Below are 69,344 nucleotides of genomic sequence, written 5' to 3'. Positions count from 1 at the left end.
GCCAAAGCAATTTATTCTTCACTTGCAGGTCATTTCAAGCTTAGTTCGAAACAATGTCCTACAAGTGAGAAAGAAAAAGAAAAAATATTCAAAGTATCTTACTCATCTACAATAGGCAGTTTGATGTATGCTATGGTTTGTACTAGGCTAGATATATCTCATGTAGTTAGAGTTGTCAGTCGATTTCTCTCTAATCCTAGTAAGGAACATTGTGTAATCGTGAAATGAATATTAAGATATTTAAGAGGTACTTCCAGACTGTATTTATATTTTGGCAGTGATAAACCTATGCTAGAAGGGTATACAGATGCAGACATAGTAGGTGATATTGATTCCAAGAAGTTCACTTCGGGATTCGTGATTATATTTGTAGGGGGGGCATTCTCTTAGCAGTCTAAGTTACAGAATTGTATTGTTTTATCAACCACAAAAGCAAAATATATAGCAATTATTGAAGCATGCAAGGAAACTTTATGGATGAAAAAGTTTCTATAAGAATTGGGCTTGAAACAGAAAGGATATACTATTTATTGTGATAATCAAAGTGTCATTCATCACTCCAAGAATTCAATATATCATTCTAAATCCAAGCATATTGATGTTAGATATCACTGCATTCGTGATGTACTTGAGATGAAAGACTTGCACTTAGAAAAATATGCATACCAATGAGAATGGATCGGATATGTTGACAAAGTCTTTGCCTAAGGAGAAGCTTGAAGCATGTAGATGAAGAGCGAACTTAGTAGAACCCATCATAGGTGCTAGAGGGGGAGAATTGTTGGGTCCAGCTCATACGTGGGCTTAGACTAGATGATTTAGGTAGTAAGCCTAAATTTGATTTATTAAAAAAAAGAAATGAAAACAAAAAAAAGAGATGTGCACAGTGAGGGTAGCGAACTAGGCGTGCATGCGACGAGGGAATAGTGGCAGCGCGAGAAAGAAAGAAAAAGAAAAGGAGCAAAAGTTAAGATTTTTGAGAGTTTTTGCTAGCTGATCGAGCAACAAGCTTGTAATAAGCTCTACAATCTTAACGGTATCGATCTATAATTTATTCTCTCTAAGATGCTTTTTCGCTATACCCACTTTGTGATACCTAAAATTTTCTTTTTATGAATTTTATTTTGATGATGATGATATGTTAATGTTTCAAGATATTTGTTCATGATGTTATTGTGATTCTTTGGTTATTCTAGAGAATACTTATTGTAAACCTATTATCATTATTGGTGAAAGTTTGAGGTTGACTACGGTCCTTGTTTCACTTTGTTATTGATTTATTATTTTACTATTTATACTGTATTTTGATAATAAATTTATATTTTGATAATAAATTTATATTTTTGATGAGAAACTTATTTTGATATAGCGGTTAATATAACGAAAAAAAATTGTTTCACTATAATTTTTTTTTGTTTCCACACTGCAACGGGTCTAACTCGTCCACGATCGAGGATGCAGAGGCAGGAAAAATATTTCGCAACGCGTGGAATTCACATCTAAATGGTTGACCGCCTGACGATTTGTTTAGCTAACCGATGTCGACGATGGAAGGAGACCACTCGCTCCGTGTTTACTGCACCAAAACAAGGGGAAACAACACAGCGATGTGACCTGTGGTTGATGGCCATCTCTTTGGTGGAAAGCTTCGCCGGCTCAGATACGCTGCTACATATCCACCCATCCACTGAGTCTCAAACGATGGCACAACAAACCAATGGAATACAAAATCCACAGCACAGCAATAATTGAAGTCGTAAGACAGCATTGACCGATGGATTTGGTCTGCAGCCATTCCATTGGGAGGTGAAGTGCACGCCTACGTGTGGGAAGCTGAACCACTCCATGGAAAGTCTGCACTCCACAACTTCCATATCCACAGTCGAGAACTCCGCGGAGAATGATGGCCGCTGGGAAAGAAGACGAGCACGATGATGACTGTAGCACATTAAGACTCGAATCGGATCGTAACAAATGGAGGCACGGATGAAGAAACACTTCGATCTGATACACGTCCTCCGCTAGTGCTCCACTAGCGAAGAATCCAGGCGAACCGGACACGGATGATGAGACTTGGAACACTGTTCATCCTTTGATGTTGCAGGCCAGCTTTGCCCAGAAGTCTGCAAACATGTCTCGAGTCATCGCCATGGAACAAAAGACATGCATGCTTCGGCTAAAACTATAGCATGCCTTGTACTGGGATTCGAGCAGCAACGTTAGTGATCTTACCTACCATCATTGCCAACGATTATAGCAGTGCTGACCAACATCCATTTAAGCAAGCTTCTGCCATGAATGGCCACCACCTAACATCTCAACATGCATCCTCAGAACTGAGTTCTAATCCAAATCTTGACATGATCGTAATCCTAGTAATAAACTTTTGCTCTTTGACGTATGTATGTGATCCAAGTTGATGAACTGTACCTCCCCACACATTCCTTTTCCCTGAGGCCTCCCTTCCTCGCGCTCTATGTTGATTAGGCATACACGTATGTGAAACCGGAATGTGTGACAGTGCCACACAAACTGAGATGCTTAGGATGTGACATCACCGATGAATTGGCCGAGCGATTCAAGATTCATGGCCATCTGATACACGCAAAATGACAGAAGACTTGTTGATGTGAAGACGCTCCATCTTGATTTGGACTTGACCTCGAATATATTCTTGTCCAGGATTTGGACTCAGAGCTTTGTCACGCCAACATCTGCCTGAGATCTCTCGAGATAAACTGCGTGATGGGTCTGTTAATTTGAAATAAATTTCCTTAAATACTATTCAATCCCTCGTATTTAGTTTAGATTCGAATTTTACGGGATAAAAATATTGATTGCCACAATTTTCTTCGCTCTTGCTTGGACTCGAGAGGAGTCGACGAGAAGGATCGATTCCATTAAGCCAAGTTGATAACTTCACAACGACCCACCGAAGTCCTCCCTCCAGCGTTGGGTCCGATCAATCGAGAATGTCATCGATGATGGCGTGTCCAACAACCAATTGATGGCGAATGATGGCTGGTGACAGGCCCTAATGATTTATGTGTTTTCTAATTGGTTAATCACCGCCATCTACTTATCTGCGAGGGCCCCACCTTGTTGTACCCATAAAGGCCCCTCGTTAACTCCTTAATCAATCGATTACATTCACCTAATGACATTTCGCAGGTCGATAACTAATGATCGGACGTCGGAGGATCGACGGTGATGGTCTCCCATGGAAGCACGTGCTGATCACGCCACCGACTTCCCTCGGCGCCGATGCACCGTATGCTGCAGTGTGGTGGAATCACACACTGCAATCCACTCAGACGGGACAAGCGAACAGGCAGCAATCGACAAGACGCCCACGCAAATGGAAATGGTGGCATTAAAATACCAGCCCCAGAATAATACGACTTTTGGACGACTGGAATCCCATCGCTGGCTGCTCTCCCTCAAGTCCATCCGTGCCGGCACCACCGTCATAGCTCCCTTCTCTAAGCTCTCCCTCTCTTTCTCTCTCTCCGACCACCTGCTGCTGCTTCTTCTTCTTCTTCCTGGCGATCCTGACGCCTTGTGAGAGCGCCGCCATGGATACTGCTCAGTGGCATCAGGTACGTACATCTAACGACTCGAGATCTGGGTGTGACTCCGTGGTTGGCTTTTGGGATCTCTTCGGTCTTATGTCGCTGGGTGTGGATGTCGGAGGACCTGATGCTCTGTGTTGAAATTGATGTGGATCTTTGTGTTGGAAGCTTGCAACCCTCGCCTCTCCTAATCTGCTTTTAATTCTCTCGTGCCTCCTCCTCTCTGGAATACCTTTTGCTTCTCCCTCCCCCCTCCGCAGTTCGTGCAATAAAAGCAGTGACACGAAAAAGGCCACTTTGCTTTGACATTGTTGATGAATAAAGTGCATCTGATTTCCCTTTCATCTTGTCTTTGCTTCGATCTTTTTCCATCTCTTTTTCTTAACCTCACATCGTTTCTGATCTCAAGAAACCTATCTATCTGTAGTCTGTGTTTGCTAAAGTTCTTTGGTGACGTCTAGTGTTCCTTATGGGGGGTGTGGGTGTTGTCAGGAAATAGGGCTGGTGAAGCCCGCGGAGATGGTGTCTTCCACCGCCACCACCAGCGGGAGTAATAGTTGCACCACGGCCAGGCCGCAGGTGACGGAGAGGAGGGCCAGGCCGCACAAGGGGCAGGCGCTCAGCTGTCCCCGGTGCAACTCCACCAACACCAAGTTCTGCTACTACAACAACTACAGCCTTACTCAGCCCAGGTACTTCTGCAAGACCTGCAGGAGATATTGGACCGAGGGTGGATCTCTCAGAAACGTTCCTGTAGGCGGTGGCTCGAGAAAGAACAAGCGGTCCTCCGTCTCCTCCTCCTCCACCACCACCACCACCACCGCCGCCGCCGCCGCCGCCTCCATGATCACCTCTTCCACCGCCACCGCTACATCTGCAGTAGTGTCAAACCCTAAAAAGCTCCCAACCGACTTCGTCCCCCCTCCCATCTCGCTCTCTGCTTCTCACAAGTTCCATGAGGGACAAGACCTGAACCTGGCTTTCCCTCACCCTACACTCCCTGAGTTCAATGACTTCCCCGGCTTGGAGAGCACTACAGTCAACAACAACAACAGTAGCAACACCGACAACAGCAGCAACCCATGCAATGCTGTTGGTGCTCTCTCTGCCATGGAGCTACTGAGCAGCGGTATGACCGCAAGAGGGATTGGGCCATTCGTGCCGATGACGCTGCCGGAATACCCAACCGGGTTCGGGTTGCAGGACTTCAGGGCTGCTGCCCTTAGCTTCCCGATGGAAGGCATTGACGGAGGGGGAGGAGAAGGGGGTACCGGTGGGTATGAATCATTGCAGGGGTTGCAGGAGGGTGCCGGTGGAAGGCTGTTGTTCCCTTTTGAGGACCTGAAGCCAGGAGTCCATACAAGCACTGCTGAGTTCGAGAACAACCGGAGCCAAGGTGGTCATCCTCCTGGCTTCTGGAATGGGATGATGGGCGGAGGAGGCTCATGGTAGAAGCATTCCTTGATTCTAAGAAGCAAAAGCTAAAATTCGAGCGTGTATTTACTTTCTGCTCTGGTTTCAGATGATGGTATTGAACCACTTTATTCGGGATTTGCTGAGAACTAACAGAGGACAAGAAGATACATGAGGTTCCTTCTCCTTCATTTCTTTCCATCACTACTCCCTGTTCTCGTCACCATGGACATGTGAAGCTTCTTTTTGGGTTGGCTTCAAGAGGGAGGGTGTCTTTTCTTGCTGGTAGGGATCATTGCACCACAGACTGAAAAGCATGGGAGAAGAATGGGGATCCTTTGTGCTTTCATGGATTTGGTATTCAGGTCATACTGTAGCAACAGTGTGGACTTTGCATGGACCAGAACTAGCTTAAGGGCAAAAGCGAAAACTACCCACCCACTTCTTTGTTTATGTTACTACCACTCAGAACAAGGGGTTGAGGATACAACGTGCGTTAGCATTCATGGTATTCACTGGCTTTTTATCTGTCATTTTTCCTTTCCCTTCTGCGTCCGGTCTGAGATGTCATGTCTCATCATCCCCATCGAGATTCCTCCAGCTGTGAACGCACTCAGAGAAGCAGCGGAGAGCCAAGGAATAAGTCGGTATGGCCGCACTCCCCTTTCCCCCACCCCCCTCGAAGTACTTCTTCCCCTTCGCATGGATTACATATACTCGAGTGTGTGTGTGTGTGTGTGTGTGTTAGGCGACTGTTCTGCTTCCATTATGATATTGGAAGACACATCCCCTCTGTCCCTCCCTTCCCCTCGCCTCATGTAACATAGACTGATGCAAGCTTGGCTTCCCCACACTAATGATTCCTTCCCCCACACACACCATCTCCATGCATGATTACCAAGAAGCCACTCACATGTGGGTCCTCTGCAAACATTCCCCTAGGGATGAGGTATGGGGAATGATTCCTTCTTCGTCTTGATGCTGACACCAACACGTGGCTACTTATTTCATACAATAAAGGCTCTGTTACCGAAGGTGAGCGACATCCAAGTTTCTCTACGATGTCTGTTCTTCACATGCTGCCTAAGTTCATCTTCCCCATCGAATTGTCTTTCCCACAGGGACCTCCCATGCTGTGATCACCATAAGCCAACAGGGATAGGTAGGCGTTAAGTAAGGCGTGCCACCCACTCCATGTCACCTCACATGCTTTTGATGATCTGGTGACGCTGTTGCTTGTCTGCATGCCACTCGAGGTCCGCCAATTACGCCAGTAAATGGAACGTCTACCCTTCGAGTTTCCAGTCAAGGAACATCCATTGCCGTCTCCGTTTGATGCTCGTACCAAAGTCCTTCGTTTTCATCAGCATTATTGACGCATTCATGACCTTTTGATTTGCTGTCGTCGCATCTCTCTCTCTCTATCTCTCTTACCCAATTCTAGTACGCCTTGCATTCTACTACGTATCGCATAGTTTTCCCCCCTCCTTTAAGAGGTAATGGATGGATCATGATGATCAGCATGACGACATGGAATGGAAGGGAATCCAAGCTGTGAGCATGCAACGCAAGCCGTATCCAATGATTCAGCTGAGGGAAGGATAGGTTGGGTAATGAAAGGTATTCTACAGCTGCTGCATTGAATGGTTTGCCGAGGGCCCGATTGGACTGTCGCAGAGCTTCAGCGTTCGCTAGCTAGCAGACGAACGTACTCGTGCCGACGCCATGTTATCACTGTTTTAATTCTCACGTACGAGTGACAAAGAATCAACACGTGAACTTGTCGGATCTCTTATTTCATGCTCTCACTATCTTTGCTGCTGCTGCTTCTTCTGTGTTTGGTGCTGTAGATTCAACAAGCCACAAGGAGAGAGAGAGAGAGAGAGAGAAAGGGGTCCAAAAATTAAAGAGCTAATTCTAAAAAGACTAAAAGGGTTGAACTGAATCATCTCCTATAATGATAATGATATGAATTCTACGATCTAAGCTTGTGGTGGAACAGGAGGTGCTGACGGATTTTACCTAATCAAAACAATGGCGTTATCATTTTTGATGATGATCTGCTTCCCTTGTTTCCGATTGTCTTATATGAAAGATGGAAGATGTAGAGGGGACTTCGATCAACATCAGTCACCAAGTTCCAAGACACCAGAACAAGACAACGTCATGATAGAATGATCTCCCTGTTGCTCCTCTTCCTTCTTCCATCGAGGGGCCCCTTCAGAAACAGTGAATCGGCATGTGAATCCAATGCATGGGGTGCACCATCTTCGTTTGCGGGAGAACAGGATGTTGACTGCTGTCTCGTATCGAAGGTCTAGCATTATCCAGAAAGGAGAGAAACATGTAGTTTCTCTGCTGTTTCTGCCAAGACTCCTCACAGCAAAACATGAGTGGCTTGTGGGAGGGAGTCTCATTTACCACGACCAGTACACAGTTCGTGGAGATATCCATTGTTGTGCAGAGTTCTGCAAGAAAGCCATCAAGTAAAGGATTGATGGACCACTACCGGATGGCATGAGAAGATATCCTTCTGAGACATGTATCGGGCACTGCATTGGTTGGCCTGCTTTGATTACAAGGACGAGCAGAGTTCCTGCGGTGAACAACCGGCACAATGATGGCAAGCGTGCTCGGAAGAATAGTCTTGCATCTTAGGCGTCCATTGAACGGTCTTAGGAAACGAATAGGCTTTGGTGGCAAAATGCCTTTGGCGAACGGAAACGAATGTTTCAGTTAGGAAACGAATGTTTCGGTTCGGCCCATTAACAGAATCATTTGGTCCGTTAAAGGCCCATATGAACACTGGCCGCTTCGTTCGACGACGACAGGGGACGACAATAGGCTTAGTTCGTCAGATCGATCGATGATCTGAGGCCGAGGTGCATCTTGGATCCTCGCACAGAGATTTCGCTTGGCCCGCGAAGCAGCAGCGTTTGTTGGACAATCTTTAGATTTCGAGACGGGGGTGGCATGACGGCGATCTTGGCGCAGCGGTTCCTGCCGTCGGTGGACTCGGAGTGCCTTGAGAGGCATTCCCTTCTCCCCCCGACCGGCGGTGCGACTTGGCGGTGGGGGAATATGGCGCCATGTACTTGCCGGCCCCCGGCGAAGCTCGGCATCATCCAAGAAACGAAGAGGTCTGCCGCCTTTCTTTATCTCCTCCGCATGATGCATACCAAGAGAAGAGAAAAAGAGAATTGAATGGGGTGAGTGAAATTTGGGTAGGCGTTTAAATTAGGGATTCCAATGGAAAATTCTGAGCTTTAATGTTCTATTCTTGTTCTCGATTCATCTTCTCGCTCTCTCTCTCTCTACTATTTATAGTCGAAAAGCTAGCCGCATGGTGGTTAGGGTTCTCTTTTGCTCTCCCAATACGGAAAAGCATCAAGAAAAATTACTTTCTTTGTAAGATTTTAGGAATAATTTGGAAGTTCAAAGCCATCAATCATAAAACCAAAAATGGTCCTTGGAAATTCAATGGTTCAGAAGCTAATTGGTGATCGGGATGACTACCATGTCGAGGTTGAGCTTAAAATGGATCTATACATTGTACTCAATGTCCTCAAAGTTGCCTGTTGTAAGCTCAAATGAAGCTAGGATTTGGTTTTAGAAATCATTGCTTACTGAACCAAACTGAACACTGCTCATCCCCATTAGTTTGATTGAAAGAGCTTTTATCATCAGTATGGTTACTTGGAGATGAAACTTTTAGCTTGTATGATTGTTCTGCATGGTAAGTGATTTACTTGAGTTAGAGAAACACTTTCTAACCGAAAGTGCTTCGCTCATGTCGATCGTTTGAAAGAGGAAGTAAAACTGCAGAAGATGCAACCTTGCAACACAGTCCATGACTGAATGCTGTACTTGGATCAGTGAAAATTGAGACTATCTGACATTCCTGAATAAGCTTCTCATTTTAATTTTCTTGGCATTCACCAGCAGCAGAAGCAATAAGACTGTGTTTTGTGATGAATTCCTGATACCTAACCTGACTAAAAATCTATTACTTTTGCCATTTATTATCACAAAAAAATTTCGGTGATGGTGGTAATTTTTCTGTTGATGTCTGACAGTGAGATTATGTAGGTTGTTTTGTGGAACTTTAGATTATTATTTAGCTCTAGTGCTTTAAATTCTTGTCGGCACCTCATCAATCTCTTCTAGGCTAATCTTCTTTTTCAATCTGGAATGTGTTAAGTTTCACTGGTTTGACAATGTAGTGGTCCTTTCGTTTCATAAGATTCAATCAAAGTATTGTGATATGAAATTGCAACGGGGTGACTAATAATATGACATTTCCATATGCCTGATCCAACATTTGGAAGTAAACATGCTTCTTACTGAGATTAATTAGAGATGCATAGTTCTTCTTAAGAACAATCAAAGATGCTTCTTATGTAGATTCTGTTATAGGAAGAGGCAACCGTTTGACATGACAGCCAAAGACATTTTTCGTATCGAACACTTTATAGACTACCAGTAATTCTTGGATTTTAGGTTATTTATCTAGATATGATGGTTTAAAAATCAGCCTAATTCCGTATTTTAGTGATTGCATATATATATTTTTTCCTGTTCTGGATTTTAGTTATCAGATATTAATTCGTAAGTTGACTCTTTTTTTTCCCCCCTTTCGAAAACTAGTTATCAGATGAGAAGCTACAGGTGGAGGACAGCCCTTGCCTTGGATACAGGTGGATCCCCTAGTAGCAATGGTCAAGAGAACCTAGGGGATAATGCAGGGCTTGGCAGGACTAGATTGGGCACTATTGTACGAGCCGCTGCTGCACAGCTTCTTGAAAAGTTAAATGCTGCTCGGAAGAACTTTCCGATGAAAATATTCCTCCTCCTCTTGGGTTTCTACACAGCCAATGCTTTAGCAACAATCCTAGGGCAGACCGGTGACTGGGATGTCCTGGTGGCTGGCGTGGTGGTGGCTGTGATCGAGGGAATTGGCATGCTCATGTATAGAAAACCATTCACTACGCCCATAGGGAGGTTGCAGAACTTAATTGTGATGGTGAACTACTGGAAAGCTGGTGTATGCTTGGGTCTCTTTGTTGATGCCTTCAAGCTAGGAAGTTAGAACTTGAATGTTTCTCGACCTGGCTATATCAATAATAGCTTTCCTGGTTTCTTCAGATTCGCTTGGCAATTGCCTGGAGTTCCCCTGGGTTCGGCTGTTTTTGAGCCAACTGGTTGACTTCGATGTGCCGTAGTTTTTCTTTTTTTTTCCTTTTCCATGTTCTTCTATTTGCTCTAAAATGTCTTTAAACGCTTAATAGTCTTGTGTCTTCTCAAGCATGTTCTGAACCGGTTCGATGAGCCTAACATTTCCAAATCCAGGAGCTGCAGGACCTATCAAGGTTCAATGACGAAATTGCTTATGGTTGCTATGAGTTATTTTGGGTCGTGTTTGAAGAGGTTCTGTTCTTGATGTATGGATCAACAGCTTTGTGGTGCAGCCATTGGTATGCAAGGAGGCGTCACAAGAAGTGTGTTGTTCATGGTGCCTGCTATTGTTTAGATATCAATTATTAAACTCTGAGGTAGCAGATTCTGATTATTTCTTCGGCAGCAATGGGAGTAAAAGGAGATGCAGATAGTGATTGCCGTCCTGCTTCTTATGCTTCCGATCTTTTTCGTCATCATGAGTTAAAATATCTTTCATTTTCGGTAGCGTTTTTTTTTTTTTTTTTTCAGTTCCTTTAGTTCTTTTCTGTTCTCGCCAATTACAATCTCACACCATAATTGTTGGTGCTCGAACTAGTTTTTGTGGCGGAAGACTCCGTGATGTGAAAACTTCTTGGTTTAATTCAAAAGCTTTTATTGCAACTCAAAGCTTATGAATCTCATTTTGTAAAATCTTGATCAAAATGATTATGTTAAAATTAATAGTAATACACTACGATGTAGTTGTCTCTAACTCTAAAATTTAGGTTGAGCTAAATCGGATTGATCGACTCGAATGAGCCCTATTGTATTCCTTTTCTTCGTCATCAAATATAGTGCAAGTTAAACTTAATTAGCCCCTCAATTTTTGGCGTACACAGCTGATTTCTAATAACATATTACTAATGGAAAAGATAGTGATACCTTTTGCATGATGTCGATCCTTTACATTTTTTGATACCATACTTTACTACTGCTCTCTTCCCTTGTATAAACTCTCACAACTTCGTGACAAAGTCACTTTAATTACGTGGTCTTATCATACCTCACTTGTTTCGCTCCTTGCAAACATGAATGTAGTTTTTCTTTTCGATTGATCCTCTGAGACATGCTCTAATGATTGTGCTGACTCATCAATTATGAGAGGTTGAAAAAAAAAGAAGAAGCGTCTGGTCAATACGAAGAAGCACCTCAGTAATGCTTACATGAGATTGAGCTTCGACTCATCAAAGGTGGTTGAGAGAAGTGTCGAGCACTTTTAGGTCAACGAAAAAGTCTCGAAGTGTTGATCTGCCACATGGAGAAAGGAACAACATAATACAGGAGGTGATAAATTTTAAGCGATAAATCATGAAAAATATGTAAGCACAAAAATCATGATTATATTATTATTATTATATATATATATAATAATATTAAAAATTAAAATTAAATAATAATAGATTAAATTTATCATGCATATTTTTTGATGTAATCTAAAAAACTTTTATCTTATCTATAAATGTAACGTGAGTGATATATAATCTATCAATAACTTCTAATTTGTATGGTGTAGTCTTGAATTCGCATGAGGTTATTTCTATTTATAAACAAGTAATTAATATATTTAATTTTAATATTTTTAAATAATTATATCATAATTAAATTATTTTTTATTGATCAAATATTATAATCAAAATCTAATTATATTTATAATATATTTTATACCATTGTATATAATCTAATAGATTAATATTCTATAGTGTCAATATCGATCAAACCCTCGATGGAAGCCATGTCCATCAACACAGTAGCGTCGCTCCTGCTGATCAGTATATCAGAACGGATCAAAGAAGTCGCTAATGCTGTCAACACGTTAGCAAACGAAGCCATGAAAGCTTAACGGAGTTTCCAAGGAACAATAGCTGCAGCCCATGTCTTGAATATGTGACGAACAATTCTATTCACAAAGACCTTTTCCTCTCCAAAAATATTTATTTTTTATACTTGCAAATAATGAGGCAAATTATACTATCATCTATTGAATTAAAATTTGAATACAAATGTCACAAATATATATATATATATATAGTGTAAGATGCCATTTTTCTCCTTTTGTAGACTCAGCTTTAGAATTTGTAAATAAAAAAAAGCATTTTTAATTCACATAAAACAAAATTCGTGACTTTTTCTTAATTGAAATAATAATTGTTTTTTCTAGGAATAATTTAAATACCTGCTGAGAGCGCATGCATCGCACGTGCACAAGGAATTCGAGTCGGAATCCGTATCGGAGCAGAAGAGAGCGTAAGTACGTCGCCGCCTCGGTGCTGTTACGGTTCGATCTCGAAAGCGAGAGATATGGAACCACAGCGAAACGGCGGCGGCGGCGGCGGCGACGGAGGCGATGACGTTGCCGCCGTTAAGGAGATGCGCCAACAGATGGAGGACGCCATCGCGGCCCGCCGCCAGTCGCAGCAGGAGCTCCTCTTCTCCCTCCACTCCCTCGTTCCCGACTTGGCCTGCTCCCTCGACGTCTCCCTCCGCGTTATCTCCTCCTTCAACCGCCGCCCCTTCTCCCCCACCCCTAAACCCCCCTCCGATCACCATCCCCTCACCCCCCGCCGCCGCCACCTCCCTGATGCCCGCACCTTACCACGCACCCGCCCCAAGCGCTCGCCGCCCTCCCCCGGCGCCGAGGGCGGCGGCTCCGCTGGCGGCGACCGCCTCTCTGTCGTCCGCACCATGGTCGCCGTCTGCCTCCTGGAGCTCGTACCCTTCACCGAGATCGACTCCGCCGCTTTGCTTCGGCGGCTGGAGAACGACCAGTCCTCGGCCACCCCTGCCGAGAAGGCTGCGCTGGCTGATCTCGGTGGGGATGTCGGGCCGATCTCTGCAGTCGAGATGGCGCTCCGGCGAATCGCCGAGGAGAGCGGTGGAGTGCAGCTGGAGGAGTTCACCGTGAACGGGAAGACCACGCTGATGATTTGGGGCATCGATCGGAACAAACTCCTCAAGGAGCTTCCAGAGAGCTCTTCGCAGGGTCAGCAGCCGCCACCACGTCCACCGTCGACGGAACCCAGCTCGAGCAAGGGGAATAGTCAGTCCCAGGCCCCAACAATGGCCGGAGTCGATAATACTTCCATGACGATGCCAAGTCCGTCGCCGGACATGTGGATGGGGCCTTCCGACACCCATCTCGCTGGAATGCCCCATATCTTTCCTGGGTCTGGTGGTCCGCCTTTGGTTGGTCCGAGGGGAGCGCCTAGAGTGGTCGGCATGATGGGGATTCCACGGATGATGGGATTTACTCCCCTTCAGAGGCCACTCATGGGACCTGGTAACACTCCGGGTGGCCCTAATCTGGCGACGCCGAAGCAAAGCTCCGAGGAAGATGATCTAAAGGATCTCGAGGCATTGTTGAATAAGAAGACATTCAGGGAGTTGCAGATGTCGAAGACAGGAGAGGAGATTTTGGATCTCATTCACCGCCCTACGGCAAGGGAGACTGCTGTTGCTGCCAAGGTTTGGATACCTCACTTTAGTTTATTGCGGCTCTTTGCATCCTATCGATTCTACATAAAGCATCGGTTCATATAGTAAAAGAAAGATGATATATGATTCTAAATCAATCTTGGGGTCATTACAGCTGCTTAATGGTTCGGATTTGGAGAGCAATTTTACCTTCGGGATGTGTCAAAACTGTAACTTCTATGATAAATGCTTGCTTAACTGTGGCTGCTAGAATGCTGTCTTAGATAGGAAGGTGGTCATTTGTCTTAATTGGCAATTGTTCTATCCTTTTAACATTTTATGTTTATACTTTATACAACAAGCCATGCTTCCAGCTTGGCTTTTAGATGGACTAGAGTCATGCTCATGAAGGATTCTGGAAGATCCAACTTTTGTTTCAAGTTTTAGTGTTGTTCTCAAATGCAAATTTTGGACACAAGAAACACAGAATTTAGTGTAGCCTGTCTCCATTTTGGTCTTTTTTGTTGGTCTAGTTTATCTGAGTGATGGAAAAAAACATCATTGAATGCCACACTTGGTTGGCGTATGAGGTGGCCTTTCGATGTTTAGGTTCTGCCTGAGGCTTTTGATAAGCCTCCAGATAGTTCATACTAATTAGGGTTGCGAGGAAAAACATTCAAGTGAGTATTCTGTAAAGGAAGGGACATGATTGATCTCAGGTGCATGTTATGACATGGCACAATTGGACTTCCATTTGGTCAATCTGAACATGCTAGTTAATTTGATTGGAAAACTTGATCAATTCTCTGTGAAGTTGCCATTTCAACTTGAGTTGGCAACTTGCAATATTTAATGGATTGTAAATAACATTTCGGAAGAGGCCTAATATCTAGTTTGTGTTCACAATCATAAATCTCTCATTCTATTTTAATGTGTAATGCTGATATTCTATATTAATATTGAAAGTAACCTGGCTTGCTTTGTTTGATAGTCTGAGAAGCGTGCTTTGACATGTAGTTCTTCATGCATTGACATGCATATTGAAATCTGCAGACCTTGGCATATATCATCTGTTCAATAAATATGAAGGATATCTTCCATTGATTTATTGGTTAGTGTTGCTTGCATTACCGACTCTAAGCCAGGCAATCCTTTTCTCAGTTCAAGACGAAAGGGGGCTCTCAACTCAAGGAATACTGCTCTAATTTAACTAAGGAAGACTGCCGTCGCCAAACTGGTTCTTTTGTTGCTTGTGATAAGGTTAGTGTTATAGTTGAGATTTTGTAAGAGTAGCTTGCTAATCATTGCCATTTGCCATGTTACTGGAAGGTCAGGAGTTCTATTTGTAAATTACATTTTGACAACTTGCATCAGGTTAATATAAGTGTGTCTTATCATTGTTTTATTTGCTTTATTGTTCTTGGTTATCTTATTTTGTCATGTGCAGACAAGTGAACAGAGACGAGTTCACAAATTTGGTTGTTACCTTCTAGTTGGTATCATTAATATGAACATTACTCAAGCATCAACATATATATGGCACAGCTGCATTATTGACTAAACTAAGTTGAATCAATCATGAATTTTATGAACTCCAATTTTAATACATTCATTAGGCCTTCTACCAATCTCATGATATCTGAAACCACACTTTAGGTCAGTGTCACTGTTCTGTGTGCATCCTTTAATCACCTCAACAAAGCAAACAGTAAGAGATATAGACAGTTGGACTCTATTGACATTTATAAATCTCTTCAATCTATGAAGTTGCTAATTTTTTGAAGACCTGTTACCTTTGAACTTAGTGTGTGTAAGCAAGAACGTTCCTCGGTGTGTCATTCTCTCGCTTCTTTATAATTTTTCAGGTACTATATTCAGTGTAAACCATCTTAGATTATATGGATCTCTGTACATCCTCTCAGTTTCCAGGATGCAAATTCTGTGAATCCTGTTTTATCTGTTCAGAAATCAGCTCGTCTGGCATCGCATGTGGTGCTACCATGCCAACAGTGGGAACATTCCTCAGCAAAGAAAGCCATTACCTAATTCCATCTTTCTGCGTAGCACTTTGGCTTCTTTAATGGTTCAGATGGGTCACATGTTCAGAAATAAACTTAAAACTCTGATAAGATCATCCGGTTGCTCGAAGAAGAAATATATAAAGTTAAGAAATATAGATCCTCATGTGTTGTGGGTGTGTTTAGGTGCAAGAGGCACATACCTTAGGTTCTCCTTTGGATCCTATGTGCTTGTGTGAGACTAGGAGCATAGTCTATTTCTTGTCTGCTTTAGTTGAGTGCATCTTTATCTACACTCGAAATGAAATATTTGAAGGATCTACATCAACTGTTCAATGTGTGTACAAAGCAGGGTTTTGAATACCGGTTCGTATTGGCATACCGAGCTTTGCTTGGTCTGGTACTTACTAGTATGTACTGTCGGTATACCCTAAAATCTTAAAAATACCTTTATCTATCACGTCAGGGCATACCAATCAGTACGCCTTGATAATGGTCGAAATCCAAGGTGGTGCCGGTCAAAACACTGATACCACTTGGTAGAGGGCGGTCTGTGTACTGGTATCATCTTGGATCGGTATGTACCACTCGTACTGGGCGGTGCACATCGAAATTGAAAACCCTGGTACAAAGTAAGACTTTCTTAGAGAACTAAAGCCATATGTTTTTGTTGGTATTAATGATGACATTGAAGTCTTAAATAGATGATTTGTCTAGTCAATTCTGCAAGAGAAGAAAAAATAATTACAAGAACAACCATGCATTTGCATGCCAATGTATTTGGTGCGAATGCAGGTGAAATATTTGTTGGCATATTGAGGATATCTCAAGTTGCACAGGAAGAAACTTATCAAGTGTCAGGAAACATAGACTGTTTCAGTGAGTAGATTTAGATTATGAAACTGAATCAAAGACAACCAGCAGTAAAGAGGTTAGAATTATTTAAAGTATGAAAAAGTTAAGAGCCTAATGATGACCACAAGTACTTGTAATAGACTATGTGGATCCTAGCTGCAATTAGCTCCATCAAAGGCAGTTTCTTGCTATATTTCTTGGTGGTTTATGACCTGATGTCCTTTCTTGCCTCTTCCAAGTTTTATTTAGTTTTCATAATTTTCAGGACATTGAATCTTTTGTTGATATGGCCAATTCTATGAATGAAAAATTGAAGTAGGTTTTTTTGCTTGTGATATATACACTAAAACTTGACAAGTGGCAATCCCAGGCAAGCCACCTAGAATCTCTAGGGTCATTATGTCTTTTTATCACTGGTTGTAAATCGAGTTTTCCTTGGTTTTCATCTCCTTATTGGATGTCTAAGTTGGTATTGCTGAATGCTTGGAATAATTTGTTTAGTAACTTTGTGTCTTATATGTTATTAGACTTTAGCAATTTGGCACTCCCTATGCTTTCACTTGTTATTGCAACAATGACAACTTTCCTGACATGAAGCCGTACTCCAGAAGATCAAGGCTCACTATTTTACGACCTTATTTTTTAGCTTAGTTGCTTTTCTGTTGAAGGTTTTTGATCTCTCCTTTATTTGCAAGCAGGTTCATTTCCGCCGTATTATTGCTCCACATACTGATACAAATTTAGGTGACTGCTCTTTTCTCGATACATGCCGTCATACAAAGGTTAACTTGACTTTCTATTGATTTTTAACTAATTCCCATTCTCCTTTCCTGGTTTACATCGTTTGACATATTCATGGCAGACTTGCAAATATGTTCATTACGAACTCGACCAAACACCAGATGCTCCAATGATACTGGGATCTACTAATCTTCCACCTCCAAAGCCAATAAAACCCCGAAGGGCTGAATATTGTTCAGAAGTTGAGCTCGGTCAACCCCAGTGGATAAACTGTGATATCCGTAACTTCAGAATGGACATTTTGGGACAATTTGGGGTTATCATGGCAGACCCTCCTTGGGATATTCATATGGAATTGCCATATGGTACAATGGCTGATGATGAAATGAGAAATCTTAATGTACCTGCATTGCAAACTGATGGCCTAATATTCCTTTGGGTCACCGGGCGTGCAATGGAACTTGGACGTGAATGGTTAGTTATATATATTTCCTTTATTTTCTTTACAATTTGCTGATAGTGTGATTTGGTAAATAGATGGTTGAAAGCATCAATGACTGACAAATTTCTAGACACAAAAGCATACGTGATGTTCATGCATAGGCCTGCAAGTGTTGTGATCTTCATTCCTTTGTTCCTTGCACTACTCATAGCAGCTATTGAATATTTTTAATCACCTGTAAGGCTGAACCTTAAACCTGCTTTATCACTTCTTATTTACTCTAATTTTGGTGTTTTATGGTTTATCTGCCAATGTTATTTGATAAATGAATCTTTTGATTTTTCATGTTACTCATCAATCTTTTATCCTCTGTACTTGGTTTTGGCCATGACACCAAGTGATGTTCAAGTTGATAGGTCTAACATTTAATTAGAATCTTGAAGTTCTGCTGCATTACATAGCCTATCTTTTGATGATAAAAATTGTATCTGCAATCAGACATTCAAGTGGTGGAGAGTAGCATACCGACTATTGGCTACACGATACAAGGCTTCATAGTTCATGCCACTTAGAAGTTAGAACTTGGACCAAACTTAATACTACTAGAAGAAAACTAAGGGGCTATTTGGATTGAGATTAAGTCTGAGAATACAACATAGTCCTGTAATAATCTTTAAAGGGCCTCGTCTTGTAAGATTTATACTGACTGGTTAAAGGGATGCATTTATTTAAGTGCAAGGCTACAGTCAATGGAATAACCAATTTAAACAACATGGTCAAATGACTTATTTCCTTCTGTATATCATTAGTCTGGATGAAGGTGTAAAGCAAAATCCCTACATTCGTAAACCAAAGTTACCAAACAAGTATCAATCTGAGGTATAAGTTTAGCTTAATTACGGGACAACTTCACTTATTCCCTTCATGCTTGATCAAAACTAATCTTGTGTTTATGTGACCTCCAATTGAATACTCAATTTAACCAAGTGGTTTTTGCTGATACAAGAAGAGGCTATTCAGTTTCTCAGGATATGGTTATCTCAACTCTTTAGTGCACCGTGTCTTGTTTTTAATACTTTTACCGTATCCATGAAATAAATGGTGACAAGAATTAGTTATAGTTTGCTATGTTATTTTTCTTTCAGGTTGAACAAAATTGAAGTTGTATTATAATCGATTCAAACTCTCTGATGATTATTATGAGTCGTTGCTATTTTTGATTCAATTAGATCTTTGTATGTGTTCTTTCTGTTCTGCTACTACAGAGCAATATGCAAAATTTATTTGTTCGAACAACTTGTATCATGATGGTAGGAGGATCTTGAATTAGCTCATCTAAGCATTTCATATTCTTACCAGTTTAGAGCTTTGGGGATACAAACGTGTCGAGGAAATCATTTGGGTGAAGACCAATCAGCTTCAACGGATTATAAGAACTGGACGCACAGGGCATTGGCTCAATCATAGTAAGGAACATTGCCTCGTTGGAATAAAGGGTAATCCTGAGGTAAACAGGAACATTGACACCGATGTTATTGTAGCTGAAGTTCGGGAAACAAGCCGAAAACCTGATGAGGTAATAAATACTATTTTGTGACTGTTTTCTATGTAAATGAATACAGACAATATGTATCGACATACAAATTATCTATCATACATCATAGTTGTGAGGATATAAGAACCCCTTTGGTCTCTTGCCCTTTCCTCGTTTGGGAACGTCCCGTTGTCGCAGCTACTTCTTTCTTGATTTCATCAACATCTTATTACATAATTTTGTAAATATGAAGGGATTGAATTTGAAAAATCTGCTTCCTGAACTCTTCACATTTTTTGGTATATTTCTGACATATGCTCACTTGTGCCCATTGTAATATTTCTGGCTGCTAGCTGCAACTGATACATGCTTGAACTGCAGATGTACCCGATGCTGGAAAGAATTAGCCCGAGGACGAGAAAGTTGGAATTGTTTGCTCGTATGCACAATACGCATGCAGGGTATTCCCTTCTAGTCTATATCATGTCTACTTGGTCTTAGCTAATTTTTTGTACATGTGCATATCTTTTACTCGGTGTTTGCATTGGTGCTTGCTTTTATATATGTGCTTGAGTTCTGCCTGTGAAAATGGTATTCATTTTGATCCCAAGATACATCATTTAATACATCCTTATCATATTGGTTCATGTATAAGCCGCTACCGAGTTATTTCTTGATCATTTTCCTTGGTGAACTCATGGAGAACTTTGGTTGACACCACGGAACATGATGTTCTCGCATGTATTGTTCCACTTAGAAGTTGCACCCCCTTCTCATTTTCCTTCATGTTGTTGTTACTCTATGTGAATTCCTTGCAGATTATCATATTGTTGAAGATGTATTTCTCTTTCTGGATCGCCAACTTGTTTTGGGAGGTGGAATCATATGTACCAATTAATGGTTGATCTCTTGTAATCAGGTGGCTGTCACTTGGCAACCAATTGCAGGGGGTGCGGCTGGTAGATGAGGGTCTTAGGGCAAGGTTCAAGGCTGCTTATCCAGATGTGGAGGTACAGCCAGCATCACCTACCCGAACGACTTCTGCCATGGACGCAGACTCGAGCGCCTCCCAGATGAGGGCACCTTTTGCAGGCATGGAGATGAAGCAACCAACCGACCAATTTATGGAACCAGTTGCATCTGCCGGCTATGCATCTGTTGGAAAACCAGCTGCTCCAGATGCTGAAGCTGCAGCTTAGTAGTAAAGTTTTGTGGAGCATAACACACTGCATCAGAGTCATCGTCAATCCGATGTGAAGCAGGCTTGAAGCTTTGTGAACTGCTAATGTCATCTTTGATGCTTTCAGAAGTGCAGCAATGGCCTGAAATCCGAGTCTTTCTTAAAGTATGTTTCACTGTGCTCTCCTAGATGATTTAGAACAGGTTTTGCGCATGCTTGAGCACCAACCGATCTCTGTAGAATTAGATAATCTTGAAGGTGGATTGTGTATTAATAGTTACCTCGTGGTTTGGACTGACTATTTGTTGGGGGAAAAAAAATTATATTATAAGATAGAAATGAATCATGTTTTTGTCATCAATCCATTTACTTCCTCAAAATGCGTCGAGTCAAACGCATCCAAACAAACCTTTCTCCACTTCCAAGATGCGTTCAAAATTATCTTATGAGGCAAAGATGTGGTTTAATTATGATTTCACACACTCTCTAAACTGATCTATAACTTCTTATAATCCAACTTTATGCAACAACTTATATACATAGAACTGCCTCTAGATGTTTAAATTAAATTAGTAAGACTTATTAACCTAATTTAAAATAACTTTTGGTTTTGATACTAATTCATATATATATATATATATATATATATATATATATATATATATATATATATATATATATATATATATATATATATATAGTTTTATTTATCTTAACGCGGTCGGTTAATTGACAGAAACATAAAAACAAAAGGCAAAATATATTCTTAATGTTTCAATCGATGGTTACGAACAACGATATCGTTAGGGGGGTTATGGGTGACTGTTATGAATGAGAAGAGTGGTGACGAGAGGTGAGGATCGTTTTATATTTGCATTAACGTCGACGCAATTGCCTAATGGACCTTTCGTCGCTGTGCATTGGATGCTCGACATCTATATCGATGTTGATGAGGGTAATAATTACGATAAGACTCGCATGACACCCGTTGACGTCCCGCTCCCCTGTTAGTCCAACATCGCGTGACTGACACGGGTCAAAACGCCAACCGAGGCTCACTAACGATCGCTCAGGTTCAATTCCACACGCTACGGCGATGGCAATGTCAGACGCCATTAGAAGGTACGATCTCACCCCTTGCAGGCAGGCGCATCAGGTAACACCGAACCCCCCTTATAAATACCCTTGCATCCTGAACGAAAAAGAGGGACACCAACATATACAACAAACCCCCAGCGACTATTCACTGACTGGATCGTCGGAGGGGTCGGGTCGAGTTCTCCCGTCCCGACCTGTGTGCAAGAACGAAGGCGAGGCGCTTCTCTCCGGGCGCGTCGGCAAGGAACCCCCTCGTGAAGGAATCGGCGACCCGTCATCCGAACCCGAACCAAGCCGCGTCGACCCCGATGTCACGGCTAAAAAGTTGTTTACACTAACATAATGGCGCTAGAAGGAGGGCTGATGTCAAGGGATCACCAGGCCGACCCGGCCGAAACTGCGATCGAGGGGGCGCATCCGGTCGGGGTTCCAAGGGAGCATCCCCCACCGACAGGTCTCCGTAGCGAATACCCCGCCTCTACTTCAGAGCGCTATTGGCGAATCTTCAATGACCAGGGCTTGTTACCACCCGACGCCCCCTCCACCGAGCCGCCACCCATCTCGTCCGAAGCCTTTCTCGACCTCACCCACCATGTCCAAGTTCTAACTGGTATGATACAGTCCATTATTCCACTCATCTCAGGAACGTTGCACCCCCCGGCCACCGAACCGGTGCAACAGTAGGAACCGCCTACTCAAGCTCAGACGCAGCCCTTGGAGCTTCCCACTTCGCCTCGGGTCTCATCGTCCCCGCTCATTGGTCAAGTCACGACGGACCGGAGGGGCCACACCCAACCCGAGGCCTTTCCTTCGGCCTCGACGGACTCCCTGCGAGCCCAGCTGCTCCTCGTCAGTCAACGACTTGACGAGGTACAGAAAGAGGTCCGTAGGTCGAGAGGAGAGCTCGGGGAGGACATACATCAAGGATCTCCATTCGTCCCCGAAATACGGGATCAGATGGTCCCACAGAACTTTCGTCTCCCCTCTCTCGACACGATGACGGCCCCAGCCGGCTGGACCGATGACCCCCCAGAGTTTTTTGCCGAAGAGGTCTTCGCCTTCTTCCGAAGACCACCAGCCTCAACGTCCACTGGGGCCTCCCTCGAGCCAGCCCTCGCCTCGGCCGGCAAACGCGTGGACAGGGCCGCCGCGGTCTTTCCCCCACGAAGGTCTCGGAGAAGTACCATCTCTGCACAAAAACACCAACATCGGTTAGCTGGCGAGTTGGTCCCTAAAGTAAACCCTAAAGCTACCCCTCAGGCCATACCTCGAGGCATCGGGCTAAGATCCGCCTCGACCAGCCATTGGTCGGACATATTCCCGATGGCTCTTGAGGCTGGGAGAATTTCTTTAAGCCTCCGCAACTCTCAGTGCTCCCCATCGTCCAGACCCGGGGTGGTGTTGTCTATCACGCGCGCCGCCCATCGAAGTCCTCCGAGCGGCTGACAAAAAAGAAGCGCCCCTTCCATCCCTTATTACTGGAAGGAGCCCCGCTCACTCAGAAACCCGCTCGGGCGGACAGATAGTAACCCCCCGACCTCTTGGAAAGCCGGAAACAAGAAAGGAAGAGGGATCGGGTCGGGGTGATGTTAGTGTAGTGGCACTCCCCCAGGAATGCCACCAGATAGCGCCAAGAGTTGGGCGCCATCTGGGACGGGGAGATACGCCACCATGAGATACACAAAGTTATGATGGGGTGCAAGGGGAGGCGTAACCCGGCCTCAAAGGCGTCAAGGGTAAGGGTGAAACCCCTGGGAATCGGGTCATATGCCCGTTGGCCGGGCTCGGGAGCATGGAGGACAAACTCCTCCGGGATGCCGTAGTGGTCCCGGAGGCGACTGAGCGACGACTCGCTCACGGTGGAGTCGAGGTCGTGTGGCCACATCAGGGCCTCAAGGGCCCGGGCCGCCTGTTCGTCGGAAGACGAGTCAGGGTTCGACACAACCGTCGTTTGCTCGCCTTTGGGCAAGGAGGAGGACGAAGAGGAAGGGGAAGAAGGCACCATCCTTACCGATCTTTTGAAAAAGAAGAAGAACGGTCAGCGCAAACGAAATGATGAAGCACGAAACGGCAGAATAGAAACAAGTGAGGAGACATTCGAGAGGCTAGCTGCACACTATTTATAGACAAAATCCCGCCAAAAATACCAACTCTTTTCCTTCCCGGACACGTCGCATCGGGATGACGCAAACGTCACTTCGTCATAAATACAGCTTGACAGAATGACCAGCGAGTGCATTGCACATGGCAAACAACGGGCTTGAGTCACCGGTCTTCTCGAAAACCGGCGATTCACGAAAAGGTTCGTCCCCTGGACTTCCGAACAGACCAAAGATTACCCGGCCGCCCGCACCTCCTGTAGCACAGCATAAACAAATCCAATCGAAGTAGCTCCTCGACAGCAGCCACCTGTGTTGTGTTCTTCGGCCCCGTGACGCCCGAAACCACGCCTGCGCGGCCTGTTCGCCCGAGTTCAGCTCCTCGGCAGCAGCCACCTGTGTCGTGTTCTTCGGCCCCACGACGTCCGAAACCACGCCTGCGCGGCCTGTTCGCCCGAGTTTAGCTCCTTGGTAGCAGCCACCTGTGTCGTGTTCTTCGGCCCCGTGACGCCCGAAACCACGCCTGCGCGGCCTGCTCGCCCGAGTTCAGCTCCTCGGCAGCAGCCACCTGTGTCGTGTTCTTCGGCCCCACAACGTCCAAAACCACGCCTGCGCGGCCTGTTCGCCCGAGTTCAGCTCCTCGGCAGCAGCCACCTGTGTTGTGTTCTTCGGCCCTGTGACGCCCGAAACCACGCATGCGCGACCTGTTCGCCCGAGTTCCGCTCCTCGGCAGCGGTCGCCTGTGTCGTGTTCTTTGGCCTCATGACGCCCGAATCCATGCCCGCACAGCCCGTTCGCCCGAGTTCAGCTCCTCGCCAGTGGCTACCTGTGTCGGGCTCTTCGGCCTCATGACGTCTGAAACCACGCCCACGCAACCTACTAGCCCGAGGGGGCTGCCGCCCCTACGGCCGAACCCAATCCGACCTGTGAGACGTTCTCCGAGGTTCCTCGTCCCTTCACTACCCAGCGCCATGGCCGCTCACCCGACCTTCCTCGATTGCCAAGCACTTCGAGTTTCACGCCCAGGGCGGCGCACCGGCCTTTCGCCGACGAAGAAAGCTCTCTAAAGCTGAAGCCATACCTCAGACCCCCCCCAATTACGGCAACTGACGCATGGCTTCCTTTGGGGGGGAGAATGATGAGGGTAATAATTACGATAAGACTCGCATGACACCCGCTGACGTCCCGCTCCCTTGTTAGTCCGACATCGCGTGACTGACACGGGTCAAAACGCCAACCGAGGCCCACTAACGATCGCTCAGGTTCGGTTCCACACGCTACGCCGATGGCAATGTTAGACGCCATCAGAAGGTACGATCTCACCCCTTGCGGGTAGGCGCATCAGGTAACACCGAACCCCCTTATAAATACCCTTGCATCCTGAACAAAAAAGAGGAACACCAACATATACAACAAACCCCCAACGACTATTCACTGACTGGATCGTCGGAGGGGTCGGGTCGAGTTCTCCCGTCCCGACCTGTGTGCAGGAACGAAGGCGAGGCGCTTCTCTCCGGGCGCGTCGGCAAGGAACCCCCTCGCGAAGGAATCGACGACCCGTCATCCGGACCCGAACCAAGCCACGTCGACCCCGAGGTCACGGCTAAAAAGTTATTTACACTAACAGATGTTGACTTAGATATAGAGTGATGTTGCTCAAAAATCATATCGACATTGACATAGATGTAGAGCGATAATATTCTGCATCTGTATCGACGATTCTTCCATCGTTTGATAATTATGTTTACTATATTATTGTAAATGTAGAGTGGCTGAGAAAAATAATGCACACATGCAGCTTCTTGATACCGTCAAATGTCGTCGTGTCCAAGACACTCAGTTGGACTTTAGATCAATCGTATGGCAGTCGTTAGTTTTGCATGACTCTCTCTCTATCCTTTCTCAATCCCTTTTTGTACAATTTCACCATATTCAACAACTCACACCGGAACGAGTTGGGACTGTCTCCAATCCCAGCTGTTTGCTTTTCCTCATTGTCTCCGCCGTCGGGAGACAGCCCATCATCTCCTCCTCCGCATCATCATCTTCCCACCGAACTCCACCATGTTTTCCCAGCTCTGTCGTGCGGACCCGTGAGCGAGATGAATGAACAATGGGTCCCCCTACCCTCGCATCTTTTGAGGAGTCGAACCCATGATTGCTCCTCTTCTTTTTCCTCGAACGTTCTACTAGGTATCCGCTGCGTCCATGATTAACCTGCTCCGGTGCTGGTCCCAAACTAGCGAACGGTGATCCACCGAGGGACACTTCCAACTGTCACTCTTCCCTGCCGCCTCATACAGCCACCAAAGCCCCGACGCATCACATGGCCACCTGAATAGTTCCAACGACAAGTCGACCAGTGGGTTGCGTTCGCTTAACGGGTGCTGTCCCGACCGCGTCAAATCCGCGTCTGACTCCCTGCAATCAATACTATTGGCCGAACCAACTTCCGACCCGCGGGAGTCAATGAATGGGCCCCATCCTAAATGCCAAAGCGACCCGCCATGTCACGTAGATGGTCTTCCCGAGATCCACTAACCGTTCCGTGACACATGTTGCGGCCAATGACAAGGCATGCTTCGGCGATACCATCGCTGCTAATTGCTCCTCCAATTCGTGCAATCCACGCCATGGTGGTTTCCCGAAGATACCTTGACGGCCTCGTGTGTTCGAGCCTTTGTTGTCGTTTTGCAACGTCAAACGTACGGCGGGCATTTTAGCGAACACAAGTTGGGCGTTAAATGAGTTTGTCTCTCACACACTTCCTTCCCTCTTCATTATACGCCTCGTGTCCTCGTCCCCTTCGGCTGTCGTTTCTCTCCTCCTTCCCACTCCGCGTCCTCCTTCGACTCTGCTTTGTGCTCTGTGTGAGGGCGGAGAGGGATGATACCGATTAGTTTAGCGTCGGGGGTGATGGCTGTGGTGGGCGGTGCGGTGCTCCTGAGGATCGTCCTATCGTTCAAAACGCTGGTGCACTGCTTGGGGCGGTGGTGGCGGTGGGTGGAGGAGCGGACGCAGGCGTACCAGAACTTCGAGATCCTGCGGTACAGCGATTGCGGGCAGGAGAACCCCCTGTACCGCCGCGCCGCCGCCTACGTCGCCGCCCTCCCTTCCCTCGAGGACGCGGCCGCCGCCAACCTCTTCTCCTCCGGTCGCAAGCCTAACGACTTCTTCCTCCTCCTCGGTCCCGGCCACTCCGCCACTGACTCCTTCCTCGGCGCCCGCGTCTCCTGGACCAACGCCCCCTGCGCCGGCGGCGTTCCCCGCCTCGTTCTCCGCCTCCGCCGGCAGGACCGCACCCGCGTCCTCCGGCCTTACCTCCAGCACGTCGAGTCCGTCGCTGATGACCTCGAGCTCCGGCGAAGGGAGGTCAGGCTCTTCACCAGCTCCGTAGGCGCCGGCGACGGCGGGGGCCCGCGGTGGCGGTCGGTGCTGTTCACCCACCCCGCGACGCTCGACACGGTGGCGATGGACCCGGAACTTAAGGCGCGGATCCGCGCCGACTTGGAGTCCTTCCTCAAGGGTCGAGCATACTACCACCGCCTCGGTCGGGTCTGGCGGCGGAGCTACCTCCTCCACGGGCGCCCCGGGACCGGCAAGTCCACCTTCGTGGCGGCCATGGCCAAGGTCCTCGGCTACGACATCTACGACGTCGACCTCTCCCGCGTCTCCGCCGGCGGCGACGACCTGAAGGCCCTCCTCCTCAGCACCACCCCCAGGTCGGTGATCTTGGTCGAGGACCTCGATCGCCACCTCAAGGGCAAGGGCGTCGGCGAGGAAGGCGAGTCGCAGCTCACCCGGATCCTAAACTTCATGGACGGCATCTTCTCGTGCTGCGGCGAGGAGCGGGTGATGGTATTCACGATGAGCTCCGACGGCGGCGGGATGGAGGGGGTGGAGCCGGCCGTGCTGCGGCCGGGACGGCTCGACGTGCACATCCACTTCCCGCTCTGCGACTTCACGGCGTTCAAGACGCTGGCGAGCAGCTACCTGGGCCTCAAGGACCACAAGCTGTACCCTCAGGTGGAGGAGGGGTTCCACAGCGGCGCCAGGATCAGCCCGGCGGAGGTCGGCGAGATCATGATGGCCAACCGTGGATCGCCCAACCGGGCGCTCAAGTCGGTGATCAGCGCGCTGCAGCAGGCGTCGTCGAACGCCGGGCGGAACCCGAGCGAGAGCGGGTCGGGGCGGCGGTGGGAGGACCCAGCGGCGGGCAGCGGCAGCGGCGGCGGCGGTCTGGGGTTCGGCAAGGAGTCAATCAAGGAGTTCAAGAAGCTGTATGGGATGATAAAGATGAAGAGTGGGAGCAAGAAGGAAGACGCGACGCCGGCCGCGTCGGCCGCGAGCGCTACCCCGGACAAGCTCGATAAAGATCATCCACATTGACGAATCAATTGGGTTTCTGGAAGCAAGACTACATATCGCTCGCTCTCTCTCTCTCTCTCTCTCTCTCTCTGTGATCACTAAAGAAATCGGTTTGGGGCTTCAATCAATTTTGATCTGGAGAGATCGACATGGGAGCATCGAAAGTGTAGAAAGATTTAGGGAAGAAATTGGTGTGTATACTGTAAATGTTAGCTTTCGCGAAGAACTAGTTTTGTATTCATTCATTGTTTGGGCCTGTGGATGTGCCCCAAAACACGAGCGTTCAAAGTCGATAAGGAATGCAATGCGCCACAGAAACGGAGGTCAGATAGATTTCCTCGTGGCACTGCCACAGAACTCGAGATCAGATCTAGTGGCTAGGAGGGCAGATTCGATGCTGATGATTCATACATATTAGCCATAGCCCTCGCACCCGATGCTTGCAGCTTGGATTGAATGTGGCTCACTTGTGACGGATCCATCTTCTTGCAGAGACTCGCTTGCCCTCCCATCTCCACGGCAGCCGGCCGGCGTGCATCTATCTATAGTCTTTGTGAAAGCAGAAGCTTATCACCAGTTGTCCGGCTAGACAAAACTAGTTCAAGATTCGACTATTACCTCTCCTTCATAATTCTACATTCTGTAAGTCCGTGTTTCCAATGTCTCTCCAAAACCATAATCCAGACTATGTAGGAAGAATTCCAAACAGAGCCTACCTATCGATGATATCATGCACATTCTAATGAGAGAATAAAAAACAAATCTTTCACAAATTAAGAACGCCTTTTCACAGCCTCTCCAATAATATTAACACACCACATATGCTCAGAGATATCATTATGCAAACATTGAATAAACACAAAAATCTAAGCCTCAAAATATAGCGAAAGCAGATGAAGACAAATATGATTACTATATTATCTCAATAACATCCAGCACAGTAAATAGACTGTAAAAGCAGTTACCTGCTTGTTGATCCCTAAATGTCAAACTTCAAATAAATGTTCATGCAATCACAGCAGCAAACAAGAGCCTGAAAAAAGAGAGAGTGAGCCGCTTGTCGTGCCGCAGATTTAATTGTAAGGTGTGTCCCCCCATGGGTTCTCCACAAAGTGACAATTACCAAATTACAAACAAATGAATTCACAAAAATGACATCACCCGAGAGCTAAGTTGACACCGACCATTTACAAGTGGGTTGGGCGTCCTTGTGAGAGCGAAGCAAAATCTGGACCCCATCACTGACAAATCAAATCCCCAGCCAGCTAGAACTGTATGCTGTCTTGAGTTGTGGCCAAGTAACCGATCACTTCTGTGGCTCTTTCTATTAGATCTTCTTAAGCGAGGTTAGTCAACAAACAAAGTACGAGGAAGATCTCAGCCAGAAATATCTTTATATCTGCACAACAAATTGTCCCAGAATTTCTCCGGACTAATCAGGTTTCCTCTATTTCTTCATTCCTCCTATATTCTTCTTCTCCTTCTTCTTCTTCTTCTACTTCTTCTTGGCAATACAATGCATTTAACTCTTGTTGCAACTGAGATAGAAAGGCAACTGCTCAGTTATAGTGAACCACACAATAACCAATATATATATATATATATATATATATATATATATATATATATATATATATATATACACACACACTTAAAGAGGAATGAAATTTGAGCATCAACAGTTTCACAAAGTTGATGTGAATTCAACAGGAACAGTGTAAAAATGAAATTAAATGGAACAGATTCCAGTCAGCTGTCTTTTCTTTCTGCAGGCATTAATAACAGGAAACTTAGACTGCAACCCCAATTATTATAAATCTGCTAAACTTGAGAAGAGAATAAACAAATATCTTTTCTTTCCCTAAATATCCATAATGTAGTGTTTAAGTATGCAAAAAAAGGAACTCGTACCTACTTGCACTCAACTTTAAATTAAGGATCTAGTTTTTGACAATATGCTTAGTGCTGATAAAACACTGGCATGATACTGCACAGGAATCAACTGGCTGGCATAAGACAAAAATATACAGAAGGATGCCTTGGCGCATGATTACCATGATGCAAACCACATCCTTCAAGTCAACATCTTGCCGGCACCACACCACAACTGTCATGGTCCAAATTGTTCAAGTCCCAAACCTAACCGATGTTTCTTTCTATGCTTATATGATATCTGCTTCAATACACCAGTTTTTTTTTATTGCTCGACATCAAATGTTAACCATTGATACAAGGGATGGAAAAATATTGATCCACTTTGTAAATCCCTTTAACAATTAATCCAGACTAGTAAAGAAATCAACTTTAGAAAATCTCTACAACCACTTCATAGGTAGTAAATTGGATCCAAGAATCTTGCCAATGAGAATGAGGAAAGAAGTCAATTTTATTTTTGTTTCTCCAGATTGCACACAGCGGCTTGCTTAGAGAATAGGTCTCCTTTCATATTTATTTGGGTATCTATCATGACAACAATCCTAGAAACCACGACAAAATGTTGACACAGATATCAACTTATCATGTGGAGATTATGGGTGAATTGATTATTCATCTTATTGTGAGACTGTATGTTCCAGGTTTTTTATGTTTGACTTTCAAGTATACTGTTCGTATGTAATAAAGACACCCAACTCTAAAACTGTGTTGTGACCCATATTATCAACTTTAACCAGTACTATCAGTAAAAGTTTTCTAGATTCACTAATCTTGATATTTTGGTCAAAATCAGACAGATGGTTCTTTTTGCAATATACTAAAGAAACGAGGAAGTTCTAATATGTGATGTAATGTTATTAAAATCTAAAAGCTCTATTTTAAGAAGTCTACTTTAAATGGCTTGCTTGGCAGAAGGATTAAAGAAAATACTGCACAATTTTCATTATAGATTTTTCCTCTCCAATTCCAAGTGCCTAACCAGAACATAGGTTCTCATATTACTGTTCCTGTGCGTTCAATTATCTACTTGCTAGAATGAAACAGATAAAAAATAGAATAGCAAAAATTTCCATTTAACATAATCATATTCCAGAATCAGATACTTCTATGCCCCTTTACGAAACTGATGAACTAAATTAGCCAAGATGTATTTGATGCACTGGGCAGAAGTAAAATATTTTGAGGCACTATAACCAAATTACACAATATCTGCAAATTGGCATGGTCAGCTCACTGGAGAGAACTATAAACAGCAGTACTTACCTGAAAATGAATCAGTTTTGCTGCAGTCAGCTCATCAGCTAGACCAATCATCCTGCAGCAAAAAGAGAATTTTCAACTGAGAGTTGGATCCCTATACTACAATTAAAGAAAAAAGTGTACATAGGCAAATATGTAATCGGATTTGGAATATGCAATTAGGCCTTTCATTATACACACACACACACAAGTCCTAGTGGTATATTTTTTATGGTATAGCAATATAATGTAAGATTATATAGCATGTAATAGTTTATGAAAATGGAGTGTCAGTCATCAAGTATGTATTAGCTTGAATTCATCCTGTGTTGCACATAAATGAATCAGTTAGCTGTCAAGGAAATGATTATGATAAACCAACTTTTGCTTGTTACCAGCCAAGTCTAACTTAAAACATCATAATAGCTGGTGCAATTTAGAAATATGTATTCTGGTTCATTATGATAATAGTCAACAAAAAAAAAAAAGTTGACCCCTATCTGCCATCTTATTGCTTGTAATAAAACTTGTAATAAGACAAATTTTGAATATGTAAAAACATGGGCAAACCACGAGTTTGGCTGAACAATGGCCACTGCAACTGTTGGAATTGACAAAAAATGTTAATTCAAATTTAAAAAGCAACTTAAAATAATCAAACATATAATTGATAAAGGTCAGTGAAAAAAATCAGGAAAGAGACCAACAAAATTCATTTCAATGATTTTAATTTCGAATAATACTGCTCGTACTGGGCGATACGTACCAATCCGCCAGTAGACTGGTACGCAGACCGCCCGCCAACCTGGCTACGGCCTGGTTGTGGTGAGAGAAGAAGAAGCATCGAGAGAGAAGAGGGAGAAGGCGCTTGAAGAAGAGGGAGAATCGGGAGAACCTCGACGCTTTCCGATCCGACGCCACCCTCCCTCAACGATCCTTATCCAAAAGGTAATGGAGAGGTGGCGACTCGGCTTCTATGGCGTCTGCGGCCTTCGACGCCTTTGTCGAATGCCGCGGATGAGGAGAAGTCTTCTCCTCGTTTGACGCGACGAGGAGAAGAAAAGGAGGCAACATATGCCTCCTTTATGTATATATATATATATATATATATATATATATATACGTGTACCATATTTGACACCTCTTGGATGTGAGGATAGCAGTTGATCACTATGCAGATAGAGAAGGGATTGAACATAATAATCCAAATGATTTTGACATTCTTTGACACAACATACAACCTCTGCAATGTGAGGACTTGAAATCTCAGAATAGAGATGTTTGCTTCTACAAGATGTAGTGGGAAAGAAAATCAATCATGCAAAACGAAAAACAAACAAAAACAATCATGCTAACTGTACCTGGCTTGTAGCTCTAAGATTTTACTTAGCAGTAGTCGCTCTCTTTCAGTGTATGCAGCATCCAACTGTTAGAAAGACAAATATAAATGAACATTAAAGACTTTTTTCCAACCATTGCTACTTCAATCACTCAAAGCTGAAAAAAAGAAAAATGTTATGATGACTTCTTTGTTCATATTTCATCATGTTATAAGTAGTCAGACAGAACAGTGTGCACAAGCACATCTTCAGATTTAGGTCTTGCAAGTGTAATGAACCATAGGGCCTTCCAGTGCTATCTTAAGGATCATATTAGCTAACCCAAATACAGGTTATGTTTATAGATTAAAGGACAGACAGATATATGTAGGCAAAACAAAAGCCTGTGCATATGGCAGCATATAGACTAGCCTTAACACAGATAACATGCACACACAAAGAAAATAAAAAATGAAATATCAAGCAAGAAAATGATTTCATAAATACATCACCAAAAGAATCGCTAAACTAAAGAAATTAGACTTCCCCATGCATGGAGAAAAACCACTTGCTTAGGTGGGGCAGTGATCTAGTGATCAACATCAACACAAGCAGCTAGGTAACAGGGGAACATCTAAACAGCACGTATAATCTAACATTTAATCAAACAAGTGAATTAGTTTTGACGAATGCATGAATAATCATCATCTACAATACAAGTTGCCATTTAGTCAAAAAAGTTAATTAGTTTTGTCCCGTGATACGTGAATTAACCAACAATGATACAATCAAATGTAGATTTCTAAAAATTTCTAAAGCAATTTGATTGTTGGGCACCTGCCTAATGCCTAAACTATGTGTGGCACCTTAGCTACCCATTTACTACCTACATTTTCTGCCTACATGTGTGCAGAAAACTTCTCTTTCATATTTGATTGTAGTTCACATATCCCCAAGAATTTGAGAGAACCCACACGGAAAAAATTCTCACACAATTATTAAAAGATGATGCTAATGCTACATTGATTGGGAAAACCTCCTTTACTTAACATTTCAAGATGCAAATGATACATAGCAGTCCATTTTCCACAACTTCTGCAATTTACCATGAGGACATAAATGCTGCACTATTAATATATTTTTCAAAGACTTCGATTGTGATATTGAAAAACAAAAAAATAGAACTTCAGAGATATTACAATTATAGCCATCTTTTCCAATTATAACAATTATAGCCATATTTTTCTCCATTGCTTGTTTTCATTGAAAAATGGTATTACAATTAAGGATTTAAAGCTTAATCTGATACCACATCAGATAACTGGTCAGATAGGCAGGATTCTGGTACACTGAGTACCAACTCATACTGTCCAATACTATCAGAAAAATATATGATGCAATATCGATCCTTCATCGGACAAGTAAATTTTGATTCCTTGTTATAACATTGTTCCCATCTGCGACCCAACTATAGCCCCATCGCTGCCTCCATTTACATGGCAGGTGTGTGAGACAAGTAAGCATAGATGGATATGAAAAGTACCTTAAACTCATCATAACTTGGACAAAATGGGTCTACAATATTGTCTAAGCTAACCACAACGCCAAGTAATAACAAGATTTTGACGAGAATAATTAGAGAGAACAATTTTACTAACTTAAAATACTAGTAAACTCATGTTAGTGCTTATTTTAACTCCAACAATCATACGATCAGGAAAGGTTATCATAGTTAAGACGAGACAAATCCACATATACTATTCAGATTTGAGAAACACAATTCTTTGGACTAACGATACAAAAGCATTTGCTCCATGTACCTGGAATTGCAAAGCCAGTAGAAAAATTACCTGCAGATGGAATTGAGGATAAAATGGAAAGGTACACTTACCAACTTCTCATTCTTCAAATTTTGAGTTTGGGAAGGCATTCCACTTGGGAACACTGCAAAAAAAATCCATGAATCTTTGGAACACAGATATCAGTGGAAAAAATTTGAACTCACCATCAACTATCTCGTTTTGTTGCAAACTATTCAACAGACTCATAAGAAGATCCTGATAATTAAAATACCATGTTTAGCATCAGAATTATCAGAAACTCAAAACAGTTTGTTACATTCTACTGCAAATATGCATGAATTTGGCAGGTAAAGAAGGCAAAAGAGAAAATAGTATCACTATACTCGTTGAAAAGATGTTTGTTGGAAAAGATTCTGAAGGTGGGGCATGACAATGGAAGCAGGTACTGAACTGTTGCCAAATTCCTTTGGATTACTGTTGCTAATTTCCTTTGGATGTTGACCAGGTGGCTGCAAAGTTAGAATCGTGTGACTAAGATCTATAATGTCTAAAAAAAATTTAATAGATAGACAAATATTATAGGAAACCAACTGAGCAATATTATTTTCATAACAAAATGTTGTGATAATTGTATCAGGAATTATATGTTTGATCCGTGTATGATATGGATTTTTCTTTTGAAAATGTTTATTCCCACACACTAGTGGAGAATGGATTATTTTAGAAACCTAAAAAAATGAATATAATGGAAAACAACACAGTTTGGTTTTCATTATTAAAAACAACACGAGAATAGGTAGGATTAAGAAGATTTGCTATATACATATTTGTAACAAAAATATGGTGTCATTAGTGATTAGACAATAATTAGTTGTAATATTGATAGAAAAAAATAAAATTAGAGAAGACCATATAAGACAATATGAACATATCCAACAGAAACCTATAGATACCATGGCTAAACAAGATGAGTAGATTAGAGTTAGTGGTGTAAGAAGGCCAGAAATATTATGAGGGATCTATTTGTTCTTAGTTCAACCAAAGATATTGCTCTACAAAGATCTCAAAGATGCAAAAACATCAATGTAATTGACCAAAGCTAGTTAAAACATTATAACTTTTTGTTACAGTGGCACCAAGGGTTTAATCTCGGTTCGGTCTCAAAACATATCAGACTGGTATAATACTAATATACCAAGCAGTATAAGGATCTATACTGCTGAATATCATTGAATAAAACAGAACAAATGGTGTTGAACCTGTTTTCAGTTATATGTTTCAAGACTAGTACTTGGTCGGATAAATAAACCGATTGATACTAAATCGTAAGATCAAGATTATTGTGCACATATATTATAACTCTCGTCTCTAGATGTTTTTCTATTATGAGAACTTAAGAACAATTTTCCTATCACTGGAACTACCTATCTTATTGTGTAGCTTCTCTAAATTTTCAACTTTCAAAACAGAAGACCAATATGAGATTGAACAAGTGATTTAAAAAAGTGCTAGGCGCCAAAAGACGCCGAGGTCCAAAAAAACCCAAGATGCTAGGCGCTCGCCTGAATAAAACGAGAGGCTAAAATATAAAAATATATAATATAATTAATAAATATAATTATTTAAATAAAAATATGATATTAAATTAAGAAAATCTTACAAAATCACAATATCACATTAACAAAAAGTCTCAAAATTCAAAATAATAACAATAATTTCAAATAAATAAAAGTTAACAGTATTAAAATCAAAATAATATATTATTAATCTAATAAATAAAAATATCGTTACCAGTATACACAGTTAGCAGTATACTATTAATATACTGTTAATAGTATATTATTGAAGTGAGAAGAGTGTGAGTAAGAGGAAGATCGAGGCTGCTGATTGTGAGCAGCGGTAGCGGTAGTAGCGAGTAGCGGCAACGACGAGTGACAACAATGGCAGTGGCAGTGGTAGCAACGAGCAACGACAGCGGCAACGATGACAATGGCAGCGATAGTGGTAGCAACGAGCAATAGGAGCGGGAGCGACGACAGTGGCAGTGACAAGCGGCGACAGTAGCAGCGACAGTAACGAGCAGGGTTGGGGTTGGGAAGTCGCGAGAGGAAGGCTGATATCGGTGCTGTAGTTGGTTCGATTGAACCAACTAAAGCACCGGAGACCGAACCAAACCAAAAACGCTGGTTCGGTCGTTTGGTTTAACCCGGACGCTCGCCCGCCCGACACCTAGGCTCGGGCAATGCCTCTTTGAAGCGTGTCGCTTGGAAATGAAGCGAGGCGCTCGGGCCTCGCCTCGCCTCGCCCGAGCACCTATTTCAGTCACTGGATTGAACAGAGAACAAAAAAAATTCTGTTTAAGGGAGATTTTTCTCCCATTAACAGTTTCAAGTTGGTTGTTGACGCCTCTATTTATTGTGTACAAACCTTTCAATTCTCAAGCCCATTGTCATCAGGATTTCTTATTCAGATGCAGGATCTAGATCCAGAAGAGGGCTACACTACCACTTTGGTGTAGATGTAGCACAAAAATAATTAAAAGAAGAAAAGAAGAGAGTTTTGAGGAACATGAAAAGAAAAAGAAATCACACAGAAAAATGATTAATCAGTTCAGGACTGTCATAATATAAACTCTACCATTGAAACCAAATTTAGAAACAACGAACTGGCTTCTAACATGACCAGGCACCTAATATAATATACCTCCCTGTAAAAAATCTAGAATCAATCATTATCAAGTAGGAAAATTAATTTCAGCAAGTATGTACTAATTTTACAACTAGAAAGGGTGCCTTTTGTATGTAATATTTTAAAACCTTAAAACTTTACTTTATTCAAATAAGAAGCATTAGTTAAGAAGCAAAATCTAAGAGGTTATGTAACATCTATTCCACCTAACAAAAGAAAAGGAAAAACTAATATCCAATCTCAATTATAAACCAAATGAGAATAAAAATAAAATAAAATAAAATGACCATGACATCAGATCTGGTTAAACTCACATCCAAAGAGCGATTCATGTCATAGGTACTAGCAAGAATTGCATGTGCTGGCCCATTCAATGATATCTATGCCTTCATGTGGTCAAGTTTTACACCTGTGCTGGCAAGCATGAGAGGCATGCTGATTATCAAAAAAGGGGTTCCCCGTTGGATGTGCCCACATTCCATGGAACAACATTCCTTGGGCACTATCAATAAGCTAAAATGATTTTATGATATAGCTTGAGACGATTGATAGAGTATCATGTCCATGTCCAACCCGAGATTTAGAGTGACATGGTATACTAGGTGTATCATGGTTCATATTACTGGTCTATACCGGTGTACCGACTAGTTGTCGATACGATATGTATCGAGTTTGTACCAAGCGTACCGACACATGGTACACCGGGGTGTACCGATGTATCACCCATAACGATTCTCTATCAGACCGGTATATACCGCCTATACCGAGCAGTACACTTTGGTACGTCAAACCTTGGGTTGCATTACTAGGTAAATACAAGTCCAACCAAGTAATAATATGCCAATGTACAGTTGATATGACTAAATTTCAACATTAACTAATTTTTTTTGTAAAGCATACTGACCAATATTGGCACCATATATATGCAGCTAGTATGAAAGACCTCCAGTGTAAGGAACCTTTATGCCCATAAAAATGCATTAAGCCAGGTGCCTGCCTGTAGACTAGATAGGAACCACCTGGACGGCAAAGGACCTCTTTTTCTCATAGGCAATTACTTCATGGTTACAAGTAGTACCTACTATCTGGAGATAAATGACCATTTTAACTAGTTCCCAGTGTATGCTATAATTTATTCTGACTACCATAATGGACATTTACATAGAGAAAAATATGGTAACTAAAATTAAATATAAAACAATTCTGCATGCGTTTAAATAAAAAAAATCTTAGTTGCTTTGCACTTTGCTTCATATGCACTTGACTAATGTGTTTGCTGACACTTCTACATCGTGTTATTGGCAATTTATTAATCATTGAAACATAAATCAACATAGAAAGTTTATATAGAACTCAAACATTAACCTTTTTTGTATCAAACGTATTCAGCATTAAGATCTTTAATGTTGAACTATACGATGTTCTTCAATAAACATAGAGACAATAATGTTTGATTTCGTGATACTGTCGTCTGTTTATGGATTCCACACAGGCTTAAGGGTGTATTGACTAAAACCCTGTACTCACTTTGACAACCGTGATAAAAGAAGTCTCAAAAATGCTGATAAAGAGTTTAAAAACAATGTTCAACAATTGTAAAATTTAATCTTAATATCAATATCGAGCAGTGAGATACACCAAGGACAACATTGTAACTGTTGATGGTTAAATATCTCTTGTACAACATTCTACATAGGAACAGCTATCCTTCTATTATATGTCGATTCATGCTCTCCTATCATATAAAATGTACCTAAGAATTTATGAGAATGCTACTGCAGAGAATACACAGCATCACCAAGCAATTGGCAACCAGTAGAGGACACATGCCATGAGAAAATAATAAGAAAAGGAATGGAAAAGCTTATAATAAGATGAATCAGCATACTGCTGGTTTTGGTTGAACTAAACAATCACCAACACTGGCAGATTTTCTCATGGAAGAAGATCCCTGGAAAAGAAAATTCAATGTCATGTAAAGGTGAAATGTGGGTATCTGCAATGATAAAGTCATTCATGGAATATGAATCTTGAATTGAAATGTACCTGGGATGACCTTCTTGAAATGTTAGATAGTGGTAAGTCCTAAAATTATATTATCCTTTAGTATAGGTATAACCAAACTAGTTAGAATGACTAATTCCGCAGGAGCTTACTTTTACAAGATCCACATTTTCCGACGTAACTGAAAACCGGCCTTTTATTTGAACCACATTAGGCTTAATCTTGTCCTCCAATAAGTCTCCACAACCTGTAAAAGTGAAAACAAAGAAAAGAGTAATGTTCTAATTTGAAAAGATCATTATATGCAGCATGGCTAAAATGACATCACTAGGGATCAGCTTTTGAATATATTGCCACCAGTCCAATTAAGAACACATAACAAACCCAGATCATATGTGAGACACGAAGAATCGAATATTAAACAATAAATATTATATACCTGCTGAAGACCGCATGGGAGCAGATAAGCTGTTAGCTGAGGCACGGTTTGGGAGCATCAGTGGGCCACTAAAGTTTGTGATTTTGCGTGCATCACGTTTATATTTCTCAGTTCCTTGCTGATTGTCACTTTCAGTCCTAGCAAAACAGAAGCAGAACTGATACATAAAAAATTATGTGCAAAGATTTAGAATTAGTGAACTCAGATCTTTGTGCCAATCGTAATGTCACATGACATCGACATGACAACCATAACCATGAGTACGCTGCATTTAGGAAGACTGTTATCTATATCTTAAGAAAGATGTCAACACATGCTATCTCCCTGTGTTTTGTGATGATAATATATCATAATTGCGGCACAATTTTTTTTGTAAACTTAACTGAGATGAAAACTAAGAGTGCCGAATTTGAAACAAACCGCTGCGTTATGAAAAACTAATAATCCTAATATTATAATCACTGTATCTGTTCCAGAATGAGAATGATGCACTACATGAGAGATGAACTCTTCTTTTTCACAATATAACAAGGTCATTCTAGCAACATAGATAATATAAACACTCAACTAGAAGGGAAGAAAATGCATAACAGCAGGACGTACAATGTGGAAGGTGCATCTAATTCATCTGTGACCATGCAGTATTCTTTAAATGAAAATACATATTTCATTAGTAACATAGAATATTTTCAAAAAGCTTGCATAGTGGAGCGACAATGTTGAAAAAATAATTATTACAGAACTAGACGATTAAAGATTAAGCTGAGGCAAAAGGAATAAAATCTTTTTTCAAAGCACTCCAGTATAAGGAAAGGATGATCTGTCTTCTAAGTACACCTATAAAGGGTAAAACAATTTGAGAAGCAGGAAAGGGCAGAATGGTCCAAGAATTATTGGAGAACATAACTTCTAATATAGCTAGATGGAGAAAAGATTCATTATACTAAAGATTCTTGACACGATAATTTTAGTTATGAGTACATGCTGATTGGAAAGGGCCTTCAGCACATCCAATGTTTCCTTAGAAGGCATTTTGTCAGTTTATACCCAGGTCTTCAATTTTGAATAATACTGCCTAGTATGAACGGTACGTACCGGTCCGTCAGCAGACTGGTACACAGACCGCCCGTTATCGACGGTATATATATATATATATATATATATATATATATATATATATATATATATATATAAGACGATGCGACGTCGCCTTTTATAAATATAAATATATATATATATATATACACCGAGCGGTATAATACAGTATCGTACCGTACCGAGCGAATGTCGAAACTTTGGTACGGTACGATATTTCAATCCTTGGTCTATACCATAACAGCACCTATACTATGTCAATCCATGCATTATTTATTACTAAAAAGACCATCAAGTTCAGTCATATGATTATAAGCAATTCAAGTTCCCATGGTGAAAATTTAATTGAACAATATTTTTGTAGAATATACATCAAGCAGGCTCTTTGAACCAATAACACTAGAATTTCTGCATTAACAGGAAAAATATATTTGCTAGCGGAAATAGAGAATGACACAAAGTAAAAAAATCTCATCATTAATTTTAATGCACATTTTCATAAGTATGATGCTTCAACCTAACTAATTCCCCACATCTAATTGTACGACAGCCACATGCTCGTGCATCACGATGCAACATATTAGAATACTGTTATATTGTTTAGTCCAATGGTTACTCACACTGACCTGGTATGGTCTACCTATGTCCTTGGTTTCCAATTATAAAAAAAAACAATTATTATGAGTTGTGACAACAGCAAGAATATAACTCTTTTATTTAACAGCAGTAAACAAAAATGCAAGATGTTCTGGCAAAACATCTAGTCATATGGCATAATCTACAAGATCATTTCAAAAGAACTATGTCGATCATGGATTATACTGCTATGTGTGATGAAAATTTAGCAATATTAATAGCTATACCTTTCTGAGGTGAGCCCTCTTTCTGATAATGAGATGGCAGACACACCAGAAGGTAAAAGTGGACCACTATAAGTTTGTTGTTTCTTTCCAACTTCAACTTTCCCTTGGTTGCACACTGAATCATGCTTTGATGTTTGTGGTGCTAAATTGTTTTCTAATCTGTGATTGTCGTGTCCATCAAACCTTTCTTGATTACTGGTATCCACTAACTCTGTTTGCAATACTTCATCTCTTGTACTTGATGAACACTTTGCCTCTGAGAATTCTGTTCCATGAGTACAATCTCTATAAAAGAAAAAAAAAATGTAAAGAGCCACTAAATGCCAGGGGATAAACTATTTGCAAAACATTACTCTTTCCAAAAACTATAAGATTTATGATCACTTCCATCCAATTTCTTTCCAACTGTTCTAAGCTATCTGACATCAGCAACTAACAACCAACACTATGGTAGACAATTTCGAGATTGACAAGCAAGAAAAGAGAGTGAAACAGGAAATAAATATGGATATATATTTGTAACTCATATTTTCAACTCGTTAAAAAATTAAATAAATGCATTATGAGGTGAACTTCAAATATTTAAATTGCATTAGATTGAAGAATCTAATGAAACTAGTTTCAACATGTTGGTCAACCTTGAGGTTGACCAAAGTGAACTTATCATCCTCAACACATTTTGCGATAACTTGGCATCTGATATGCAGCACCTCTGACTCACTCTCCCAAATCTTTTTCCCTGAGAAGGCAAGATAAAGAAATAAATAGGAAGATTCACCTATGCTAGCTAGGTTGAGGCGAGCAATGGTCTGCATGAAGGGGTTCAACCACAGGACCCAGCAGAACAATGGGGGCCCTAACACTGAGTTGCTGACCAATCATCCATGTGAGAGAAGATGGTAGTTGCCTCACAAGAAGCTTCTAGCCTTTGGGTAATGAGAATTCGGCCACTCTGTGAGTGCCTTTATGCTGGTTTGTGCAAATATTCCTAGTGTGTCTAAAATAACAAATAACGAGATTTCAGTTTGACACAGTGATTTAAAAAGGCGCTCTGGCGCTCGCCTAGGCGCTCGGGCGAGGCGAGGCGAGGCCCGAGCGCCTCACTTCATTTCCAGGCGACGTGCTTCAAAGAGGCGCTGCCTAGGTGCTCGCTCGAGCCCAGGCGCCGAGTGCTTCGGGCGAGCGCCTGGGTTAAACCAGGTGACCAAACCAGCAGTTTAGGTCTGGTTCGATCTCTGATGCTTTAGTTGGTTCAATCGAACCAACTAAAGCACCGATATCAGCGCGACTTCCCCAACCCTAACCCTGCTCGTCGTTCACGCTGCTCGTTGCCGCTGTCGTCGCTCGCTACTGCCGCTGCCACTGTTGCCGCTCACCGCTCTCGCTACCGCTGCTCGCTTTTACCGTTGCCGCTGCCACTGTCGTCGCTTGTCGCTCCCGCTCCCGCTGCTCGCTACTGTCGCTGCCTCTGTCGTCGCTCCCGCTCCCGCTGCTACCGCTGCCGCTGCCACTTTTGTCGCTCATCGTTGCTGCTACCGCTGCCACTCCCACTTTTCTCAGCACCCTCGGTCTTCCCTTACACTCTTCTCTTCTCTTTCGCTTCTCCTCTTTCGAAATCGAAAGTATACTGTTAACAGTATATAGTATAACACTATTATTTTAATTTTAATACTATTAATCTTAATATTATTAATTTTTAGCGCCTCACTTCGCTCGGGCGAGCGCCTCGGGCGTTTTTGGACCGTGGCGCCTTTTGGCGCCTAACGCTTTTTAAATCACTGGTTTGACATAAAAATATAAATGACTTCTAACTAGTGAATAAAAAAGGGTGAAAACCACTTAGTGATTTTGCATGAATAACTAGAGTAACGCCTTAAAGTATAGTTTCATATTTTGCATACTGCTTTTGAATTAGTCAAGTTATATTCCACAAAGATAATGATTTTTTTTTCTCTTTTCAATATTCTGTATTCTATAAGCCCAATCTTGATAAAAAAATGAGTTGGAGAGGACTTAATGATTCAATATCCTTCCTCATGCAGAAGCAGGAAGAATGATCAATGGCTTTGACATGTGGACCTACATGTAAGATAAAGGGGTGGGTAGACCCAGGACATGAATTCATAACCTACTATGATAACTTCACAGTAGGTCCACTTCTCCTAGGAGTTTGAGAAAGCAAAAAATGGCCCAACATATAGATACATTTAGAACCCTCTCCCTCTCTCTCTCACACACACACACATACGTGCATACATGATTTGTCCATTGTGTCGCCCTCCATTGGCCCATCTAGTACCCAAAATTAAACCACAAGGTTTTAAATCTGGATCCAATACCAGTTTGGATAATCTACAAAACCAGTATCGTAAAGATGGACCAGGCAATATATTGACTCATATCATTCAGTACAGCTGAAAAAAATATTGAAAATTTTAATTGAGTGGTACCGGACCATATTGTTCGATACCGGTTCTTACTAGGACAGTAAAAACTGGTAATTGAAACCATAGTTTAGAGAGCTATTTACTAATATAGTTTCTCTTCTTATCAAAGAAACTTACTGTAACAGAGTAGGAGAATAATCTTTCAGGACAACTCTTTGTTGATCAAATATCATTTTTTTACTTTAAGGGCATGGAATATCAAATTAATAAATTGAAACAACAAAAAGTAATTTTACTTGATAAGCATATACGTTTGTAGTTAAAAAGACAGAACTGCTCCTATGGAATGTACAGTACCAGCATAAGCATGGTACCAGTATGGCTCACCACTGTCATGTGAAGCTGTGTGACACACCAGCCAACCTTAGTTGACAGGAGTGTGGATGGCATGACATATTGCATGCTTCTGTAGCATTATGCAAAATATTTGCAATGGATGTACAAAAATGATAAAGATTACAATGAAAGAAAGAACGTCCAGTAAGTTCATTATAATGCAACTCACCTAGGAATGGTTTTGTTGTTAAACATTGACTTTTCAGAATTCGATCTCGATGTGGATGGATCCTGAATATACAAAGATTCTTCCAAGTTATTTTTCCATAGGAACAAATGAAAAGGCATGAATTCACACATTTCGATTAGAAGACAAAAATTATAAGATGCTACTATAACTAGGCAATGGGAGGTAGGGCAACCTTGCTGACAATAAAAGCTCTCATAGTTTCTTCATCTTCCTTCATTTCAGAAATGTCATCATCATCTTGAATCTGTGATTTTAAGACGAAATACAGGGCAAAAAGAGAGTATAAGATAAAATTTTGATGATCTATCAGCAAAAATAAAAAGAAGAGATTTCCTTATCACAAACAAGAAAAAAAAAGGAACTAAAAGTACCAATGATGCTTGAGCCTTTAAGTCCTCGATGTCAAAGTTCCATGCACTAACACCTCTTTGATACTCACTCTGTAGGAAGAGCCATAGGATAAAGCAAAAATGTGTCAAACTTCAATAAATGCCTAAATCAGCACATATATGCCTTTTTTTATTAAAAAATCATCATTATGCCATTTCAAAAGGTAACTTCTGCACGCATCCATCTTTGGGTGTCCCATGATACATCCTATAAGAAGTGGTTTACTTCAGAAGACGTAGTACTTCAATTGCCCAAGTTGCTACAGATTATTCAGAAATAAGTAATATGGACTTCAGGCAAAACAAAGGTTTTTTTTATTTATTTTGCGTGGTTCAGTATGGTTCAATGGGTATTTACCAGTCTAACCACCAGGACATTGCCCACTTATATTCGGGTGGTCCAATCCAGTTTGCTGCATATACAATACTTTTTTTTTCTTTTAACCCTGATGCTAGGGTTCACACGTGATTCCTCATGAGTTTGCTCTCCATGACATCGCCACCTATAAGTCTGCTGCTGCTGCAGCCTGTGTGCCCACCACTAACTTCAGTACATCTCCTCCTCTCCCTTCTCGCTTTTCCAGGTACCTTCGTATGATTCAGTGTATATATATTGGAATGGACCGGACCATGGCAAATCAAACATTATTTTGTATTCTTTATTATAAAAAGACAACATGATGTGATGACCATTTATTTTATTTTGTTTTTAGCTGTTGATCACTCCTAATTTGAAGTTTTGGATTAAATGAGATATTATGTAAACTGTTGATTTTGGTGAATCTAGGTGAGACTTCTCTTATAAATTTTCTAACAATGGATTGCTTTGTAGGTCAACAATTAAGGTGTTTGATATAGTACAACTATGTATGATTCGTCTTACCGGTCTGTACCGATGTATCGACCAGTTGTCAACACGATACGTACCGAGTCGTATTGAGCATAACGACACACGGTACATAAGAGCGTACCAATGTACTGCCTATACTGGTCCCCTATCGGATTGGTATGTACCGCCCGTACCTAGCAGTACACTGCGGTATGGTGAACCTTGCAACTAGGTGCTAAAACCGATTACATACAAATGTAATTGACCAATTTGTTTTATTCTTGAAAAGTTTAAGTGCAGTCTCTAAGCAACAAAAGGTTGTTGGACTACTTTTCATGTATTTCGACTGATATAATACTACTTATATGTAGACCAAATTTTAGGTGCAATATTTTCTATATAAAGGAATTTTCTTCTGATTTTCATCACCGTCATTCAGGCAATATTTCAAAAGTGAAAATAACTATATATTTCAAAGATATAATGGCAGGATTTCTTTATGTTATTTAGAACCTTGATAAAGGACTAAATATGTAAAGCCTATCTTTCCTCATCTAATGAATTTGAAAGGATATCAAACATCTCAAAGATACCAGAGATAGCTCTAAGAATCTTAAATTTGGTCAATGTTTTAATATAAAGTCCTGATGGAATCAAACAAGACCCCAGTATAGTCCTTAAAAAAAGAAATTAGAGGCAGGTTAAAAATTATATAATATCAATGAAAAGAATGATTCCAAATTTCCAATAATACCTGGACCATGGTGGAAAGACCCAAATGGTTTAATATATTTGGCTATAGTGAACTATATTGCCCCTAAATAGCATGGTTAAGCCTATAAGTATTAGTTCATATAGGCTACAGGGATTAGCTCAACCAAACCTAATAGGACTAAGCCAACTCATGTGAACTATTAATGGCTTGATTAAATCAAGCTTAAATAAATTAGTCTTTATATGTATAATAAAAGGTCCGATCAAATTTATGAGGCCTCTATCTCCCTGATTTCTAGTTATATTTGAACATTTCAAAAATCGAATTCATGTGATTTCTTGGGAGGAATCCAATGGTATAGGTTATTATTGGTAAATGTATGGAGTAAGATAAAGTTAATGATTTTTAAAAAAATTCAAATGTTATGTATAAAATTTGCATGATTCAATCTAAACTTAAAAATGAAATCTCAGTTTCATATCTTAGTCGATATCACTCAGATAAATAGCCGATTTTGGATCCCTCAATGAGATGCACAGAATGACATCAAGGTTGGATGATTCTTATCCCATCATCTCTAACTCTCCATCTGCATACTTGTGCATGTTTATATATGCAGTAAAACATACTAATATGTATACTTTTGCATACTTATCATCTTGAAAAAAAAAAAAGAATTGTGCATATTAGAGATACCATTAAGATAAAAAGGCCTATTATCCAATTACTATATTCTTAATGAGTTCTAATAATTATGGAAATAATTCGATACTGCAACTCAAAAATAGAAGAGAAATGTAATTCAACAAAGAACTTGGTAGGAAGAAGTCAAATTTTCAACTTCAAGAGCAGCAAACTTGTACTGTCAAAAGTACCACCAACCTGTGATATTGCTTCTTGTTCAGATGATGGCATTTTCTTGAGAGCTAGTTGTGCAGCATCCTTAAGCTGGAAAATTTTCATGTTTTGACAGCCTCACATCATCAAGAAGGGGCAAAAGGAGTAACAAAATTAAAAAAAGATAACATTGAGGGCTAACCTGGAGTGTTTTCACACGATCCCAAAGTGGTGGAAGATCAGATAAAATGCTTTTCAGTGATATCTCAGGAGGCTTTGCATGCTTGAAAAATGAATGTTTCAACAATTTTTCCGCCGTCGGTCTCTTTGTTTGATCTTTAACCAAGCACATTGCAATCATTTCTTTAAAAGACTGAGTACAACTGAATATCGTTGTTAGAAGGCTTACCAATATAAGTTGCAATAATATTTTGGATCAAAAGAAATCTACATATTGTCAAGCATCCATAAGCAAAAGGGACCATTATACCTTCGAAAACTTTTTATCACGATCATAATCAAGTCCAGGAGGTGCATTTTGGAGAGTCATCAAGAGAACCTACAGTAAATTGGTAAATATTATCAAACTGAGTCTTGCTTGAACAAATTTAAAATGGGGATGCTTAAAAGTTAAAATAGTTGCACATATAATTAACATCAAACATGGATATGTTGTGCTTTTAGTTATCAAAGATGTCTACCATGTTCAGCCTGGATCTTGCCCGTTATCAAGCTGGAACCAGACTGACCGTGAACCAGTTAAGTGGGATCCAGTGCTGAATTTTTCAACCACTGTAAAATTTTGGCCCGGATAGGTTTTCATTCTAAGTTTGTCCAACTTTTATTTGGTTCTTTTTCCAGCAGAACACTGTGATAAAATTAACTGTGCCAACATACCATCTGGTAAATAGAAAGAATCAGCACTAAATCTCTGAGCCAGGGATTAAAGATCCCATATAGCAAGCATGATATGTAGATGGAAGACACAAGAAAACCTCATAAAAAGAAAAAGGTATACACGACTCATTTATGTCATCAAAAATAAAATAACAGATATTTATATAGACTTATCATAGTTACAAACTACTGAACAGACATAGAGGCACTTGTAAAAATCATTCAGACCGCTCAAGGATGAAAGTTTTATGTTTATGTACCATATATAGAGAGGTCATGCAAAATCCATAAAAATAAATTAACTGAACTTATTAGAAAACCATACTGCCAGTATTCCGTGGCTCTATGCTACTTCTCATAACACAATAAAATATAACAAAATAAGCATATAGCCAGACTTCACCAGAAACAAATCAGACCTTCATTGGAGGATATTTTGAAAATGGAGCATGACCATGTGCCAATTCCAGTGCAGTTATTCCAAACGACCAGATGTCAGCTCTGCAGGCAGAAAAATGTATCAGAGATCAAGATCTGAAAAGCACAAAAATGACAATTTTATTAGCTATATCTAATTTATTTTTCATGCAACCCATTAGTGTAAGCAAGACCAACACCATCATCAAAAATTCATACAGCAACAAGCTAACTTAGTTATAGCTTGGTATGTTATATGAACATAGACCTCAGAATGGATTTGGACACACATCCAAATATCCAAAACTGCGACAAGAGGTAATTATACAAAAGGATAACGACCAACAAAATCTTGATAATTTCGTTGTACACGGAGGAGGATTCTGAAAAATATTGAACACTATAACATACTAGAAAAAATGATTGCATTTTAATTTTCGATTATTTGATCAAACCAACTGTTTTGTTTATAAAAGGTCAAAACCCTATGAATCGGTTCAAATCATTTGGAACAGTTAGACACCAAAATTTGTGAATAAATATGGTATTTATACATGCATATAGATCATACAAGCATGCATCGTCATTATATACTGCACATGGGTGCAAGCACGTATAGTCATTATATATTACATACGGGAACTTTTGCCCTTTGTAATTGTTAATATAGCACATCCCCCCTAATGAAACTATGAAAGATAAAGCACTACGTCAATTTCTCTTAGTTCAGGAACTATCTTAAACAAACAATTAAATAGTGATTTTTTGTTCTTAATCTTCAACGTCTATAAACTGTATTATATTGCATAATTACTAAAAGACTTAAAAGTTCACACCCATTCCAGCCACTGATTCAAGGACCCTAGTATAACAAGCATTTGAGATCCACAATTAATGAAGCCATGTTATTTCTTACGAAACAGGTATAATTATGGAAGAATTTTTTTCTAAATAAAATTACCTATTTGACCCATTTGATTCATGGACAATTGAAACAAAGTATGTCTGCTCAGTTGCAATATCTCTAACTTTACCAGTGCTAGGGTCAGCAGAAAGTAATTGGCAGCTTAGGCTAAGCAATCAACAAGGAGATGTGTGACATATAGCCATTTGAAATAAGAATCCTTGAACTGCAGCAGCAATTATTCGAAAATTCATCTCTTGGATTTGGGCAAAAAATGTGTTGGATTCTCCTATTCACATTTCTGGCTCCCCTTAGTTTTCTGAACTTCGGAAATTGAGGCATTCAATGTGTGTCCAATGCATCCGACACATACTCCATCTTGAGGGTACATTTACATGGAACTATTACAAGACTTATTAGTGCAGGAGACACTTTAGAACACAAAACTAACTAGTACTTGGATTTCTGAGAAGAAAGATTATAATTGACAAGGTTTGATGTACCAAAGTGTACCGCTCGGTATGGATAGTACATATTGGTCCAATAGATGATCGGTATGGGTGATACATCGGTACACTGTGTCGGTACACTCAGGACAGCTCGGTATGTACCATACCGACAACTGGTCAGTACATCGAAACGAACCGATAATGCGCACCATAATAATTGATAACCAGACGATCAATTAATTGTAGTTTAAAAGCCACAATCTTACAGATATCACAACTTCACAAGTATCATATATGCGTTTCTAGCAAAAAGCATGTCATTCTTAAAGTAAAATGAATAAGATAATTAAGGATGGATGACAAATGACATCGGATGAAGTGTACACGTCGTCCTTCTAGAAAGTTATGATGTATAAAATGACTGCATAGCAGAAGGTCAACTATTGGAAAATGGTCCATGAACATGGTTTGCTTCCTCTTGCACATGAATAGTATGATGAAACCTAAGGGTGCACATGAAAGAAAACAGCCTAAGACAAAACCCAAGGCAACAAATGGGAAGATATTAAATGGAAATGCTTACATGATAGAGAGTTGAACCCAAAAACTCAATGTACCATGCTAATAAAGAAGACAGATATATCAAGAAATGGCCCAGGAACATGGGTAACAGCTAACTAGCTGCCGTTTTGTCTTTGGAAACCAATCCACTCTACTGAATGATAATTACATGAAACTACTTAATTTTCATCCAGTATAGAGAGTAAATATAGATCCAACCTAGTTAAGTATTATATGGGCTTTACAGTCATCTATAGACGGAAATACTCCAAATCAAACAGCAAAATTGAAGCTTTCAAAAGAAAGGGAAGAGTAAAATTGACAAACAGAAGTTATCACAGAAATGTACAGTAGTGAAGTTTGCTTTCATTACAAGAAAAACTTGTGGACTTCTTTTTTTCTGGATTACCATGGTAACCCATGATGAAGAACTTGATAAAAATCCATCTCCTCGATCTAAGATAGATTAGACGAGTTTCCACAGAAAAAATTGCACGAAGGACAGCCAAGTGAGGCTTCAACAAACCAGGGCTTGGGGTGGGTCAATGTGCATAAGCTATTTCCCTAGATGCTTTCTTGACACTCACACCTCAAAGGAGCAACTAATTGTGGCACGAAAGGAAGCCCTCAAGAAAATGCACTAAGAAGTAACAAATGTAATTTAGCTATTCATATTCATTCAAGAAATCATGGAGCCATGCTTCCTGGAAGTAAAAGTTTCTGTTTCAATAAATCATGGTAAAAAATATAAGATAACCATAAAAGTGTTTTTCTGACAACAATTACAGGTTGAATGAGGGGAAAAATCTTGAAGTTTAGAGTGTTCAGAAGAAAAAGGAACATCATAATGATTTTGTTTCGGAATGAATATTAACAAAAAACGGAAGCGGTTGCTTGGTTATATCATGCCATCAATGCATTAATAAAGCATTAGACTGTCAAATTGTTATAAAGAAGCATTATGTTCACAATAAGAAAATTATTGTAGCTACAATTCACAAAACAACATTGAATAATCTCTAAATATTTTAACTTAAGAAGTAAAATGAAATAACCAATGAGGTATGCTTTTCACTAACCATACCTAGTAGACTGCTAGTCTCACTAGCTTTCTGATTACTTTCCTCTATAAACATGTCTCTAGGTCTGCAGTGCTGATGATTGTAAATATAAATTAATATGTTCTCCTCAATATGCTTTCTTATGTTGCCACTTGATTTGAAGTAATCTAACAAGAATCATTAAACTGCCTAGAAAGCTAATGAGTGCGTACAGCTTATTCAACATGCTTGTGCATCAAAAATGAAGGAATATCTGACAATCTATAGACATGTTTCTTGTCTCAAAACTTGATGCAATATATTAATAACTTTAAGTTGAAGATAGTACTTACTTAAAATCATAACCACTTCCTGGTTGTAACACCTCAGGAGCCATCCTACACAGAAAAAACTAATTAACAGCTTGTCTAGTTTCTATATTAATAACATAGAAACAATTTACCAAAATTTAATCCAAGGAAACGGGTACTTAAATTGTAAATGATACAAAAAAAAAAAAGGTATCTCACCAGCATGGTGTCCCTACAAAAGTATTTCTTGCACGTTGCCTGTCACCTTTGTCAAACATGCATGCTGAAACACCAAAGTCTCCAAGCTTCACCACACCAGATTTATCAAGGAGGATATTCCCAGCCTGGAGCGAGAAACTCTTTTGAGCAATGAAAATTGGTGGTGTAAAATTGACTTATAAAGAAGAAATCCAACATAAAGACTAACCTTGATGTCACGATGTATATGCCCATGTCTATGAAGGTACTCTAAAGCTTTTAATGTTTCTTTAAGAATTGAACATATAACATGTTCTTCAAATCCATCTGGATATGAAAATTTCATCAGGTGCAAGCACGAGCCTTCAGCCATAAATGGCATGACCACCCAAAGGAATCGTTCAACAACGAATGAACAATAAGCGCTTATTACATTCGGGTGGTCTATCAAGCTCATTGTTTGGGCTTCCCGCCATATGTCATCCTATATAGAGCAACTTGGTCATCACAACTTAATGAAGAAAACACAGTATAATTGACATAAAGAACAAGCCCAAATCATTAGAGATAATGTGCCTCCCTGATGTCAGTGACCATGTAGCTAACAAAAAGAAATGACAAATAGCTAATCTAGAATTTGCACCTTTGCAGGTCACACAAAAATATGTATGTTTTGATGATGATGATAAACAGATAATGAATATCGATTCATGTATTATAAATGCCATCTAAATTGATATGCACAACACAACTATCTGTTAGAGAGCCGATGTCCACTAGCTTGGATGATCAAAGCACTCGGGTCCCTTTTCAAGGGGTCATTGGTTCATCGCGTCTATTTGCCCCTGCCCTCGGTGGTAGACGACTACCCACAAGCAGGGAAGTGGCACTTTGCTGGTGATGACATAATTGATTAGTACAAGTTCTAGAATTATATGTACAACAAATAAACCTTCAAAATGAAACTAAGGGAGCGTTTCATATTATAAAAAAGAAGTTGATACTGATACTGATAGAAATGGAGATTGAGTTCTTTAGCTGCAACCAAAGCACTATCATACGTGAGACAAAACATGAAGGCAAAGTATTTACAAATTACAACAAGCAAGAGCCTTGCAGCTTTGCTGGAAGACCAATCACACTGGGAAAAGAATTAAAGGTCAAAGATGCAGATTACCAGGAGTGACTAAAAGGTTCAAAGCCATTCAGCAATACTAAATCATGAACAAAAGAACAAACAGGTTCAATCAATTCAAGAACACAAGATAACTAAATACAACCACTGTCATCCAAATAAGGCATAAATATCCTTTCTGTCAGTCTACGAAGTGATGTTGGAACTTTTTATACAAGTTGATCCCTGCTATTGTGATTGAGGAAAACTGTTAGAAGTCCCATAGAGATCTCAGATTCCATAAAACCCACTTCCCAACTCCATATCCAGTCTGCTTTTCACAAACTCATACTGACAACAACATCAAGAACTAGCACCAGAGAAGAAGAGCAAACAACAAGATTCAATTCAAACACAGGAGGGGCACACCTTCCTAGTAACTGAAAACCAATCAACCAGAGAAAAAAAAAAAAGGATCAAGATCCAGAGGGCTAGGGATGAATAAAAACGTCTATAGCAAATAATCAATATTAAATCTTGAACAGAGAAAATACAGGTTAATCAATTCGCCAGTAGAAACTAACTAGATTAAGCCGCCTTTCCAAATAGGCCGAAAAATTCCTTTCCAAGAGTCTACGAAGTGAAATCACAAATCTTAGAACAAGCCGATCCCAATCGCTTGCAAAAACAAATATTGATGATGAAACCCATTACGAAGTCCCAAAAAGATCTCAAATTCCACGAAACCCACTTCCCAACTCAGGAGCCGATCCGCTTTTCACAACACCACACCATCTAAAACCCACCCTCAATACGGAGAACTAGCGCCTGAGAAAAGCAAGAGACAAGATTCAAAACGGAGACGGGGGGCGTACCATCCTAGTTACTGGAAACCCAACACGCCAGAAATAATAAAGGTCAAGAACGCAGATTGTTTGAATGACGAAAACTTTAAGAGCCATTCACCAATACTAAATCTTGAACAAAACAACAGACAGGTTCAATCAATTCAAAACACGAGCTAACTAGCTTCAACCGCCTTCATCCAAACAGACCGTGTAAATCCTTTCCAACAGACCATGGAGTGAAGTCGATCCCAATCGCTTGCGATCTCGATGAGAAAAAACCCGTTACTGAGTCCCAAAGATCCACTTCCCAACTCCCGATCGAATCGTCTTTGGCAGTCCCACGATATCCAAACCCCACCGAGAACATCAAGAACCAGTACCAGAGAGCAGGAAGCAAAAAGATTCAATTCAGAGGCAAGAGGAGCGGGCTCACGAGGTTACTGTTGCAGCGATCAAGATCCAGTCGCTTGACGGCGACGATCTCGTTGGCCGGGACGTAGATCGCCCGGTACACCGTGGCGCTGGCCCCGTGCCCGACCTCCTCCAGGAGCTTGTAGTCCGTCGGCGACGCCGAGTAGCTGCGCCTCACGCTCCCGTTCCTCCCCATTCCCCCTCTCCTCTCCCCCGATCGTCAGTCGCTCTCTCCCTCCCCGTTGACTACCGCCCCCAATAAAAAGAGGAAACGGGGCCGCAAGGAAGAGGGAAGGCGGGGCGTGCGGACAAGCGGTCGGATCGAGCGAGCGAGAGAAAGGGGAGCCGTGGGAAATACCCCGAGCTGTGGTGGCGGTGGACGGTGTGTCGTCCGTACGAGCCGCTGAACGGCGCTCCGAAGCCAAGCAACCGAAAAGAGGGCTTGCGAAGCTGGGAGAAGAGAGAGAGAGAGAGAGAGAGAGAGGGGGACGTAACGGGTTTCCTCAACGCTTTTTCCTGCAATTTAGCGGAATAAATATCGGAAACAGAAAACATCAAATGTTTTCTTTCGGCCACTCAGCGCCACCACCCGTCTATCGTACCTTCCCGATGATTCAAGAATCCTCTGGTCGAAGGGGCCACGTTTGGGGAGTTAAGGTGCATCAAGCGACGAAGCACGAAGGGACCAGCGGGGGCGTACGCTCCACGACATGGACCGCGCTGGACGCGAACAAGCGGTGGCATCGGGTCGCCGTCGCATCGATCGTTACCCGTGTCGTGGGTTAGGCCTTCGGCGTGTTAGTTCGTGTGGGAAATGGACCCGGGCCGCCACTTGCCTTGCATTATTGCCGGACCCCTCCCGTTCCACAAGTCGTGTCTACTAGTAGCGACGAGACACGACGACGTACGTACGAGTGCAGTCCACGAGCGTATGTTTCGGGGACGAATAATGTGGGTGAGCATGATTGGTCGTGTCTGCGTCGTGAGTACTTGGGAGGACGGGGTTGTGCACGGAAAGATCTACGATTAGCAAACCAAAACGACGGTGGATCGTTGTTCCGATTGTTGTTGGTATTACGGTGCACTCAAGCTAATACTAGTCTTTTTATTATCTGATGATGATGATTTAAATCACGATATATTTTGATTTAAGATAGTGTGCAAATCTTACGTATCGGAATATCCTTTTCATGTATAATATTTATGAGATTTATTCCATTTGTTTGTTTGTTTGTTTGTTTGTTTGACCTCAAATAGAAAATAATATTTTTAGGATATTTTTCTTTAATAAATCTCAAGTTTTCTCTTTTTTTTTTTTACTATGCCTCTTTTTACTTTATTCCTATAAATTGTCTTCCATTTTTTTTAAAAAATAATATTATTTTTTATTATCATGATGACCATAGCCTTCAAGGCGATGATCGATGAGACGATGATCATTTGTTATATCGTCATTTAAAAATAATTAATATTTTAAAAAAATAAATTATATATATTATAATACCTATGAACTCTTTATCAATAGAAAAGAAGTTTAACTAACAATATCATTAAATTTTAGATTGTCCCGAAAGAATTGGAATATAACGAAGATCTAATTTGGTACACATCATAAGTATGTGTTGGAAAAAGATATAGTTGATTGAAGATGCTGCAAAAACTATTAAAAGATTTAAATGATTCAAAAATGTAGTCAAAGATTATTAGTTTTCATAAAGTATCGATTTTCTATAAAATGTTAGAAATGGTTGTGTGACTATTATTGGGTCATAGAATCACACGTGTCGATCGAATAGATGTGATGTATTATCCAATTACCAACATGTCGAAGGCATAATTTCAGGGAAATAGACTTGTTGCTTTTTCTAAAGCTATCACGCCCACTATAAATTGACAAGAAAGTAAACAAGCTACCAACCAAGTAATCAAAATCAGGTAAAACGACAGATATTTGTCCTTTAAATTAATGTATAAGTGGTTGATGTATCGACAAAATCACATACCAAAACTCAAGAGTGTGGAGGGTAACATCACGAGTGTGACGCATCTTATGATGACTCCTGGATTGGTGAATGATCATAGCAAGATCTACAGTATTATTATCGAAAAGAAAGTGAAGAAAAGATGAAAGAGTGCTTTCAATCATGACGAGGTAGGAGGAACAAATGGCGCACTAAAGGTGATCCAAAGTATTATCGGACAGAGTTGCAAGACTTCAATTAATCTCATGTCTCATCGTGCAAATAAGAGATATTGATGTGTTGGTGAACAGATGTGCTATGGCTAGTGAGTCAGCACGGCTCGGTCCATAGGTCGATGTTGGGAGTCTTCTGCTGGCTGAGTTGGACGCCGAGGTAAGTCGGACCCTCGCAATGAGGTATTGATTAGCGTTTCTCGGTCCGGGCGTCGTCTGTGTCGAACAACGTCTCTCCATTCCCGGGCTAGTTGGCAGCTCGCCTTCGTTCACTAGATGACGATTCCCAGGTCGAGACACTCGTGGCTCGGGCATTGGCCGCTTGCTTGTAAAAATGGCCTTCATCGAGTGGTTCCCGACTTTGGCCCCTCCGATGAGCAAGTCAGTTGTGGGTTCAATTGTTTTTGCTCTCCCTTAGTTGGATGTCAACTAGGGGCTTTTATAGTATTATACCAGAGTTAGTTGCACGCGGGTTCGGCGTGACCCCTGATCTTTGAGAGTTGAGATGGCACTTCTGACCGGTCGTTGTCTCGAGATGCACGGAGCGACGTCGGACGGTGCCACCCCGGGTTCCCGGGACGGGACATGTCGAATAACGTCTCAATACAGATTCTGACTTGGCGTGTGAGAGCGTTTCCTTTGCTGATTCTTAGGCTAGCATGATGGTACGTGGGTCGAACAGTGCCTTAGTATGAATTCTGACCTAACGTGTGACATCGACGTGACGTGTCTTGGGCCCAAAATATACAACACCTTTCATTGTATATTTGTTCTTGTACACGATTCTTTGTCACTCAAAAGTTATCCTTCATCAATCTAAATGTGACATATGATATTATGATTTAGCCTCGATATGATCGATTTATAAGAATGTAATGAATACATTATTAGACTCGGTAAATTAATAGTTTAATTAACTCATTATATAAAACAACAAACTATTATCTTATTGGAATGTACTAACTTTACAAGGTAAAATAATATTTAATCTTCCAATGCGCTGACCAATAAAGATTCTCATCTTTGTAGGTAAGACAACAAGATTAAAACAACCGATTTTTAAGCCAAATTTTTATTTGAGTAAATTCACCTAAACCATATCCAAACTAGGGCTAATTAAAACCAAACTTCCAATCAACACGAAAATAATAATTGAGGATACTAGCAGAACAAAAAAAAAATAGAAATACAATTATTAGGGAGAGATACATCGAATGAATAGCGTCAGCTTCAATAAAGCACTTATTTTTAATTTTATAAAAATATTAAAAAATATATTTAAAAGTGTACATGTGTATATATATATATATATATATATATATATATATATATATATATATATATGCAAAATTAAATGGTCCAAATTAGCCGAATCAAGAGTGGACAATTGCTTGTATAAAGTGATCTCAGGGCCCAATCTCTTGTGCGTCTAAGAGCTTTAGGACCAATCGACCCATGAGACAATTGCATTCTACCATCTCCGACTGGAACAGATAAGCTTTCCTTTCGATGCATCGATCATCTAATTTGATGCTTCAATCTTCACCTGATTGGAATTGTAATTCTTGTGCAAAAACTAGAGAAACGATACAAAACTCCGCTTTGCGAATGGTGATGGAAGAAAAAAAGAAAGGAAAAGGCAAAGTAAGAGATCAAAGAAGATTCTTTCTCAGTTTCCTATTGGAAGCTGCGGAGACCAACATGCCCACCCCCAAGCACATCACCCAGATCCCTAAATCGACGCCCCATCTCACCCCTTCCATCTCCAACGCAACATCTTCGCCCTCCATACCCTTCCCGCCCGCCTGCTTTCGAACATCATCGTCGGATCCCTCCAACTCCCAGCCCCCTTCCTCTTCCTCTTCCTCTTCCTCGCCACCCTCGCAGCACAAGCCATCGCATCCGTCCGACTCCTCCGGTATCTCCTCCAACCTCGAGCAAAACCCCCTCCTCCGCCGCCGCTTTCTCCTTTCCTCCTCCAAGGCCGCCGCCACCTCCACCCTCTGTCCCATCGACACCCCCTTCTCCCCCACCACCCACACCTCCGCCGCGGCCACGGCCGCCGCGTCGCCTTCCGCCGCGCACCGGCACTCCATCCCCCACACGCCCCCCCGCCGCCTGAACACCCCTCTCACCACCTTCTCCTCCCCGACGTACGCCTCGAACCGCACCCCCTCGCCCGCCCTCACCCGGTCCGTGCTGGCGAACACCGCCGCCTCCGTGTCGCCGCTCCTGAACAGCTCCGGCGAGCAGATCCGGTGGAGCGGCACGATCGCCCGGGCCGCGGCGCGAATCCTGGACCCATTTACCTCGAGCAAGCTGCCGTCGATCCGGGGGAGGTAGACGAGGGTGATGGCGCCCGGGAACAGTCTCCATCCGCCGGCGAGGGAGACGCGTAGGTAGAAGCCCCGGATCTGGAGGCGGTCGCGGTCCCTGGGGTACCCGGCGAGGCCAGAGTTGCTCTCCATGGCAGATCGGCACATCCCGGTATCTCAATCTCACCTTGCCTATGTTCTGCTTGTGTATTTGTCGAGTAGAGTGACGAGCGTCGGTAGACATATAAGAACGAAAGAGGCCGATTGATTTGGAGAGCCAAAACTGGCGGATTTCGCAGAAGAGCGCCCTGTTTTTGTTCTCCGGCTTCGCGTGGACTCGAATCGGGGGGTCGCGCGGCACACGGTTTCGTGGTCCGAGCGGCGTTTGACCGGACACGTGGCTGGAATTTAGCGGCCGAGAGAGTCTAGTTTTGGATGGTAGCGGCTCTGCGGTATAGTGAGTCTGGACGGCTTAAAACGTTGGGCCAAGGGATACGCTAGTTGATCCGGTGAGGAGCTCATAAAAGCGTACATGACTTGACATCTCTAGCTCACACGAGCCACTCGTGACAGGAGACGCTCTCTCACAAGGATAGCGGGCCCCATGATCCGGTAAAAATGTCATCGAGCGAACTCTGACGTAACCCGAATACCGCATAAATCTTAATTATGTCTGGTATTTTCATCTTTATAATTTAACAAATTATATTAGTATTATTATAGTTATAAAAAAATATTTAATTTTGTTTCTCGAACTCAATTAACAGAGTATACGGCGTCACGTATAAAAATCATGTTAAAAAAAAGATAAAACAATAATTTTTATTTTTATTTTTATTTAAATATATTAATTTTGTAACTTCTACGGGGTTTCGTTATCGTCTCTCCAATTTTGTCTTCCCTTCAGACTTTGCTATTCTTTTGGACGATTTATCCAATAATAGTATCAGTGATGTTTATATAATAATATTTTTCTTATTTCACTATTCTTCCTAACAGCTTACTCGAGTATGATATCGATAGTGATTCTCATCTTTTACTCTATATTTTTCTTATTTCGCTATCGTATCGGATGCTTCTAGCTTCATGCAAGGCAAATGGCTCTTTGTTGATAATGAGGATCAAAATTATTATTTTTTATCATTATTTTTATATGTTATCATACATACGATATCTTCAGTCTAAAGACGACGATATTAGATGAAATATAATTAAATAATTTATTATTATAAATATAAAAATATTTATATATTTTTTAAAAATATAAAAAATCCAAATATTAAACATAACATACATAGAATAAAATCTAGTTACCCCATAAAAGAGCTACGGAGAACTACTGTGGATCGTAGTGGGTCGGCGGCATTCGCTGTGGCAGAACCAAACCGAACGTTAACGCGTCAATCACTTCGAACGGTGGTGTTCGCATCTGCAAGTCGCCGACGTGATCGAAGTTTTTGCTGTGAATGGTTGACATGAGAACGACGTATGCTTGTGCAAGAGATTCCCAGCAGCAATCGAGCCACGGAGGGTGGTGGTAGGACGACGATTCCCGACAAGGAGGAGAGACTCCGGCGAATCGTAGGCTGTGGGATAATCAAGCCGGTCGTTTCCGTCTCCGCCGATCTGATTTCTGGTGATGGGCTGTCGATTCTGCCTGCTTCATTGCTGGCGCTTGCGAAGATTAACCCTCCCATAGGTGTGTGCTGGAGCTAATTTATGTGACATAATTAACATCGTATTAATGTGAGATCACAACTGTTTGACCAACTCACCGAAACATTATAAAGAAGAGGAAGACCATACATAATAAGATTAGAAGAATAAGGCTTCTATTGAATATATATATATATATATATATATATATATATATATATATATATATATATATATATATATATATATATATATATATATATATATATATATATATATATATATATATATATATATATATATTCACTAATCGAATAAAGTCATTGTTGAAGTAGACCTTCTACGAGCACTAATCGAGCTACAAAGATTTAGGTAACATTTTTATTGGAATATAATTAGTTATGTAATATCATAAAATATGTTAACTCATATTAAATATGCACGATCTAAAGGAAAATATAATAGAAATATTTACTTCACTGATTTTTTTTATTTTATTATTATTTTAAGGATTATTTACGATTAGTTTGTTGGAAGATGAACTGATTCAATATATTCAAGTCAATGGTTTAATGAACAAATTCAAGGACTTCTTAAGCATTTGAGCAAATTGGAGGCCCGTGAAAATTCTCAAAATATGAGCACTGATTGGTAATAATGGATTATCAATGGTTTTTTTGTTGCATGGATCGATAAATTGGCTTTTATTGACTAAATTAATTTTAACAAATTATTTCTACACGATATGAGCCTCTTCGGTGCCCCGCCACCGTACCACCGAACATGGAAAGACTTAGGCAACCAATATGATACAGTCGGTGCACGTCACTTTGCCACAAAACACTGGTAGATTTGACGGCCAATTATATTTGGGGGGGGGGCGGACTGTATCTTATTCCATCTTAACTCTGCCTCACTCATTTCAATCAGTCCATTCATCGAACGATTCTCTTATAGTGCGTTGGGATACATTTGAAAGGTTTATTGTAGGTCTAATCTAATTTTAAATATAAATTGATGATTGATATTTTTTTAAATCATATTTTGTTAAGATATTATATTGAGTATACTTAAATATTGATGCTATCTTATCGTAGCATTAGCATTTAAATATTTACAGAATGTTAATATTAATTTATTATATTCTATAAATATCATGTGATTTTATCTAAAATTATAAAATTATCAAAATAATTTAGTGTGAAACCAATATGACTTCTCTTTTCTATAAGATCAAATTTTATTTATTTCTTTTTTCAAAAAAATTATATTTGATAATAAAATTATATTTTATATTTATTGCATATCCAAGCAATATATGTACTACATTATATATATATATATATATATATATATATATATATATATATATATATATATATATTGTGTGTGTGTGTCTATTCACTTTTGAATAAATATTAAAAATATTACATGAATAAATTTATTGTAAAATATTTGATAGACTCTTGAAATATAATTTTACCAAACAAATCTTTTACATTAAAAATATAAGTTTTTATTTATTAAATACTTAAAGTACTTCGTAATTGGAATAGAATTAGTCGAAATACAAAGATTTAGATAACATTTTTATTCGAATAGAATTAGTTACGTCAACAAGATCGATTGTAATATCATAAAATATGTCTAACTCATGTTAATATTCACGATCTAAAGTAAAATATGATAGAAATACTTGCTTCACTGATTTTTATATATTTTTTTCTTACTTTAAAGATTATTTAAGATTAATTTGTTGGAAGAAGAACTGATTAAAGATATTCAAATCATCCGTTTAATAAACTTGATAGGGAGAAAAATGGCGATCAGGTGCGCCACGACATCAGCCATCCCTGAACGGCACACTGCCCCAAGGAGCGAGCATTAACACCGATTTAATGTGCACCCACGCCCACCGTACCCAGACGACCTTATCGTCTAACCCCGCACGACCGGCCGAGGCAGGGGAAGGCGTCGTATGAAGCTCGCCATACCCTGCGGCAGCCCGGCCTTCCACGCAACGCCCACGACAACAACAGATGCCATCAGAGGTACGGCCCCGCTCCGATAGGATGGCACATCAGGTAACATCAAACCTACCTATAAATACCCCCGGGCTCCAAACGAAGGGGGACATGGACACAGAAGCACTTCTTCATCTAAAACTCCACTCCACATCACTGACTTGATCGTCGGAGGGGTCGGGTCGAGTCGCCGACCCGACCTGTGTGCAGGTACTCGACCGAAGTTGTCTCTACCCGGTGCCGTGGCAAAGGTTTTCCTTCAACCAGACCCCCGCAATAGGCCGTCGCAAGATCCCGAGGGACGTAGCGCCTGATCCACGCCATTCGGACCCCCGAACCAATCGCGTCGGCCCTGAGACCACGGCTAAAAAAAGTTGTTTACACCAACAAAACTAATTCAAGGACTTACGCATTTTAGCAAATTGGAGGCCCCATGAAAATTCTCAAAATGGATTGTGAATGAAATTTTAGATAAACTATTTTTTATACGAATCAATAAATTATTTTATTTATAAAAAAAGAAACGACGAAGACCGAATCTTTCCAAGATTTTATCGATTAAATTAACTCTAAAACAAATTATTTTTACACGACACGAGTCTCTTCGGTGCACGTGCCACAGTGACACCGAACAACGCAAGACTCGCCCAACCAAGATGACGTAGTCGGTGCAGGACACTCTGCCACACAACGACGGAAGACTTGACGGCCTATTATAGTTGGTGGGGGCGGTCCTCCATCTTACACTAACGTCACTCTCCCTCGCTAATATTTATATCGATCCATCATTCGACTCGAGAGCGTTCGAGAACAAATATGTATTGATATTTAATTTTTTTTATAATTATATTTTTACCATAATACTATATTAAAAATACTTAAAATATCGATGTTACCACATAATAGCATTAATATTTTAGTATTTGTTAAAATATTAATAATTAAAATTTAAAAAATCATATAATTTTATCTAAAATTATCTCATAATCAAAATAATATAGTAAGAAATTAGTATGATTTATATTTTCTATAAGATTATATTTTATATATTTATTTTTAAAAATATTTTTTATATTTAATTTGTTATGATCGAGTCGGCACTAAGAGGGGTGAATTAGTGCGATGGATAAAATCATGTCAATTCGAAAAATCTTCATGATTAAAGGTCGTATCGGAAAGTATTAAAATTTAAAACGTTTACAATAATGTAATGAGCAAATAAAGTAAGTAAATCAGTTTGTGATATGAGAATTAAAAGTAGAATAAAATTGTAAACCGATTTATAGTGGTTCAATCGTCGTGACCTACATCCATTTCCGATTCCTCTTTCATCGAAGCCACCGACATTCGCTAACGATCTTCCTTCGATACGCGAAGATCAATCACCCTTTTTCACTCTTTCTTCTTTTCACATGTTTAGGAGACAACCCTTATAAGCCTCTATTTCTTAGACCTCACTTCTTTCTTTAGATGGACTTCTAAATATTATGAAGAAATGATCCTAAATCCTAAAAGAGTTTTTTTTTTTTTTTCAAGTATTCTTTCCCCCCTTTTCAACTCAATTTTGTGCTCAATTCTTATTGCTCAATGTAGGAATAGCTGAGGTATTTATAGACCCAAAATGACTTCAAAATTTGAGCCAAAAAAGGTCTCATCCTTGGTTTCCCGAGTACTGGCAGTACCATCGCCTGCAGCACTGACACTGGGCGGTACCAACGCCTGACAGTCTTGGAGACTGAGTATGAGATCGATGGTTTCATATGTTGAGTCACTGTTTGGGTCTTTCAATTAGCTCAACATAGCCTAAACTTAGGCCCAGTTGGCCCCTAATTGAGTTGGCCTAATTCCAACACAATATTGTGCTAATTACAAATTTTAAGGTATATACTAAGCTAAATAAGTCTGGTAAGTCTAAGTTTCTTCCTGCGAGTTTCCGACGATCTTCCAATGATCTCTCAACGATGTTCCAATGGACTCTCGGCACGCTCCTGGACTTCATGACGATCTTTTTGGCCAGTTTTGACAAGCTTCTCTGGCAAGCTCCTGGACTTCTCGGTCAATTCAGACAGAACTTCCGATGTACATCTGGACTTCCGACGAATTCTCGAACTCTCAACGAAATCTCGTTCTTGACTTCGGGACTTCATTTTGTTTTATGCTTTGATCGCTATCGTAGTTAATCCTGCACATTTAAAACCTACTTTGATCTAGATAATTATTATAATGCTAATCAAATATTATCCGGTAAGTCATTGGTTCATCAACTTCGTCTGATTCTTCGACGCATCATCCTCTCTTGCAGTCTATTGCCCAATCGATCAATTGACCTCCACAACTCCGATTTCCTTGACGCAATTTTCGCTCTTCTTGGCTCGATGCCCGAACCCATGCCCTGAAGCCTTCTGTCGATACGTCGACCGATCATTCGGCTCGACGTCCAATCTTCTGACATGTTTTTTCTCTAGCTCAATATGATTCTTCCTGCTTTAATTGTCTCTCCTTAATCAAAGCTTCTTACGTCACTCAAAACACAGATCAAATCATAAACATTATCAATTGGTTTCAACATCAAAATTTGATATTCAACATAATTATATGATTATATTTTGTATTTGTTATATACCTATGTCATATGAAATTTTTTATAAGATTATATAAATTTTTTTACTTTTTTTTTAAATTTAAATAAACATATATTTACTCTTGAATAAATATTAGAAGAATAAATTTATCACAAAATATTTAAGATATTTTTGAAATATATTTTCATCAAATATAATTTACGTCAATGCATGACAATGTTTCTTAGTTATCAAACACTTGAAACATTTCATAACTACACTCAATATAGTTTTCTTATTTATCAAACAATCCAAAGTACTCTATAATTACACACTCAATAGAATTTTGAAATATAATTTTACCAAACAAGCTTTACATATATATATATATATATATATATATATATATATATATATATATATATATATATATATATATATATATATATATATATATATATATATAATTTTTTATTTATCAAATACTCAAACTATTCTATAATGACATATTCATTCAAGCCTCTTTCTCCAACTATATATTAAAAATATAAATATGTTTCCAAGCATAACCTTACTCATACTTTAATGCATCACAGTGGATCAACACGTACCTCATGTTTGAATAAATATAAAAAATACTAGAAGAATAAATTTATCATGAAAATCTTTAATATATTTTTAAAATATAATTTTATCAAAAAATTTATGTCAATACGTATTTAAAATATAGTTTTCTTATTTATCCAACACTCAAAGCATTCCAAAGTTACACATTCAATAGACTTTTAAAATATAATTTTACTAAACAAAACTTACATCCACATATATTTAAAATATAATTTTTTTTATTTTCTAAATACTGAGAGTATTTCATAATTGGGCATTCATTCACGTCTCTTTCTCCAACTACATATTAATGCATCACAGTAGATATATATATATATATATATGTATATATATATATATATATATAATAATAATAATAATAATAATAATATTAATAATAATAAATCAATGTCTTTTCTTCTTCTTAGAAAGACCCCCACAAGTGGCTCAAAAAAGTGTATTGACAAGGCAACCGCGGCGACGAAGACTTGAGCACAGCGACTCCAGAAATTTCACAGCACCGAGGCGACGAAGACTTGAGCACAGCGACTCCAGTGGAAGCTTCCTCTACGACTCCGGGAATCGGATAAGCATCACCTCCAACGCCTACGATTCCACAAAAAAAAAAGTTACCATCCCCACTTCTCTCTTTATCTCATCGATTAACTATTATTGAATTATAATAAATTTAAATATTAAAAGAAACTCTTCAGAATTTTTATATTTTATTATACTAAAATAATTTATTGTCCTCTTTTGACGTAGTCAACGAGTTCGTGCATCATAATACATAATATAAGTCGTGATGAGGATAATAATGACGACATGACGCGCTATGACGTCAGTCATGACTGAACGACACTTTGTCCAAAGAAGACAATAATATCGACGCGACATGCGTCGACGTCACCCGCTCTCATACAACAACTTCGTCGTCGTCAGACCCAACATACTTGGCTGAGGAAGAGGAGGACAATGACCGAGGCACGCCCATACCCTGCGGCAGCGTGGTTCTACACGCCACGCCAACCCCCATGTCAGACGCTATCAGCCTGCCTCCTGCAGGCGGGCACATCAAACAACAGTAAGCTTCCCTATAAGTACCCTCTCGTTCATCAGAGAAAAGGGGGGAGACAAAAAAAACACTTCTCCTCTTGAAACCCCATCCACATCTTCCTCTAACTTGATCGTCAGAGGGGTCGGGTCAAGCACCCCGGCCCGACCTTTGTGCAGGTACGAAGCTGAAGGTCCCCGTCGGCCCCGCGGGCAGAGACGACTACACCGTCCCGATCGGACATCGCCCCCGACCTCCTCAGCGGGCTCGAGGAGCGCCCCCAGGGAGATCCCCGCTTTCCGGACCCGAACCGAGTCGCGTCGGCCCCGAGGCCACGACTCAAAGTTGTTTCCCGCAACAGATTGGCACTAGAAGGAGGGCCCAGAATGTCAGGTGATCACCAGAGCGGCTTAGATGAGCCCGCGGCTGAGAGGTCACACCCGACCAAAGCCTCGGGGGAACATCCCCCGCACAGAGACCATCGTGACGAACTCCCTGCCACGACCTCCGAACGATACTGGCGAATATTCAACGACCCGGGCTTGTCACCGCCCGACGGCACCCCAACCGACTCAACGCCCATCTCACCCGAGGCCTTTCAGAACCTCGCCCGTCAAGTCCGAGCTCTGATGGAAATGGTGCAAACCATTGTCCTGCTCATTTCTCATTTGGCGCACCCGCCCGCGATCAAACCATTGCGACAACGCAAGGCGCCTGTTCGGGCCCACATGACACTACTAGAGCCCCCCACTTCGCCTCGGGTCCGACCGGCCCCACTCGGGGATCCAGCGATGGCAAACCCGAGCGGTCACCCAAAACCCGAGGCACTCTTTTCGGACTCTCTGTGGGCCCAGTTGCGCTTCGTCAGCCAGCGACTCGACGAGGTCCAGAAAGAGGTTCGCAGGTCCAAGGGAGAGCTTGGGGAGGACCCACACCAAGTGTCTCCCTTCACGCCCGAGATTCGGGATATGACAGTCCCCCTGGACTTCCAGCTCCCCTCTCTGGACGCTTACGATGGCTCCACCGACCCAGCGGACCATGTAGCTACTTTTCGCGCCCAAATGGCGCTATACGGAACCTATGATGCCCTGATGTGCAGAGCGTTTCCTACCACTTTGAGAGGGCCGGCCCACGCATGGTATGACGACCTGAAGACCGGGACAATCACTTCGTTCGACCAGCTCGCCAATGACTTTGAGCTCCACTTCATAGCCTATGCACGGCCAAAGCCTTCCGCGGCACTACTCCTCGGACTCAAACAAAGGGAGGACAAGCCCCTCTCACATTTTGTGGATCACTTTACCACACAAATATGGGGCTTGCCGGATACTCACCCCTCTCTGTTAGTGTAGGCGTTTGTGATAGGCCTACGACCTTCCAGATTCCTCTGGTCCCTCGCGGAGTGACCTCCTACTACCGTGAGCTGGTTAGCCCTGGCTTAACCCTTCTGAATCTACATGACTCGACCGTAGACTACCGAGTCCCCCCCCCCCCCGCCGCCCCTAGGGCGACCTACGCCCGAGCCACACCTCTCGGTCTGGCGCCCGAGACCACACCTGTGCTACCTGCCTGCCTATGTCGTGCTACTCGACCGCATGACCCTCGCGACTACGCCTACGCGGTCTGCCCGCCTGCGTCGTGCTACTCGACCGCTTGACCCTCGCAACCACGCCTGCGCGGTCTGCCGCCTGCGTCGTGATCCTCGGTCGCATGATGCTCGAGACCACACCTGTGCGGCCTGCCCGCCTGCGTCGTGCTCCTCGACCCCATGCTCTCCGAGACACACTGCGCGGCCAGCCCGCCTGCGTCGTGCTCCTTGGCTCCATGTTCCCGAGACACCTGCGCGGCCACCCGCCTGCGACGTGCTCCTTGGCTCCATGTTCCCGAGACACACCTGCGTGGCCAGCCCGCCTGCGTCGTGCTCCTCGGCTCCATGCCCCCCGAGCCACACCCGCGCGGCCAGCCCGCCTGCGTCGTGCTCCTCGGCGTCATCTTCCCGAGACACACCTGCACGGCCAGCCCACCTGCGTCGTGCTCCTCGGCAGCATCTTCCCGAGACACACTTGCGCGGCCAGCCCGCCTGCGTCGTGCTCCTCGGCTCCATGCCCCCCGAGACACACCTGCGCGACCAGCCCGCCTACGTCGTGCTCCTCGGCATCATCTTCCCGAGACACACCTGCGCGGCCAGCCCACCTGCGTCATGCTCCTCGGCGTCACCTTCCCGAGACACACCTACGCGGCCAACCTGCCTGCGTCGTGCTCCTCGACTCCATGCCCCCCGAGACACACCCGCGCGGCCAGCCCGCCTGCGTCGTGCTCCTCGGCCGCATGTTGCCCGAGACCACACCTACGCGGCCAGCCCGCCTGCATCGTGCTCCTTGGCTCTATGCCCCTCGAGACACACCTGCGTGGCCAGCCCGCCTGCGTCGTGCTCCTCGGCATCATCTTCCCGAGACACACCTGTGCGGCCAGCCCGCCTGCGTCGTGCTTCTCGGCGTCACCTTCCCGAGACACACCTGCGCGACCAGCCCGTCTGCGTCGTGCTCCTCGGCTCCATGCCCCCCGAGACACACCTGTGCGGCCAACCCGCCTGCGTCGTCCTCCTTGGCTCCATGCTCCCCGAGACGTGCTCCTCGACCTCATGTCGCCTGAAACTATCGCGGTACTGGAGGCTAAAGCCATGCCTCAGACACCCCCTATGGCAACAAC

General features: G+C 41.6%; 5 protein-coding genes and 1 long non-coding RNA gene across 9 annotated transcripts; 4 read left to right on the top strand and 2 right to left on the bottom strand.

Annotated features, from left to right (window-relative positions):
- The first annotated feature begins 3,355 nt into the window (after positions 1 to 3,355).
- LOC135619078 (dof zinc finger protein 1-like) lies at positions 3,356 to 5,176 on the top strand. Of its 2 annotated transcripts, XM_065120695.1 has the most exons (3): positions 3,356 to 3,599; positions 4,065 to 5,020; positions 5,095 to 5,176. In XM_065120695.1, coding segments are annotated over exons 1-3 (981 nt in total). In that variant the 5' UTR covers positions 3,356 to 3,575; the 3' UTR covers positions 5,096 to 5,176. The 2 variants fall into 2 exon arrangements, with proteins under 2 accessions (XP_064976767.1, XP_064976766.1); XM_065120694.1 differs by having other exon boundaries at positions 3,361 to 3,599; positions 4,065 to 5,176.
- Positions 5,177 to 7,802: 2,626 nt separating this feature from the next.
- LOC135619077 (uncharacterized) lies at positions 7,803 to 10,129 on the top strand. Of its 2 annotated transcripts, none has more exons than XR_010489307.1 (2): positions 7,803 to 8,125; positions 9,633 to 10,129. It is a non-coding gene; the product is annotated as an uncharacterized LOC135619077 (long non-coding RNA). The 2 variants fall into 2 exon arrangements; XR_010489306.1 differs by having other exon boundaries at positions 7,803 to 8,194.
- A 2,288-nt stretch (positions 10,130 to 12,417) lies between these two features.
- Positions 12,418 to 20,744, top strand: LOC135619076 (probable N6-adenosine-methyltransferase MT-A70-like). The gene is made up of 7 exons (XM_065120693.1): positions 12,418 to 13,664; positions 14,775 to 14,873; positions 17,185 to 17,268; positions 17,349 to 17,701; positions 19,029 to 19,245; positions 19,585 to 19,664; positions 20,123 to 20,744. The coding sequence occupies exons 1-7, from the start codon at positions 12,501 to 12,503 to the stop codon at positions 20,400 to 20,402; spliced, it is 2,277 nt and encodes a 758-aa protein (XP_064976765.1). The 5' UTR covers positions 12,418 to 12,500; the 3' UTR covers positions 20,403 to 20,744.
- Positions 20,745 to 25,515: 4,771 nt separating this feature from the next.
- LOC135619075 (AAA-ATPase At2g46620-like) lies at positions 25,516 to 28,189 on the top strand. Its single transcript, XM_065120692.1, has one exon. It carries the CDS (start codon positions 26,467 to 26,469, stop codon positions 27,967 to 27,969), a length of 1,503 nt encoding a protein of 500 aa, XP_064976764.1. The 5' UTR covers positions 25,516 to 26,466; the 3' UTR covers positions 27,970 to 28,189.
- Positions 28,190 to 28,842: 653 nt separating this feature from the next.
- LOC103993225 (sporulation-specific protein 1) lies at positions 28,843 to 54,733 on the bottom strand. 2 transcript variants are annotated; one of them, XM_009413203.3, is made up of 22 exons: positions 54,248 to 54,732; positions 52,082 to 52,336; positions 51,874 to 51,998; positions 51,697 to 51,741; positions 48,392 to 48,473; positions 47,566 to 47,634; positions 47,278 to 47,448; positions 47,121 to 47,186; positions 44,677 to 44,745; positions 44,478 to 44,549; positions 44,285 to 44,346; positions 41,333 to 41,617; positions 39,375 to 39,511; positions 39,088 to 39,182; positions 38,978 to 39,016; positions 38,820 to 38,882; positions 34,627 to 34,752; positions 34,447 to 34,498; positions 34,333 to 34,385; positions 32,484 to 32,548; positions 31,147 to 31,198; positions 28,843 to 29,486 (listed from the first exon to the last, which is right to left on the bottom strand). In XM_009413203.3, the coding sequence occupies exons 1-22, from the start codon at positions 54,419 to 54,421 to the stop codon at positions 29,385 to 29,387; spliced, it is 2,259 nt and encodes a 752-aa protein (XP_009411478.2). In that variant the 5' UTR covers positions 54,422 to 54,732; the 3' UTR covers positions 28,843 to 29,384. The 2 variants fall into 2 exon arrangements, with proteins under 2 accessions (XP_009411478.2, XP_064976763.1); XM_065120691.1 differs by lacking the exon at positions 38,978 to 39,016 and having other exon boundaries at positions 54,248 to 54,733.
- Positions 54,734 to 57,714: 2,981 nt separating this feature from the next.
- On the bottom strand, positions 57,715 to 59,036 carry LOC135619073 (uncharacterized). Its single transcript, XM_065120690.1, has one exon. It carries the CDS (start codon positions 58,900 to 58,902, stop codon positions 58,072 to 58,074), a length of 831 nt encoding a protein of 276 aa, XP_064976762.1. The 5' UTR covers positions 58,903 to 59,036; the 3' UTR covers positions 57,715 to 58,071.
- Positions 59,037 to 69,344: the final 10,308 nt, after the last annotated feature.

Source organism: Musa acuminata, chromosome BXJ2-8 (assembly GCF_036884655.1).
Source record: "Musa acuminata AAA Group cultivar baxijiao chromosome BXJ2-8, Cavendish_Baxijiao_AAA, whole genome shotgun sequence".
Taxonomy (NCBI): Eukaryota; Viridiplantae; Streptophyta; class Magnoliopsida; order Zingiberales; family Musaceae; genus Musa; species Musa acuminata.
This window is presented reverse-complemented; position numbering and strand designations above follow the sequence as displayed.

Excerpts from the sequence above, each read along its gene's own strand:
- LOC135619078 (XM_065120694.1), top strand. The coding sequence starts at position 3,576 with ATGGATACTGCTCAGTGGCATCAG. Across the intron at positions 3,600-4,064 it reads ATACTGCTCAGTGGCATCAG|GAAATAGGGCTGGTGAAGCC; the intron begins GTACGTACATCT and ends GGGTGTTGTCAG.
- LOC135619073 (XM_065120690.1), bottom strand. The coding sequence starts at position 58,902 with ATGTGCCGATCTGCCATGGAGAGCAACTCTGGCCTCGCCGGGTACCCC.
- LOC103993225 (XM_009413203.3), bottom strand. The coding sequence starts at position 54,421 with ATGGGGAGGAACGGGAGCGTGAGGCGCAGCTACTCGGCGTCGCCGACG. Across the intron at positions 48,474-51,696 it reads GGAAGTGGTTATGATTTTAA|AGCTGACATCTGGTCGTTTG; the intron begins GTAAGTACTATC and ends TTCTGCCTGCAG. Across the intron at positions 41,618-44,284 it reads AACAACAAAACCATTCCTAG|AGATTGTACTCATGGAACAG; the intron begins GTGAGTTGCATT and ends TTTCTTTTATAG.
- LOC135619076 (XM_065120693.1), top strand. The coding sequence starts at position 12,501 with ATGGAACCACAGCGAAACGGCGGCGGCGGCGGCGGCGACGGAGGCGAT. Across the intron at positions 19,246-19,584 it reads CAAGCCGAAAACCTGATGAG|ATGTACCCGATGCTGGAAAG; the intron begins GTAATAAATACT and ends CTTGAACTGCAG. Across the intron at positions 19,665-20,122 it reads ATGCACAATACGCATGCAGG|GTGGCTGTCACTTGGCAACC; the intron begins GTATTCCCTTCT and ends TCTTGTAATCAG.
- LOC135619075 (XM_065120692.1), top strand. The coding sequence starts at position 26,467 with ATGATACCGATTAGTTTAGCGTCGGGGGTGATGGCTGTGGTGGGCGGT.